The sequence below is a fragment of the Psammomys obesus genome, unplaced genomic scaffold, assembly GCF_907164565.1.
Source record: "Psammomys obesus unplaced genomic scaffold, mPsaObe1.curated_primary_1811, whole genome shotgun sequence".
NCBI classification, from domain to species: Eukaryota; Metazoa; Chordata; class Mammalia; order Rodentia; family Muridae; genus Psammomys; species Psammomys obesus.
The window spans coordinates 179,025-248,599 of NW_026596134.1; the positions used below are offsets into that span (position 1 = coordinate 179,025).

General features: G+C 49.1%; 2 protein-coding genes across 7 annotated transcripts; one reads left to right on the forward strand and one right to left on the reverse strand.

Moving 5' to 3' along the window:
• The first annotated feature begins 12,097 nt into the window (after nt 1–12,097).
• Nucleotides 12,098–58,629, forward strand: Brf1 (BRF1 RNA polymerase III transcription initiation factor subunit). 2 transcript variants are annotated; one of them, XM_055593224.1, is made up of 18 exons: nt 12,098–12,612; nt 17,967–18,047; nt 21,978–22,151; nt 30,717–30,748; nt 34,177–34,249; nt 40,302–40,451; nt 41,570–41,663; nt 44,036–44,162; nt 44,804–44,843; nt 44,928–45,020; nt 48,554–48,817; nt 50,427–50,488; nt 51,112–51,193; nt 51,281–51,336; nt 52,295–52,551; nt 55,795–55,846; nt 56,342–56,513; nt 57,061–58,629. In XM_055593224.1, exons 1-18 carry the CDS (start codon nt 12,429–12,431, stop codon nt 57,096–57,098), a joined length of 2,031 nt encoding a protein of 676 aa, XP_055449199.1. In that variant the 5' UTR covers nt 12,098–12,428; the 3' UTR covers nt 57,099–58,629. The 2 variants fall into 2 exon arrangements, with proteins under 2 accessions (XP_055449199.1, XP_055449200.1); XM_055593225.1 differs by having other exon boundaries at nt 50,430–50,488.
• On the reverse strand, nt 32,561–38,398 carry Btbd6 (BTB domain containing 6). Of its 5 annotated transcripts, XM_055593227.1 has the most exons (6): nt 36,981–38,398; nt 36,815–36,905; nt 36,595–36,713; nt 33,988–34,078; nt 33,424–33,564; nt 32,561–32,696 (listed from the first exon to the last, which is right to left on the reverse strand). In XM_055593227.1, the coding sequence occupies exons 1-5, from the start codon at nt 37,355–37,357 to the stop codon at nt 33,466–33,468; spliced, it is 777 nt and encodes a 258-aa protein (XP_055449202.1). In that variant the 5' UTR covers nt 37,358–38,398; the 3' UTR covers nt 32,561–32,696; nt 33,424–33,465. The 5 variants fall into 5 exon arrangements, with proteins under 5 accessions (XP_055449202.1, XP_055449204.1, XP_055449205.1 ...); XM_055593229.1 differs by lacking the exon at nt 33,988–34,078 and having other exon boundaries at nt 32,563–32,696; nt 33,424–33,520; nt 36,981–38,388; XM_055593228.1 differs by lacking the exon at nt 32,561–32,696 and having other exon boundaries at nt 33,430–33,520; nt 36,981–38,393.
• Nucleotides 58,630–69,575: the final 10,946 nt, after the last annotated feature.

A 69,575-nucleotide genomic window follows, 5' to 3' on the forward strand; every position in this document is an offset into this window, starting at 1 on the left:
GTTCAGATGAGCCTCTGTGGACAACTCTGTGGCTGGTCATGACTAGGGAGAAGGCCCAGGGAGAGGGTCCCTTAGAGCCCTGTAGTGCTAAGTCAGCACACAGGAACCACTAACACAGTCTGACAACGTGCTGCCTGCTCACCAGCAATCATTTGTTGCTAGTAATTACATTCTTGGGCTCCGGAAAGGACATCAGGCAGTGGCAGGAAGTAGAGACTTTAGCCAGCTTCCTACAGACCCACAGATTGTCACTGAATGTCCCTCAGCCTGCACATTGGGGAGCTGACCCTCCCAGCTGGTGCTCTGGACCATGGATTCCTTGGAAACTACTGATCTGTTTAACTTGGGTTAAAATAGGATGAACCTGGCATGAGAATGTGATCATCTTGAGGAAAATGGGCAGACATGACATGGCTCGTGCCTGAGGGAGCACCCTCAGGGTCCAGAGACCTTGCAGTGTGTCCCAGGCACCGGAATCACGGGGAGCCCAGGCCTGGGCCATGCCACAGCTGCACCAGACTCATGTGTATGTATTTACCGAATGAGCATGGTGTACACTGGGCACTGAGCCTTCTGCTGTACTGTGGTGTGTCCTTTGCACTGTTAACTGGGCTCCAGTCCATCAGGTAAGTTGCCAAGACCCTGGGGAGCTGGTGATACTTTGATAACGTGGTTCATATTCTGCAGGGTTTCCGACTCAGCTCTGGCCTGTATAGCTGAGCCACTATCAAGGAGGCAGAGACAGAAATATCACACAAGAAAGATACACTGGTCACAAGGAGTGTGGGTCATTCAGGCCTCCCTCAGAGTTAGGAATGTTGTGTCCAGGAACCTCAGTAGCCTTCAGAAGCCAAGTGGGTGTGTAGGGAGAGGCTGTGAGCAGGAAGGCTGTGGCAGAGTGCCATCCCTGGGTCATTCACAGCTGAGCACAGTGTTGCAGACATGGTCCACAGAAGTGGAACAGGACTGGAGGTGTTACAGAGGAAACGGAGCTTCTCTTGTAATGTCCTCAGTCTCATTAAGAAAAGGATTCAAAAAGAAACCCAAAACAATTTTATTACAATTTAAGAGAAAACAGAGTACAGGTTAGGTAAAAATCATGGCAACCATCAGAAATAGATGATAAAAAAGGCATACCTTCTAAGTTAGACATGGAATAGAACTAGCTTAAGAAGAGTGGAAAGATTGGAGACTGGAGGAATGGCTCTCCTGTAGAAGCACGTGTTGCTCTTGCAAAGGACAGGAGTTTAGTCCCAACATCCATGTCCAGCTCCATGGGATCCAACACTGTCCCCTTGCCTCTGCACACACACAAACAATAAAATTAATTTTAAAAAGAAGAAAAAAGAGGCTGGGTGGTGGTGGTGGTGCATGCCTTTAATTCTAGCACTTGGGAGGCAGAGGCAGGTAGATCTCTGTGAGTTTGAGGCCAGCCTGGTCTACAAAGCAAGGTCCAGGTAAGCTATGGTTACACAGAGAAACCCTGTCTCAAAAAAACAAAAAGGAGGAAGAGGAGAAATAGTCCTAAGAATGGAAGTAAACTAGTAAGCAAAAATTATCTGGCTACTCATAGCACCCACTGCTGCTCCTGGTTATATTTCATGGCTTTGTTTTATTCCTTAGATGATGCCAGGTAATGACAGTCTTCCAGTCTCCCTCTGTGGCTTCTTTCATGTTTTGTTATTGTTTGCTTGTTTGTTTTTGAGACAGAGTTTTTCTATGTAGCCCTCGCTGAACTGAGCCATCTATGTAGAACAGACCGGCCTGGAACTCAGAGATCAGTCTGCCTCAGCCTCATGAGCACCAGGATTAAAGGCCTGTGCCTCCATGCCCAGCCCATATGTTGCTCTTGATATAGCTTTTTAGTCCTTGTTCTCCTCTGGAATAGCATTTGGAACATGAGCTGCTTGTGGCTGGAGGACTGTCCTTGGGAAACCACCAAGAGGTTAGGCGTTCACAGGCTGGACCTATCCACTTCCTGATTTATTTTATGTGTGACCTATTTAGGCAAAGCCCTGAGCTTCATGCGTCAGTATAGTCTATGGAGTCTTCTGTGTGGATGCCCTGCTAGGTGCTGGCATGCATGGAGCAGGGCCTATCCCACTAATGCTGAGTGCACCAAGAACTACTACCAGGAGCTGCCATTAAAGGCATTTCTAAGACCTTGTAGGGCCTTGGGGTTAGAAGGTTCAGAAATGCACTCACTGACTAATTTAGTAAGTGATCAAGCTGGTATCAAACCCTGGAGGTGCAAGAGTGGACTGCTTGCCCTAGAGAGGTGGACATTCTTCAGGAGTTAGGACACAGTCCTGATATGAAAATGGTATGTTCTTTATTGTGCACAAAGCAGGAAGGTGGTAGGCCGTTGATGAGTTTTGGGTGAGGCCTGGGGATGAGATGGAATTGCCACAGGAAAGGGCAGTGTTATCAAGGCTCTGGAAGGTCCAGTGTGGCTAAGGATTTAGATCAGGCCTCCTTTTGCCCTAGCAGCTCATAAGCCACAACATTAGGCCAAAGTAACTGCAATGCAGGTACACAAGCATTCGCAGCCTGGTCACTGTGGCATTCTGAAAGGCCCAGGTAAGACAGGTCAGAATGAAAATCCAGGAGAAGCTGGACCATTGCAGCACACACTTTTAATCCCAGCGCTCAGGAGGCAGAGGCAAGCAGATCTCTAAGTTCAAGGCCAGCGTGGTCGAGAGAGTTAGTTCCAGGACAACCAGGTCTACACCGAGAAACACCAAGTTGAAAACAACAACAACAATAAAAAAGGTGGCATATAAAGCCAGGCATGGTAGTGCATACCTTTAATCCCAGTTCTTGGGAGGCAGAGACAGGTCTCTGTACGTTAGAGCCTAGCCTGGTCTACAAAGAGAATTCCAGGACAGCCAAGGCTGTCTCTAAAAACAAAAGAAAAAGAAAAGCCTGGTTCTGCATTCCACAAGTTCTGCTTACCAGCTTGTGCAGAGATAAATCTGCATTTATCTCTGAGCTTTCTGACAGACTCTGGGTCGTCATAGCAATGGTAGTTCTGGCCTTGTCTTCCGGCCCTCTGGGGATTTCTGCATTTAGGTCATATGATCTCTATGTTGTATTGTTTTTCTTTTGGGGGTAATTTATTGGTGAATAATAGATAATAGTGTCTGAATACCACACATGAAGACAGAAGGAGGCAAAGGCAGGCTTCCTTAGGTATTGGAGGCCCAGAGTTAAAGGAAAGGAATAAATAGGAAATGGGAAACTCATCCCCTACACCAAACCTACCATGCATGTATCATCTTCAGTCTCCCTCCCATCACCATCTTTTCTCCTCCTTCTTTTCCTTCCCCAGTTCCCTTGAAGGCCTCACTCTGTAGCCCAGTCTGGCCTATAACTTGAAATTCTCTGTCACTACTTCTCTTCCCACACACTGCTGGGATCACAGGCTGCCATGCATGGTTTCCACTGTCTTTGTCTACAACTGCATATACTTTGCCTTTCTTTTCAAGTCTGGATTGAAGTCCACATACTTGCTCCCTATTTGCCCTTGTTGGCATGCCACAAACTCTCAAATCCTTAACGTTTTCTAGAGTGAAAGGGCTTTCCTGTCTCCCATAGTCTGGATGAACCATGACTAATTTACTCTGCCCTCTGTCTATGGGCATTTGGACTAGCATCATGCTTGTGCTACATTAGCATATGCCATTGAAATCTTTAAAACAGAAAAGGAGGGGGCTGGAGAGATGGTTCAGTGGTTAAGAGCACTGATTGTACTTTCAGAGGACCCAGGTCAATTCCCAGCACCCACATGGCAGCTCACAGCTGTCGGTAACTCCAGGATCTGACATCCTCACAGACATACATGTAGGCAAACACCAGTGCACATAACATAAAAACAAACAATTAATTAAAAACAGAGAAGAAGTCAATATTGCCATTGTGGGCAGAATTTAATAAACCAAAGAAATGCAAGGAGAATGCCTGGGAAAATGATGAAACCACTCAAAGTTAAGAGCATTCAGAGTCATAAGATAGATAGGAAAAAGTCCCTGTCCCAACCACAAGCAGTGAGACAAACACCTAGCATGGTGTGCTGTAAGTAAAGCTGCCATTAAAAGTGCCACAGGGGCTGAAGAGGTTGTTCAGTGGTTAAGAGAACTGGCTGTTTTCGCAAAGGACTTGGGATGAATTCTCAGAACCTACAAGGCATCTTACAACTATCTGTAACTCCAGTTTAGGGAATCAGACAGCCTGTCCTGAACTCTTGTTTCCAGGTACAAATGTGTATAGACATACATACAGGCAAAGCACCTGTACACATAAAGTCTCTCTGTCTATCTCTCTTGTGTTTTGGTTTTGTTTGTTCATTCATTTGGTTGGTTGGTTGGTTTTGGTTTTTTGAGACAGGGTTTCTCTGTATAGCCCTGTCTATCCTGAGACTCACTCTGCAGATGAGGCTGGCCTTGAACTCAGAGATCAGCCTGCCTCTGCCTCTCAAGTGCTAGGATTAAAGATGTGTGCCACCATTGTCCAGCAAGTATTCCCAAAAAATTTTGAGAAGATTCCATAAACTGGCTGACTGATAACAAAAATGTACAGCCCGCAGTGCTGGAGGCTGTGGTATCCAGTATCAAAGAGGGCTCTCTCCTGGTTCATACAACATACTTTTCTGTTGTGTTTTCTCATGTTGATGAGAAAACTAGCTTTCCCGGGCCCTTTCATATGTGCATTTACTGATTCCAACCATAAGCATTCCCAGTGGCCCTACCTCCCAATACCACCATTTGGGGGCTTAGGGGCCAATATGAATTTAGTGGACATCAGCATCCACACATGAGAGACACTTAGTGGGCCCCAGGGTCTGTTTTCAATAGAATGGGAACAGAGCTTCCCCCTTGGAATGAGTACCAGGCCCTCTGGAAGGGAAATGAGCTTTCCTAGCTTTTCACTGGAATCTGCAGAGAGCCAAAGGATACTGGCTCTCTGTCTTTGTAGCTGTGTAGAGAGCGACACCAGGTTCTCTATGGAGGAACTGAGAAAGTGGTCAGCACTCCCAAGCACACCTGTGGATCTACAAAGGGCAACAGAGAAGTCTGAGGACTGTGCTGAAGTTACACTAGAAAAAGGACAGTACTGCTGCACCTGCTGGAACTGCCCCACCTCTTCTGTTTGTTTTGCCTTGTCTTGTTTTTCAAGATGGTCTCTCTCTCTCTCTCTCTCTCTCTCTCTCTCCCCCCCCCCCCCCCCGTGGCTCTCCTGGGCTTGCTTTGTAGACCAGGCTGGCCTCAAACTTACAGATATCCACCAGCCTCTACCTCCGGAGTGCAGCATGCACCACCATGCCTGGCCTGCCTCGACTCTTAAACCTTGCATTATTCAGTGTTCTCCAGAGAAGCAGAACCAATAGGATCAAACACACACACACACACACACACATGCACGAATGCACGCAGGTGAATCTAAGTCAGTTTTAAAATAGTAACAACAGCAGGCTTATAGCTGAGAGCTGAGAACCAGGTACTCACTTGTTCCATGAGACTGGGTGCTTCAGCAGGAAGAGTTATTCCACAATGGCTCACACCGGGGAACAGCCAGACAACCTGCAGTCACTCAGTCCTCAAGGTGGATATCTCATCAGCCCCAGTTCCTCCATGAAAGCTTGTCCTGATATCAGAGAGAATCTGGAGCAGCCACGACAGCGCAGATTAACTCGGCAGCAACAGGGAAGGCCATGGGGGAAAAGCAGGATATCATCCTTCTGAGGCATCTTTTGTATCTGGGCTGCTATCTGAAGATGCTGCCCACAACCCAGGGGATCTTCCCACCTCAGTCAAAGCAGTCAGGACAGTTCTTCAGGTGAGGCTCCCTGGTTTGTGGCAAGTTGGCAAAGCAACTGTAACAGACCCACTGCCCTCCTCGTGAGCTGAGCTGAGAGGTGTGGGCACAGCCGCAGCGGCTCACCAGGGGCCAGCAGCCATACTGCCATCACCATCTCTCCTGGTACACTGGGAAGAAAAGGAGGCATCTTCCAGTGTGTCCGGTAGGATGTCAGTAACGAAACCTCAGGGTCTCGGAACAGACATCAAAAGAACCTGCTGATTGAGCAGCCCGTGGTTGCTGCATAGTGAGACTCTCAAAAACTACAAAATACCTACCAGTACATGATTATGTGTGCCAAATACTTTTTTTTTTTTTCAAATACATTGATGCACAGGAATTCAAGTTGCCATAAGAAAGCATCATAGGGCTGGAGAGATGGCTCAGAGGTTGAGAGCACTGTCTGCTGCTCCAGAGGTTCTGAGTTCAATTCCCAGCAACCACATGGTGGCTCACAACCATCTATACCCTCTACTGCCCCCTTCTGGCATGCAGGAGCACATGCAGATAGAGCACCCACATATAAAATAAATAAATAAAATCTTATTTTAAAAAAAGATATTAAAAAAAAAAAAACAAAAAAGAATCCTGCCTCAGTTATAAGAAAGAAGGAAGGAAGGAAGGAAGGAAGGAAGGAAGGAAGGAAGGAAGGAAGGAAGGAAGGAAGGAAGGAAGGAAGGAGGGAAGGAGGGAGGGAGGGAAGGCAGGCAAGCATCATAGCTGGGCACATGCCTGCAATCCTAGCACTCAGGAGGTAGAAGAAGGCAGATCTCTGTGAGTTTAAGGCCAGACTGGTCTCCAAAGTGATCCAGGACAGCCAAGACTACACAGAGAAACCCTGTCTCAAAACAAACAAACAAACAAAAACCAAACCAAGTCAAAAAAACATAAGCTGTACTAAGGTAAGGGCTAAGAGACTACCTCTGTGTGCTGGGAATTCAGTTGGTTCCTTTGTTTTCCTTTCTGCTACCTGTCTTTCATGCTTAAAAAAACAAAACAAGACAAAACACAAAACAACAACAACAAAACAACTACAGTGAAATATATTGAAAAGGGAAACAAGACTGTTCTGTGTCAAGCCAGCTGTGGGTTTGTGGTGATGCACACCTTTAATTCCAGCATTCCAGAGGCAGAGGCAGTCTGTGATTTGGGGGCCATGGTTGAAATAGAACTTTCAAAGCCAGCCAGCCAACGCTACATCGTGAGACAGAAAAATAAAAATGTTTTGTGTCAGATAAGTCAAGCTAGACTGGAGGGTGGAGCGCCAGGTGCCCTTTTGGCTGGAGCATCCTAAGTCCTGAGGAAAAAAAAAAAAAAAAAAAAAAAAAAAGCAAAGGGCAGCCCCAGCACTTCCCCTTTATCAGCTAAGGACCATCTTTATAGAAACATACATTTATTTAGTAGATAATAGCCTTACAACCCTGGGAAATGATACAAGTCCTGAGGCCAATGGAAAATATGTGTCAAAGTATTCACAAAGACTAAAACAGGCTTTTGTTTTCTTTGCAAATTGAGATACGCATTTCAATGGGCTGCTTGATAGAGCGGAATGCAGACCAGAGGCCAGCCTGCTAGCCCCTTTGATCTCAATTAACTCAGGAGCGGGCGCCCCCTCCTGGGCTACTCTGTTCAGGATTGTGGGCTCCCTCACTCTGTACCTGAGAATGGCAGAGCTGCCCTCTTCTGGTTGGCAACAGTCTTTGGCGTTTGCATGGGCAGGTGTGTGTGTTATTTCAAAGGGTGAGCTACGGGAGGGATGCTTGGTAACAGAAATGACAACCCAGTCGTGACGTATCTACCCACCCTGGGCGTGAGGTACTCAGCAAAGAGGAGTTCCCAGTGTTGTCCTGCAGGAACACTCATGCCATGTAATGGTGTGAAAGGCCAGGAATTAAAGCTGATGAGCAGCAGGACTTGGAGCAATGGACACACGGCTCACCAGGCAATCATCCTGTTATCTTATTTCATGAACTTTTTTTTTTTTTTTTTTTTTTTTTTTGAGACAGAGTTTTTCTATTTACTCCTGGCTGTTCTGGAAGTCGATGTGTGTAGACCAGGATGGCCTTGAACTTAGAGAGATCTGCCAGCCGCTGCCTCCCAAGTGCTGGGACTAGAGGTATGAGACAACATGCTTGTTAACCCACTGACCACAGTTAAGTTAGGCTAAAGAATTAGAGAACAGGGCATAGTGGTGCACACCTGTAATCCTAACACTTGGGAGGCAGAGGCAGGTGGCTCTCTGTGAGCCTGAAGTCAGCCTGGTCTACAAAGCAATTCCAAGACAGCTAAGGTTACACAGAGAAATCCTGCCATGAACAACAACAACAAAAACAAACAAACAAACAAACAAACTAGAGGGGGAAGCTGGGCACAGTGGCACACACCTGTAATCCCAGCACTCCAGGAGGCAAAGGAAGGCAGATCTCTCTGAGTTCCAGGCCAGCCTGGTCTAAAATTGAGCCCAAGATAGCCAAAGCTATACAGAGAAACCCTGTCTCAGGGGGAAAAAAATTAGAGGGAGCTGGAGAGATGGCTCAGCAGTTAAGAGTCTTTTGGCTGCTTTTCCAGAAGACTGGGCTTAATTCCCAGCACCCACATGGCAGCTCACAATTGTAACTCCAAATTCTGACACCCTCACACAAGCATACATGCAGGCAAAATACCAATGTACATAAAATATAAATTAATAAAAAACACACAAAGAATCAGAAAGAAGGTCAGATGTGACAGCACACATCTTTAATTCCAACACTCAGGAGGCAGAGACAGAGGCCTCTCTGTGAGTTCAAGGCTAGCCTGGTCTAAAAATAAGAAAAAAAAAAGGACCTTTGAGTTTAAATTTTAATGTTCCTCTGTGTTTCTCACAACAGAAATAATAATGCTATGATTAAGTACATTGGAAAAATACCAAGGTCCTGATACCATACAGAGAACAGCCAGTGACATTCACAGAAGACACAATACCAATGACAACACATCGATGTTCACTCTTGTTTCACCAGAATAAGTGGAAGGATCGCTTCTTTTTTGTATTTCTAAAGTTAGCTAGTTATAGTTAGTAAAAATGATCCTGCCAATCTGAAAACAATTTGCTGTTTGCTTTTCAGACAGGGTCATACATACCCTGGGTCATGACTCTGTGTGTAGCTGAGGCTGGTCTTCAGCCCATGATCCTTCAACCTGAACTGCTCAGTTGCTGGGATTACAGCTCTAGGACAGCATTTCTTCTTGATACCGTCACACTGAGCACTGAGATCTAACAGGCATTGGGGATTGCCACAGGCCAGATGGAATGGGCCTCCAATGCCAGGCTGTAACCTGGAGCAAGCAGAAATGTGAGACTCTGGAATAAAAGAGCATCGGCATCAGGGAGTTGTGGAAGAGCTGGCCAGCCACAGGTGAGGAGACTACAGGAAATGTCAGCCCCATTCGCCTTGGAGGGTGCCAGAGCAAGAGCCATTTCGAAGAGAGATTTGGCAGGGATACGGTAAACTGGGGAGGAGGAAGAAAGAGCAGTTAAAAACAAAATCAGCTCAGGTTTGGAAACAGAACCATCAAGTGAAAAAGATGGAGCAAAGAAAACAAGCAGGCAAATTTGCCCGTGGATTTGGGTTGTAGGAAAACTCATGTTAATTATGCTGTTGCCACTAGCCCTGGACCACACCATGTGTAATCTTTCCCGGCTCGCTCTGACAGGTTAACGCAGCAGCAGGGCATGTGCTGAGGTGCCTGAGAGGCAGCACCCCTCACTGAAAGCCTCAGGGAAGGGCCCTGGCATACTCACTCAGGGGGAATGTTCGCTCCATCCACAGGAAACTAGTGTTATGTCCAATTTAAGTCCTGCAATAAGCTGGATGCTTGAAAAATAGGTTCCCCATGAAGCACCAAGCCCATCACCTTGTGCTGATTTGTCAGCGCTCACTGGGCAATCCTGGAACATCTGAGTATTCCACTATGAATTAGCCCAACCGCATTCATGTTGGAGGAGGTGGCCTTTAAAGAGGTAGTATGGTAGCGTGAAATCATTAGGAAAGGCTCTAATCCACTATGTCTGTGTCCTTACAAGGACTGGAGATGAGGACACAGACATATACAGAGTGAACCCTTTGAGGCAGAAGACAAGAGGCCTTAAGAGCCACAACCTTGCACACACCTTGACTCTCAGCCTCTGTATCACAAGAACACATTTAAAAAAAAAAATTATCATGTATACAGTATTCTGTCTGCATGTATGCCTGCATAAAAAAAAGAGGGCATCAGATCTTATTTTAGGTTGCTGTGAACTGCCATGTGGTTGCTGCGAATTGAACTTAGAACCGCTGGAGGAGCAACCAGTGATGCTGAGACATCTCTCCAGTCCCAAGAGTAGAAAAATTTAAGCCAACAAGTCTGTGACACTTTGTTGTTGTAGCCCTAGCGAACAAATATACACTGTACAAATTTTATTGAAGCAAAAAAAAGAAGTGAACTGAGGGAAATAGGTGCTGGACTGGTTTGTGGGGAGAGCCCGACTCTACCACACATACCTGGGAAGAAGAGGATGCAAGGCTAAGGAGTGCATAGGAGGAAGGAGTGTGGGGAGGGTAAAGCAGCGAAGGAGTGTGGGGAGGGTAAAGCAGCGGGGTTACGTCTTCACTGCAGATTCCATGCAGGGCAAAGGGACTTAACACCTTTCACCTTTGTTGTGTGTTTGACACTTCTCAGTAATGAAGCAGTTGGGTGTACTTCCTGCTGAAATACAATACACCCCAGCTCTGAGCTGTGTTTTCTCTTTACAAGATGACATTCAGGGGAAAGTCTGTGCCAGGTAAAGATAACAGCAAGACGTTCCTTGCCCTCAAGACCTTGATAGGATGAGCCTTATAAACTACAATATAAAAGGGCTTTTTAAATTTTTTATTTTTCTGAGACATGGCCCCTCTACACAGCCTTGGCTGTCTTGGACCTTTAAAAGCATTCGAGGACAAGCTGACTGGGAATCCCTCAGCTGGTTGAGATCTCTTGCAAGTGGCTTCAGAACACGGGAACTATGCAGTACTCCAGATCCTTCAAATCCCTCACTTGCCATTTTGACTTTAAAATGTATTATTGTGTGTATGATGTTGGAGAGGACTCACATGTGGAGATCAAAGGACAATTTCACAGACTCAATTCTCTCCCTCCACCTTTACCTCAGTTCCTGGGATTGAACTCAAGGCACTCAGATTTGCTTGACAAGAGTCTTTACTTGCTGAGCCATCTCACCAAACCTTTCTTTACTATGTTTTGAGATCTCTTCCAAGTTCTTTTTTGTTTTGTTTTTTGAGACAGTGTTTCTCTGTGTTACAGAGCCCTGGCTGTCCTACACTCGCTTTGTAGACCAGGCTGGTCTCAAACTCACACAGATCCGCCTGCCTCTGCCTCCCTACTGCACGGTGTCTTCCAAGTTCTTTTAAAAATTCCTGTTAATATTCAATTGGGATTACACCGGCTTTGCAAGCTCATGAGAAGTTTGCATATTTATCGTGCTTCCTCTTCCCCAGGAAAGGACGCTTGCTAGTTTAGCTTCAAGTCCTGTGACATCGTGCAGTTTTGGAGTTTCCTACCTGTTGTGCACAAGATTTGCTAAATTTCCCAAGGGTTGCCTGGTATAGCCTAGATTGTGAACCGCACCTGTAGATCCAAAGGGCTGTGCCTGGGCTCCACTCTGCCAGAGCTCATCAACCTACCCAGACCAGTCACTGCCAGGAAACAGAGAGTCCTGGGGAGAACTTAGAGCTGAGGGGGCCAAGCATTCACCCTAGGAGGAGGGGAGGGCGCAGCTGGGTCGGAGCAAAGATTTCCTGGTGGCTCTCAACAACTTGACCCCTTCAGCAGTTCTCGCTGCTGCCTAGGCGTGCTTACTCGGCAGGCCCCTCCCACTACGCCCGCCCTCCAGGCCTCTCCCACAGCCCATTGTGCTAATCAATGCAGGCCCCACCATAACCCTGGGCCTGGCCACAAGCCCTTCCCACTACTTCGTTTCCAGATTCCTCTCTTTGAACGTCCGCGCCTTAGGCTCCGCCCACAGCTCTTGTCTTGGCCACGCCCCCAAGCTCCTCCCACACTTCTTGGTACTCTCCCTAGGCTCCGCCCACCGGCCTAGTCCGAGCCCTGGTGGCTAAGCCCCGCCCCTGCCCCAGGCTCCTCCCACGGCCCTCGTAGCGTCCCGGACGGCGCTCACCCCCCTCGGCCCCGCCCTCCTCGCCCGCCCGCCCGCAGGACCGGCCCCGCTGCGGGTTTGTGGCCCGCGAGGCCTACGGGCTCCGCGTTTGGAGCTTCGCTTCAGGCTGGCCGGAAGATCGGCGGTTCGGTCCCAGCGTACCGACGCTTCTTGAGTTCCTTTCTCGGTCCCGCGGCTGCGGCCGTTGGACGCGGCGCGGCCCGGGCGCGCGAGGCGAATCTGCCGCGACGAATCGGCGGGCGTGGCGCCGGCGGCCTCGCGAGAGTGCGGCACGGACGGAGGCGGCGCGACGGGCCTTGCGGACTGAGGGCCGCGGGCTGAGAGCGGGCAGCGGAGTGGCTGGGGGCCGGCCGGGCCCCGCGGCTCCGACATGACGGGCCGCGTATGCCGCAGCTGCGGCGGCACGGACATCGAGTTAGACGCGGCGCGCGGCGACGCGGTGTGCACGGCCTGCGGCTCGGTGCTCGAGGACAACATCATCGTGTCCGAGGTGCAGTTCGTGGAGAACAGCGGCGGAGGCTCGTCGGCGGTCGGCCAGTTCGTGTCACTGGACGGTGCGTCCTGCAGCTCGGGAAAACGGGGGCAGGCGGGGCTGAGTGTGCGAGATGAGTGGGAAGTCGAGGCAGGCAGGGAGACTGAAGCAGATCACGCTGCGACAGGCCGTGGGCAGGCGGACAGAGAAACTGAGGCAGGTCCAGGCCAGGAACTTGCAGCCAGCTCCCCGCCGTGTCCCGTACGCCGACGTGAGCTCCGCGATCTGCCCGGTGCAAAAGTCGCGGTCTGGTCCAATGGAGGCAGTTGAGCTGGGTCCCGGAATCTGGCAGGCATGGTTTTTAGGCTCGCATCTGATGCACGTTTCTTTTTTCCTGGTTGGACACTGACGGTAGGCATTGCCGTAAGGGCTATGAAATAGATATGCCCAGCCTCAATTCTCTGCCCAGTCGCCGGAGACCTTATTATTTTGTAATTAGGATTTGTTTTCTAACCGTAGAGTGTCGAGAGGCTTTGGTGCGTTGTACTTCCAAGTCCTTCTTTGGATATATGATTCAGAAAGCAGAAGTTGTTCATTTGACCAAAGGTTTTACATTTTGAAACATTTCAGTTTGTCGTTTTTTTCTTTCTTGAATTTTCTTTTGTCATGAATCTGAAATGGCTTTGTTTGGGTCACCACATTTGTCTTCTAAAAGTTATTTTTTATATTTTTATGTAGCTTTGTTTTTATTTTCTCAATGCTGGTTATCTAACCTAGGGCCTCTGGCATACTGAGCAGCTCCCAAATCCGTATATCAGTGGAAGCATATGCCACATTGTGAGTTAAGCCTCGAGGAAAGAGTGATGTACAGGTTGAGGTTCCTTTCTTGCTTGTGGAGGTCTTGTGTTCCATACAGTTTGCTGAAAGGGATTCTTCTTTCTTTTTTTTTTCTCTCTCTCTCTCTTTCTCTCTCTCTCTCTCTTTCTTTCTCTCTCTCTTTCTTTCTTCTTTTTTTTTTTTTGCATGGAGTTGCCATTGTTCCTTCAGCAAGAGATTGTTGTATGCCACCTGGGTCTGCTTCTGGGTTCTGTCTTGCATCCATCCTTACATTGTGTTTATATTTTAATGTCTTGAGATTAGATATTGTGAGCTGTACAGCTTTTGTCTTCCTTTTTATTTAGACTTGTAGATTTGTAATCACTTCCCCCTCAGGGGTAGAGTACCTATGTATTAGCATAGTCATATGTGTTGTGTGTGTGGTTCTCAGACTTGCTCATGATAAGCAAGTATTCTGCCACTGAGTTCTTTACTCCTAGCCCTATTTTTACATTTCATTTTGAGTCAAGGTTTTGCCAAAGTTGTCCAGGCTGGATTTGAGTTTAAACAGTAGCCCAGGGAGACATTGAATTTGAAGTCCTCCAGCCTCAGCCTACTAAATGCTGGGATTATAAGCATGCATCACCATGCCCTGTGTGGCTGATTGTGTCTGTGTGTGTTGTAGTGTTTGTATGTGTATGGGTTCACATGCATGTGCAGGCACGTGAGTGAGTAGGCCCAAAGTTGGCTTTGGGAATTGTCTTCCTTATTAATTCTACACTTTATTTATTGAGAAAGAGTCTCTTGCTGACCTTGGAGCTCACTGATTCTGGCTACTCTAGCTAGCCAGTTTGCCCAAGGGATTCCCACTCTCAGCCTCCCAATTGGTGGGGTTATAGGTGGCTGGGTTCTGGGACTCTGAACTTTGGTCATGCCTGCAGAGCAAGCATTTAATCTACTGGACCATCTCCTCAACTCCTGTGGCAGATTCTCGAATCTGCTGTGAGTTCCAGAAGTAAGCCCTTTCGGAGTATTTTCCTTTGGACGTTCTTGTGGATTTCCATCTCTGTTTACTTGGGATATTGGTCTGTAGTTGAACATCCTTAGATGGCAAGGTAATACATTCCAGAGACAACTGAGCAATGTCCCAGTTACTTTCTGGAAGGAACTGTGTACAAACAATGCACTCTGTTCATTTTCTCTTTCTTAGTTTCACTGTGTAACTTAAGCTGACCTTGAACTCATGATGCTCCTGCTTCAGCCTTCTGCATAGCCAAGATTACAGGTGTGTCCTACCACTCATTGTATCCTTTCTTAAATATTAGGTAGAATTCTACAATGTAGCCACTGGATTTAGGGTTTCATTGTTCTCTGTCTGCAAGGGGCTGTAGCGACACCCTTTTCCTTTGGGATGTTGGTGTTTTGTGTTTCCCTTTTGCCTTTCTTCTTGGTTTACCAGTTTTGTTTTTTTTTGTTTGTTTGTTTTTTTTTTCAAAATTTTGACTTGGGGTTGACTTTTCCTTTCTGTCTTTCTGTCCCTGTGGTATGTTTCACATGTCACACAAGTTCTTCCTCTCTGTAGGAGACTTCCCAAGGATGCCTTCAGGACTGCTGTGACAGTGGTTCTACCACACATTGTCTACTGCCTCCTAGGTAGTTGCTAAGATGTTGATGCCTGTGGGAGAGAGAACAACGGTAATAACAGGTCATGTGGGACCTTTCTTCTCCATGGGAAGCATTTTCCTAGGTGCATCCATGGTTTGGTGATAATGGGTTATGTTTAGTCTCATAACACCAGGGAAAATAGTGTGGAGCCAGGGTGGAGTGAGGTCTCACCATGCATCCTAGGAAAGCATGCTCAGAGGCATTGAGCAGAAGCTCAGATGGGCTCTTAGGTGGCATCAGAATATCTCCCCAGGGAGAGACACTCCAGCAACCAGCCGTGGATGCTGTAGGGAATGCATTGTGGGGCCATTACCCTTAGCCTTGGTAGAAGGTACAGGTTATACAGGAGGGAGCTGTCCCCTGCTTTGAACAGCCATCTTTCATGTGGCCACCTGCCTACTCCCCTGCTCCCTAATCAGCATGACCACATTTTTAAAGGCCTTTTCAAGTAGCCTGTGCAAAGGGAAGTAGTGGGCATCAGGACTGCAGGCTTAGATGCCAAAAGCAAGACAGTGGATAGCTGGAGAAGCTGGAATTTGAGCCACACCGTGAGAGTCTGGGGTTTATGAGCAAGGATGGCAGGGGCAAAGCAAGGTTTCCCCATAGCACACACTCCCCAGCCAGTGTCATGGTCCTCTGAGGCCTCCCTTTGTCAGTGGACGGTGACCTCTGTGCATCTGTATCCCTCCCGAGACTTGGAACTACCCTCAGAGTGCTTGCCTCCTCAGGTTCATTCTCCCCTATACTGGGAGCAGCAAACCTTGTTGGTAGGCTGGGAATAGTCCCTGAGGGTCTGTTAATCAGATTGCTTATGGTGTTACTGGTGGAACCCAGGGCCTCCCCAGCCCACTAGTCAGAACTTAAAATGTTTATTACATTTATTTATATGTGTACATACATGCCACTCAGTGTACGTACAGAATTCAGTGGAGAACTTACAGAAGTTGGTTCTCAAGTTCTCTCTTTCCACCATGTTAGGCTCTTGGGGATCAAACTCAGTGGTCAGGCTTGGTAGGAAGCTCCTTTACTGCTGAGCCATCTCACCTGCCTTAGAACGTTTTCTTTCTCTCTTTCTTTCTTTCTTTCTTTCTTTCTTTCTTTCTTTCTTTCCTTTTTTTCCTTTCCTTTCTTTCTTTTTTTTGAGGCGGGGTCTTGCTTTGTATCCCAGGCTGGTCTCAGAGTCACTAGCTTTCAATGCCAAACCAATAGAGTTGTAAAAACTTTCTATTCTGAGACTGTGAGAAAAATGAAGGACAGTGCGATGGGTTGTCCCTCCTGGGCACTGAAGTCTCTTGGCCCTCCTCCTAGGTCTGGCCCAGCTGTGAGGGTGGCATTGTCTGTTCTGAAGCTTGTCCAGTCTGTTTGTACCCACGATGTCTTGGGCTCACCCCTCTGTGCCCTTTGCTAAATCAGAGGCTCTTCCCCAAGTGGCCTGTGATTGTGTGTCCCTTCCCCCTTGTCCATTGGAGGCCAGAGTCTTCCAAGTCCATCTGTGCTCTACTTCCAGCCTATATATTTTGTTATAGAAACTTGTAGAAAATAGCAAATGTTTGCTGGGCGAAGTGGTGCTTATCTGTAATCCTAGCGTTGGGAGGCAGAGTTCTAGGCTAGCCTGTGCTATGTAGTGTGATCTTGTCTGGAAGGACAGAAAGAGAGGCAAAATGCTCCGTGTTTGTAGAGTGTAGTCCATCTGAAGTTTGAAGGTCTAGGTGAATGTATGGTTTGTGGTTTCTAGAGGTCATATTTGGCCTTTCTTCTTTCACACTTGAGCTAGCACCCGGTGTGACTTTTACTGAGTAAGCACTTTTCACACCGTGTTTCCTTTTGCTGCACACACACGGAGGGGTAGCAGGAGCAAGAGTCAGAAGGCAGATCCTAGAGCCGGTGCAGGTAGAACTGCCCAAGCCAGAGTGTGGGGGTCCCAACATGGAGGTGGGGTGTGCCTGTGGAGGTGGCAGTGATTGGTGTCTGCGTGTGCTCTGTGCATCTGGAGTGGAGGAATGCAAAGACTGCAGTAAGCATTCAATTCAAATGGAATGCTTTGGGGGGGTGGGGGTTGGAGACAACAGGAGAGTGAGGCAAGGTCTTGCTGTGTGTCTCACGTTGGCCTGCAGCTCTTGATCCATGTGCCGTAGCCGCCTGATAACAGACCTGTGCCACCATGCCCAGTCTGGCTAATGCCACCATTCTTTTTAAGTGTAACGTAAATTTTTTTTAAGATCTTATTTTTGTTATTCTCAGCTGTGCGCGCACATTAGTGCAGGTACCCACATTGGCCACGGGTCAGTTCCCTGGAACTGGAGTCACAGGCAGTTGAGAATCATCTGACTGGGAATGTTGGGTCCTCTTTAAGAGCAGTGCTGCTGACCCATCTCTCTAGATCCCATGATTGACTTGTATTTAAAGCACATGTCTTGGTGCTGGTCAGCAGTGGCACGTGCCTGTAATCCCAGCACTCGGGAGGCAGAGGCAAGCAGATCCACGTGAGTGTGAAGCCAGCCTTGTCTACAAAGCGAGTCTAGGGCAGCCAGGGTTACACAGAGAAACCCTGTTTCGAGAAACAAACAAAAAAGTGCATATCCACTTCAATTAGAGCAATAGCGTATTTTTTCTCGTTCTTTTTTAAGATTACGTTTATTTGGGGAAGGTGTCATGGTGTATGTGTGAAGACAACTTGTAGAATCAGTTCTCCCCTTATGCTGCCTGGGTCCCAGTCAGCAGGCTTGGAGACAAGCGCTCTTAGCTACTTAGTCATTTCATCAGCCCTACTGTTTTCTTTTTTAAAGGTTTGGGATGCCTTTGGTCAAGGCCACATCTGATGGCCAGGCAGAGCAAAGTTACTTAGCTGCTGCTTTTCCCTGTCGGAAGCTGGGTTCTGCTTTGTTCACAGTCAATGAAAGGGGCTGTGGGGCTTCTCTACCAGGCTCTGGCTAACTTCTCTCTTTTTATTTCCAGGTGCTGGCAAAACCCCAACCCTAGGCGGTGGCTTTCATGTGAACTTGGGAAAGGAATCAAGAGCACAGACCCTACAGAATGGTACTGCCCGCTTTAATGCTGCTGGTCGTGGGGTGGGACAGGAGAGGGAGATGGGGCAGGATTCTTGGGGTGAGGGTAACAGCTGACCAGTCTTCAGTGACTGCATCTGCTCTGCAATGCGTGCACACTCTGTCCTGCCCCATGTCTTACCCTATGGCCTGCCTCTTTTTGCCACCCTTATAGCCCAGGGCCAGTAACACCAGGGAAGAATGGTTCCTGAGTGTATCCTCTCTTCTAGGCATTCTGCAGACCTTGTTAGGTCCGCATCAGTGAAGGGACCTCAGATGGTATCAGCCTAAAGCTGTTTGTTCCTGGTCCTCTGGAGATAAGCATAGAACCAGCAAGTTTCTAACAGTTTGATCTGTTAGAAGTGACATTTTATTGTTGCATAAAAATGTCAGAGTAGAAAAATATCTGTTGTGATCCTTTGCTTGTTTTTAATTAGGTTTTTGCCTTTATTGACTGAAAAGTTCTTTATATATTTTAGCTCTAAGGTTTTTTGTTTTATTTTTTATTCATTTACTTGTTTTTAATTTTTTAAGATTTATTTATTTTATGTATATGAGTGTTCTATCTGCATGTACACCTGCATTGGATCTCATTATAGATGGGTGTGAGCCACCATGTGGGTGCTGGGAATTGAACTCAGGACCCCTTGGAGGAAGAGCAGTTGGTGCTCTTAACCTCTGAGCCATCTCTCCAACTCCCATTTTATTTTATTTTTTTTTTTTTGAGATAGTCTCTCTATGTAGCCTTGGCTGTCCTGGAACTCTCTATGTAGATCAGGCTGGCCCAGTACTCAACAGAGATCTACCTGTCTCTGCCTCTCAAGTTCTGGGATTAAGGGTGTGCACCAACACACTTGGTTTTAGCTATAAGTCTTTAAAAGTGTGCGTATAGGAGCTGGAGAGATGGCTCAGTGGTTAAGCGTACTGACTGTTCTTCCAGAAGACCCAGGTTCAAATCCTAGCACCCACATGGCAGTTCGCAGCTGTCTGTAACTCTGAGATCTGACACCATTTTGTGTACATACCCAGCATTTGTGTGGAAAAGATGGTATTTTCCCAGTTGACACCCTCCCTTGTTGAAAATCATTTCCAGACCCTTCGTTCTGTTGTGCTTGTCTTATGTGTTATGCTGTTTGGTTACTAGCTTTGTGGTAAGTTTGAAAATGGGAGGAGTGTATACTTAAAATGCTTTCTTAGGAGTGCTGGGTTGATTATTCTGAGTCTCTTGAATTCATCTATGTTGCTTACTTTCTTCCCCCTTTCTTCCCTTTTTTAAAAATTTTCCTTTTTTTTTTTTTCAAGATTATTATATATAATGCATGTACACATGCATACCAGTAGAAGGCACCAGATTTCATGGTTGTGAGCCATGATGTGGTAGCTGGGAAATGAACTCAGAACCTTTGGAAGAACAGCCAGTGCTCTTAACCTCTGAGCCATCTCTCCAGCCCCTTTTACCTCCGTTTTGAGACAGAGTCTTGCTCTGTAGCCTAAGCTGGCCTACAGCTCATGATGCCCTTTGCCTTACTCAGTTCTGGGTTTACAAGGCCTGTCCTACCATATCCCTTGAATTTCAGTAGAATTTTACAGTCTGTGTCCAATTTCTGTGAGGAAATAAGCTGGGGTTTGAGAGGATTATCTTAATCTGTAGAGATTCTTGTGGGGAATATGGTTACTTGAATGGCACTGAGTCTTCTGGGCTTGACTTTTCATTGATTTGAGTCTTTAGAGTTTCAGTTTTGGAGTTATTTTGTTAACTTTCCAAAGGGAAACCTGCCAAGACTCTGGTTGGGGTTACATTGAATCTGTAGATCAAGTTATAGGAGCTTATTATGTTGGTCTAAAACCATGAACTTGTACAGTTTCTTATTTTAGCAGTCACACAGGCTATGGCAGACATTATTAGTCCTTGCTTCCCACCTTTGTTCTCAATTATTTCCAAAGCTGTGCTGCATTGTTGTCATATGTTGCTAGGCTCCCCAGAATTGCTGAGAATGGGTAGGCTTGACTCATTGCTGACCTCAGTGTAACAGGGTCAGTGTTTTCCTCTTGGGAGTGATGCCAGTAATCATGCCATTTGATGCTTTGTATCTGCTACAGTGATCATATATGGATTCTGTTTATAGGACACTGGCAAGCCCTAGCCTGGGGTTGTGGGTCTTTAGAATAGGTCTAGCCTTGAACAAGGGATCCTAGAGAAGAACTGTCCTACTTGCATTGTGAATTTAGATAGCTGGTGGGTTTCAGGCTCAAGCTCAGTGCAGTCTGCTGTCTGCAGGTTGTTGGTGTGGGTTTCTGGGCCCAGAGTAGCCTTTGCTGCCTCTGGTGTGTTACTACTGCGTGCTGATAAGAGGAGCTGATTTTTGTGCAGATGTTCAAGTGTTGGCCATGCCCTGGAATGGGTTATTGTTACTGTTGGCTGTGAGCAGTGTGCTAGCCCTCAGTCAACACAGAATCAGGGAAGTTGGTGTTTACCATTTTGTGGATGAGCTGGAGGTTGCCTGTAGTGTCAGAGAAGGAGTGGGATTGAGGTCCTGAAGATGCTAGTGAGACTAGACGTTGCTGGTGACAGTTCCTGCCATCCACATGTCCTTTGTGTATTTTAGGGTATATCTTGGGTCTAGAGGGCTCTCTCTGTCCCTGCTGCCCACCCATAGGTCTGCACTGAGAGCTTGTGTCAGCAGCTCCCACAGTTCTACACCCTGGCCTTCAGGATGCATTTGCTCTGTGTTCACACATGGTGGGTGGAGACCCTGAATCTCCTGTCTGCAGCACAGTGAATATGGACAGACAGCCTCCTGGCTCCAGGTGCTTCTGCAGCCCTAGAAGGGCCTGGTGCCCTCAAGTCCCCGACAGGGTACCTGGCTTTGCCGTTGCCCTTGCTTCTGCAGGAGTGCAGGGAGCGGCTCACTAGGCTGTCAGCTTGTCTGGCCGAGCTGCTGGCTCATGAGGGGAGCCTGTCCAAGGGCTAGCCAGGGTTGGACTAGGTAGAGAGCTCATTCTGGGAAGATGGTCTGAGTTTCATGCTGTTAAAACAAAAGTGGTGCTTTGCACACGGCTGTGGGAGGTCCATTCCTGCCAGACACTCCAGGCCTCAGGGAATCTCCAGAAGAGGCAGAGCCACTGTTTGCTGCTCCAAGCCAAAATGCAGTGCATCAGAACAGGGCTTTATCACATGTGAAAAATCAGGAAACTAATATTTTGGTGTTTGTAATGAAAATTCATTGGCATGTACAAGTCAAGTTAATAACTTAGGACAAGGATAAATCTATCACTATCATCTGTCATTTGTCTTTATTTATTTATTTATTTTTTGATTACTGAATATTAAGCCTAAGGCCTTGCGTAAGAAAGGACTAAGAAAGTCCTCTACCACTGAGCTCCATCTCCAAACCTCATTTTATTTAAATGAATTCTTAATTCTGTGTGTGTGGGTATTATGCTTATATGTATGTCTGTGTACTGTGTGGGTGCTGGAAATCAAATCCAGGTTGTATGGAAGAACAGCCCATACTCCTAACCTCCGAGCCATCTCTCCAGGCCCTAGTTTGACTTGAGAGATGGTCTCACCAAGTCTCCTAGGCTGGCTTTGAACTCATTCTGTAGTCCAGGCTGGTAGGTGTTTGTTTGAGACAGGGTCTCTAAGTAGCACTAGGTCATCCTAGAACTCACTATCCAGACCAAGCTGGTCTTGAAATCACAGAGGTCTGCCTGCCTCTGCTGGGATTAAAGGCATGTGCCATTATGCCTGGCCCAGGCTGGTCTTGAAATTGTGGTCCTTCTGCCTCAGTCTTCAGAGTGGGTGAAATTATGTACATGCACTTAACAGGCTTTGCTCAAATCTTTAATTGTAAGGTTGTCCTGTGGTACTTAATTTTAAATTAAAAGTTGTGACTGAGGGTCATTCTGCATTTTGTCCTAGGGCGGCGCCACATCCACCACCTGGGGAGCCAGCTGCAGCTGAACCAGCACTGCCTGGATACTGCCTTCAACTTCTTCAAGATGGCTGTAAGCAAGCATCTTACCCGAGGACGGAAAATGGCCCATGTGATTGCTGCCTGCCTCTACTTGGTTTGCCGAACTGAAGGCACACCTCGTATCCTTTGTTGGGGGAGTCCCATCTTGGTTTTTGGGTGATATTCAAATGTTGATTGAGCTGTTGCAGGAATTTGGTGTTAATGTTGCCAACAGTTCCCTTATTGGATGTCTTATCCCTCTAAGCTGCTATCTTAGTTGTTTCTGTTGCTGTGAAGACACCATGACCATGACCACTCTTATAAAGGAAAACATATAATTGGAGCTCGCTTCTAGGTTCAGAGATTTGGTCCATTATCATCATGGTGGGAGCATGGCCGTTTGCAGATAGGGTGCTGGAGAGGTATCTAAGAGTTCTCCATCTGGACCAACAGGCAGCAGGAAGAGAGGATGACACTGGGCCTGGTTTGAGCTTCTGAAACCTCAGAGTCCCCCCCCCCCCCCAGTGACACACTTCTTCCAGCAGTGCCACCTCCAATGATGACACTCCCTGAGCCTGTGGGGCCATTTTCATTCCTGCCACCACAGCTGCCAAAATGGGTAGTCAGGCTAGACTCTTTAAGTCTAGCCCTGCCGCTTTTGCATGGCGGAGGAGGAAGAGGGCTCCTGATGACTGGCTTCGCTTCATGAGGTTTCAGGTGTGGTTCTGCTGTGCAGCAATACAGGCTTGCATATCAGGGATTTCACTCTTTGTCCCTCAGTATCTCCCAGCTTCCTCCAGTACCGTCATATATGTACCTTACATATATGTCCCTTACAGTTTGTTCTCCCACACTCCAGGGATCTTGGAGATCCCTGTCTAACAAAGCACAAGGCATTTTCTCTCTAGTAGGTCCCTCCCTCTGGCCACCTCCTACCTTAACTTGTCTTAGGTTACTTGGTTCTACCTGTTTCAATTTTGTTTGTCTCAACTGAGTGTTAGGTAATCTTTGCTTCCTTTCTGTCCACCTACTCATCCTATTGGTTTGAGATAGTTCCTCGACTTTTGTCTCTCAACATAGTCCTTTTATATTTGGCGGGGGAGGGGGTACACACGTGCTACAGTATACATGCAGGTTGAGGGCCACTCGTGAGGGTCAGTTCTCTTTTTCTACCGGGTCCGCTCCAGGGATCAAATTCAGCTTGTCTGGTTTGGTGATAGGCACCTTTACCCACTGAGTTATACCCTGGCCTCTGCCCACTTACTTTTTGCGACAGATTATTTCACTGAAATTTGTCACCGTCTAGAAGAGCTGTGCAGCAAGTCCTCAGGATGTACTGTCTCCCCTCACCCCCTCAGAGCTGGGGTTATAGATGCTCATGGCCACACCAGTGCTTATGTAAGTACTGGGGTTCTGAACTCAGGTCCTATGCTTGTGTCCCAATCACTTCATATATGGAGATAGCTCCCCAGTCCCAGAGTTCTTGAAGTTCTGTCTCATGTTCTTAGAGAACTTTGTGTGCTTTTTTGTGCCCATTCTGTGCAGATACGGCATCTGCTGACTTCCTAGGAAGTGGTGTTGGGGATTCTTGAGCTCTTGGGTCAGTTCCTTCAGTTGGTCTGCTGTGGTCCAGTGGTCCTGCCATCCTTTTTCTGTGTGGCAATGGGGTCATGACAGCACTGAAAATGCTTGTGCAGTTATATCGCCTGCTGTCATCCATGTTGCCTGTGGGATGCCTGGTCCTCTAGGACCCACTCCCACACCCAGCCCTTACCTGATTGCCTTAGGTGGTACTTGGGAGAGTCCTGTGCTGGAAGGACATGTGCTGAGGCCCTTTGGGGTTCTTTGTCATTCTGTTAGTCTACTAGCAGACGTGGAACCCTGGGTGTGGGCCAGTCACATGCAGTCGCCATGCAGAAGGGACAGGGCTTATTACAAAACTCAAGCTCATTTTGGCTATCTTGCCCAACTTTGTTTCTTGTGCATCCTGACAGTTGTGTCTACAATGACCCAAAAAGCACCAGCTTATGCCGGAGCCTTTCACCCACAAATTGTGTCTACCCTTTTCAGCCTGCCAGCCCACACTCTAGTCCCTGACTCCTAGGGGAACTGAGACCTGCTGAGTCTGGTTCATAGGAGCCAGGCCTTGTGGGCTCATCCTTGGTTTTAAATTCTCTTCACAGGCTAGAGGAAGGTTGTGGGGGTAGCAGGGCTAGGAAGGACCTGACCTGTTTCAGGCAGCATCTAGATGGGCAGATGTATTGTCAGATACAAGGAGACATTGTTTTTTTCAAGAGGATAAAGTATGACCAATGTACTTCTTAAGTTATATGCCCAGATTTGTTCCTATAGGATTTGTGTATAACACATTCATGGAAGAGGATGATTTTGCCTGCAGCTGTATTTATTCAGAACACCCAAGCTGTTATAGTAGATCTACATGTGATCAGTAGCCTCAGAGGGGTACCCTAGGCAGTGGGTCTAAGGCAGGAGCCCACCCTGCAGCTGACACCCCAGGGGAGTAGGCCGACCAGCCTATGTGGTTCTGTGTGGTAGACAGTAACGATCTGCCCAGGGTGGTGTTTTCCTGAGCTGACTGGCTTCCACATGCATCCTCACTGACTGGAGAGAGGCCTTGTAGCGTGCCCTATGGGGTCTTGTGCAGTTAGGTCAGCAGCAAGCTCTGTAGGCCTGCAGCAGCTTTCAGGATTTTTTTTTTTTTTTAACAAGTTTGCTGAAAATGATAGGGAAATTTCTCCTACAATCCCTGGTTCACCTCTACCTGGGCATCAGCCACCACCCATCATTCCTCAAAAACAGAGGGTTTAAACCAGAATGTTCGAGCTTACCAGAAGATACCCACTGTCATCATTTTCCTTTTTCTTTCTTTCCTGTTGTTGTTCTGTTTTTGAGACAAGGGTTTTTCTGTATAACAGTCCTGGCTGTCCTGGAACTCACTTTGTAGATCAGGCTGGCCTTGAATTCACCTCTGTGAATGCCTGCCTCTGTCTCCTGAGTGCTGGAATTAAAGGCTTATGCCACCACATCTGGCTGTCATCTTTTTCTTTATGGTTAATTTTGTTGTTTTTGAGACAGAGTTTCTACCATGGCTGTCTTGGAACTTGCTGTGTAGACTAGACTGACTGTGAATCAGAAATCTACCTGCTTCTGCCTTTGGAGTGCTGAGATTAAAGGTGTGTGACCACACCAGGCTGTTTTTTCAATCCAGTTTAAGTCTTTGGCTCATCTGGACCTGGTGGTATAGGCCTCTATTGCCAGCTACTCAGGGGACTGAGGGAAGAGGTAGAAGCAGGGGTTTAGCATCTCCAGATCTGATGGGAGGAGGCTCAGTCTTTAAGGCAGAGGCTTTGAGGAGGCATGTTGTCAGACAGCACCACACAAGACAGATACTCTTTTAGGATAGTGTTGATGTGTCAGTTGTCTGAGGTGTGCCACACATACAAAAAAAACGCACTTGCAGGCAGAGGTGGTTGCTAGAGCAATGAGGGGCCAGTCCTGAGGAGGTAGACTAATGAAGCACATGAGCAGGTTCCCATGGGTCATTCAGAGCATCTGTTCTGTTTGCCTTTGAAGCCAGTTAGTGTCTGTAGACAGCACCCTGAGAACTGGGTTCTCATAGAACCTGCCCTTGGTTTCTGGGCCTTCCTGACGCCTGGGGTAACTCAAGTCATTCCAGGCCCTGTTCAACCCATAAAATTGGCCTAGGCAACTGTGAAGGATGTCCTCAGGTCCTGTAACTCCTATTTCAGGAATCCAGATATGGTTGTTCTGAGCTGTGAGCCTACTTCTCTTTGATAGTCCCAGTACAGGGGCTCAAGACAGTGTACTGGGATCCTCCCTCTATCAAGTCTGTGTCACCCTCTGGTGAGGGGACTGTACTGTGCTAGGCCAAGAACTACAGGCCCGAATTATCTGGGTCTTAATTCTGCCTCTGCCCCAGAGTTTGGTAACGAGGTTCTTAGTCTGTTATCTTTTCAGGGAGAAGAGGAAGAGAAAGCCTTATGCCTCCATGTCATCATGCTGCCAGAGAGCAGACCTCAGGAGTCTAGACAGCCGGTATCAATCAGTACTCTGCAGGGAGCAGGCCTCAGTTCTGTGTACAGAAGTGTCAGTGCTGTGCAGAAAGCAGGTGTCCACATATTATGTGGACGGTTGCGCCAGTGGTATATAGGGAACAAGCTCCAGCCTTTTATAGACAACAGGAGTTTGTGTGTAGACAGTAGGTTTCAGGGTTGTGTTGAAAACAGAAAGCAAATGTCATACAGTCAGTAGCCATCAGTTTCTGGTAGACAGCAGTTGGTATTGTATAGACAGTGGGCATCAATACCATGCAGTCAGCAGACCTCAGTGTTGATGGTAGACAGGAGGTGTTCAGAGTCCTGTGGGCATTACACACCATGGCTGCAGACAGAGGGAGCTGAGAGTGGTTTGCTGCATTCTCTGTGCCTTTGCCTGATGGAGCATCCTCAGAGTTCTTCCTCTAGAGGGCGCTGTGGACTGGGCTTAGAAGAACTTTCCAGGGAACAGTCAGTGAAAGCAAGAGGGTGCAGGAGATGGTGAGAAGTGGACTATGGAGCGTGCTGGGCCAGTTTTCTTCTTCATTTCTTGGGGTCCTATAATGGCAGTGTTAGTTGAGTGGTTCTCTACTGACCCATTCATCTGCTAACTGTTGCAGACACATTTTTTTTTTGTCAGATTGTACATAAAAGAACCATTTCTTTCATTTTTGTCTCTGGATGTCTGTGGAAATATTTCGTATGTAAAGCTGTATAAAGAAATTACATAGCTGGGCTTGGCTTTTAATCCCAGCTTCATGAGAGGCTGAAGCAAGAGGATCTCAAGTTCAAGGTCAGCCTGAGTTCAGAGTGAGTTGAAGAATAATCTGGATAGAGAAAGATGGTAGAGCTGAGAGATGGCTCAGCAGTTAAGTCCACTGGCTATTCTTCCAGAGGTTATGAGTTCAAGTTGCAGCAACCACACAATGGCTCACAACCATCTATAATGGGATCTGATGCCCTCTACTGGTGGGCAGGTGTACATGCACACGGAGCACGCATACTTTAAATTTTTTTTTTTTTTAATAAGTCTAAAAAAAAAAGAATATGGGCTAGGGATTTAGCTTAGTAGTAGAGAGCAATATGTGCCAGGTCCTCGGTTCAAGCTTCTGTGCTGCAAGGCAGAGGCAGTGAGAAAGAAAGAAAAAAAAATTCCTTGTTTTCTCTAGTTCTGCTTCATTTAAATCTCTAAACTTTAACCCTGTGGAGAATTCAAGAATGTTTCTCAGTTTAAATCAGATCTTGTCTGCAAATGTTCTTCCATCAAGCACAGCCAGTTGGATGTGGTTGCCTGTTAGTCTACTCTCCTTGCAAAGAAACTGATCCCAACTTCCAGCACTGGCTGTGAAGAGGCCAGGTTGGTGTGATGGCATTTTCAGACTTTGTCAGAGCTACGATGGCCTGAGGGAGTCTTACACACTCTGGCCTCTTCCAGCCCTCCAGAAAGTCCAACCTAACAGCTTTTCATCTCCCATTCCTTGCTGTGTGTATGTTTCTCCTTAACTGGAGTTTGAGGCTTGCTGAATAAAAGTGCTACCTGTCAGAATATGATAGGGTCCAAATAGGGTCACAGAGTGGTCCTTTCCCTTAGAAATTTGATTCTTGTATGCTCATGGCATGGTCAGATTTTGACTTTTCTCTTGACTTTCATGACACACCAGTACCTATGTTAAAAGCAGAGGTTTATCAAAGGGAGCTAGGGAGATACAGTACCTCTGGTCATTATTTGGGGGACCTATATGCTGCTCTCCATGCACTAAAAGGCTCTGGTTCAATTTTCTGTAAACCCTGTAGAAACTTGTATCAGCCTGGTGATTTTCACTTAGTCGATTTGGTTGAAAGTTAAATTCTAGTCTCTTTTTAAAATTACATAAAATCTCTCCCATAGCTTTACTGTGAACAGTTTCAAACATCACAGGGTGAAAGTGATTATATTCTCCCAAGAAGAGTTTGTGGTCCTTGCTCCACCCCAGCCACTTTCACCACCTGTCAACTCGCTGTTCTTCAGCATCTTATTTTTGACACATTTCAAAGCAAGCTGTAGGACTCAGGGTACTCCACTACCCCAGCTTTGTGGAAAAACAAGATTTGCTCTGGAGGTAAAATTGACATAAAGTGCATAAGCCTTCCTTTATTACTTGGTGAGGTCTGAGATATTTATACACCTGTAGACCCCTTTGTCTGCCGATGCCCCTTCAATCAGACCCTGCTTCACCAGCTCTCAAAGGCTACCATTGTTGTTCTGTCCTCCCAACTGTAAACTTGCTATCTTATTCTAGGGTATACCATAAATATAGGCACACAGCCTAAGCTCTTTTCTCTAAGGTTTTGTCACTTGGCAAGCTTTGCATTTTGTATGTTGCTTTCACACCAGAGTTATTGTATTTACAAGACAGTGCTTAGCTGTCTGTTGATGGACCTTGATTTGGTCTCATTAGGAGGCCCTTTTGAATGAAGCTGCTATAAGCATATTTGTGCATGTCTTTTGTGGGTTAGTGATTTTGTTTGTCTCAAATGAATGCTTCAAATTGGAACAGCTGGGTTCCAGGTGGGCTGTTATTCTGTCCAAGAAACCTATAGACTGGGCTGGGCATGGTAGCATACATGGGAGGCAGGGGCAGGTAGATCTCTGAGAGTTCAAGGCCAGCCTAGTCTACAAAGCAAGTCCAGGATAGCCAGGGCTCTGGTACACAGAGAGAAACCCTGTCTCAAAAAACCAAACAAACAAAGAAGGAGGAGGGGGAACAGGAACCGGAACCTGCAGGCTATCTCCAGTGGCTAATGTGGGGGAAGGCTAGCTATACCCTGGCAAGTGTTTGGTGTTATGAGTGCCCTGGATGGGTTTCTGTGACCCCTTGTGCAGTAGAGTTCATGTCATGTGTACATGAGCTGTTTCTCTCTTTGTAGAGCTTTTGATCACAAGCTTTGCCTGTGTTTTGGTCTCTGTTTTATTGCCCATACAAAATTTCCTATATTTTTAAACGTCAGTTATCTGTGTGTCTCTGTGTATGTACAGGGCATGTACATGCCATATGGTCATTGTGGAGATTAGAGGACAACCTTAAAAAGTCACTTCTTTCACCATGGATTCCTGAGGTCAAACTCAGGTTTTCAGGCTTGCACACCAAATGTCTTTATGTCCCTTCTTGAGATGGTCTGTCTCTCTCCTAGGCTGTCCTTGAACTGGTGTTTAAATGATCTTGTGTCAGACTCCTAGTTGTTGAAACCATATGTTACAACCACTCCCTTTTGCTTTTTTAAATTTTTGTTTGTTTCAGACAGGGTGTCTCTGTAGCCTGGGCTGCCCTGGGTCTTTGTAGACCAAATTGGGCTTAAACTCACAGAGATCCACCTGCTTCTATCTCCCAAGTGTTAGGGTTAAGGGCATGCACTACCATGCCTGGCCTGTTTATTACTTTTTATTCCATTAAAGATTAAGATTTATTTTTATTTTATGTATATGTCCATGCACCATATGGAGGCCAGAGAGGTGTTGGATCCCCTGCAACCTGAGTTATAAGTGGTTGTAAGCTGCCTTGTGATGCTGGGAATTGAACCCAGGTCCTCTGCAAGAGCAGCAGGTGCTGTTAACTTCTGAGTCATCACCACAGCCCCAGCATATTTTTAAATAAACATTTTTTTTTAGGCGAAGTTTTAGACATCACAAAATTCTGTAGAAAGTACAGAGTCCCTCATTTTGTTTCCAGGTTGCCAACCTCCAGATCAGTGTGGTATGAGGAGGAGTATTTTTTGAGACAGGGACTCCCTGTTCAGCCTAGAATGCTTATCACTCACATCCTCCTGACTCAGCCTTTAGTACCCTCCACCTGTTTCTTCAAAGTAGACTCTCTCCTTGAGCCTGGGGCTTCATTTTCTTAGCTCTGATGGAAGCCAGCAAGCCTCAGCAATCCTCCTGCCTCTGCTCCCATTAGAGCTGGGATTGCAGAATGTGTGGGATGTCTGGTTTATTACGTGGGTGCTGGAATCAACGACTGTGCAGCAAGTATTCTTAACCACTGAGCCATCTCTGCAGGCTGTATAATTTTTTAATATGTAGCACTGGGGCGCAGTTCCATGTTCTTGTTAAGCAAAGTTTACTGCTGGGCTGCAACTTAACCTCGCTGACAAGTGACTTGTTTTTTGTTTTGTCTGTGTGCCATCTGTGTTTGAACTCATCTGAGGCCTGTTCTTGGTGGTGTTTACTGACATGCATAGCAAGGGTAGGTCTCACATCAGAGCCTCTCTAGTAGTGTTTGGTTGGTATTGTGCCTTGCTACAATGTCTATGTCTGTGGCCTAGGAGTTGGCCTGCTGACTCTCAGAATGGTGACCAGCAGGTCCCCAGTTGTGCCCAAGTAATAGAGCTGAAGTGTGGTGGTTCAATTCTGTGCTGTCTGAACAGAAGGCATTGTGCAATAGGCAACTGAAGTTCCCATTTCTGGTTTCTCTGACCCTGTTCCCCACTCCCTCTTGTAGCTTTCTGTCCTTGAAATAGATTCCAAGGTCTCCCTCAGTGCCTGGAGAGACACAGGGACTAGTGAGATGATGAGCTGGGATCCGACAGTGAGGTCAGCTCCCTGGGTATGCTGCCCTGGTAGCCTCTGCAAACACTCCTTAACTCCAGCTGCAGATATGCTCCTGGACCTCAGCGACCTGCTCCAGGTAGATCCTTTTCCTTAAGTTTTTCTTGGCCTGAGGACATTACAGGGCCACATCCTGTGTGTCCATATACCTAGAGGTTAATCTGTGCTTCTTGGAATTGGCAGCCTTGGTGTTCAGGGTGGTGGAGTTTGTGTGGCCAGAGCTTGGGGCCTCAGCAGGAGGGCAGCTCACAGTCACAGCATTATCTAGGGCCTTAGGACTGCTTGAGAGACTCATGTGAAACTTAGTCCAAGGTAAAGAAGATTCCTTTTTAAAGGGAGTATTAGACCCATGCATGCATTTCAAACTATGGAAAACTCTCATAAGTATAGTCTATTTAGGGCCACGTTACCTTTCTGGATTCAGATAAGTGTTTTTTGTTGCATTGCTTGTTTTTGGTTGGGTGGGTGGGGTTTTGTTGTTGTTTTGCTTTTGAGACAGGGTTTCTCTGTGTAGCCTTGGCTGTCCTGGACTTGATTTGTAGACCAGGATGGCCTCAAACTCAAGTGATCCGTCTGCCTCTGCCTCCCAAATGCTGGGATCAAAGGCATGCGCTACTATGCCTGGCTTTGGCTGTTTGTTTTTTCTAACACCGGGTCTCATGTTGCTCTGGTTGGTGTGGAACACAGACCTATGCCTGCCTCCGAGGTGCCTGGATTCAAGGCTTGTGGCACAGTGACCAGTGCACTGCTCACTTCTAAGTGACTGGACATGGGAAGATGCAGCTAGGGATCTCCAGTCAGTGAGGGAGAGAGGGACATCAAGACCGCGCTGTCACTCCACTGCTAGGAGGCTGGGTAGAGACCGACTGAAGTCTCCAGATCACACCCTGAGTGTGGCAAGACCCTGAGGTCCACAGTGACTCCGTGGACTAGGAAGTAGAATGCCACAGTTTTGTCTTGAAGAGAAATGATCTGGGTGCTAGCCTGGGCTCCTGAGAGCTGATAGGCCAGGTTACTGCTCCTGGTTGCTCATGTACCGGTGCCCCCCCACCCCAAGAGACTAACATTTAGATTCCAGTCAGAAGGTGCCTTGTATTTTTGTCCTTCCAGCTGTCTTTATAAACGGCATCTCTCAGCAGCTAGCGGAAATATTTTTTGGTCAAGCTAAAAATAACCTGTTGGAATTGTGATAATCTATCGACTCCACCATTGACTGCATTGTCATTAGTTCAGAGCATGGCTGCATGGCTGTTTCCAGCCTCCCAGAAAAGATGAGGGCCAGGGCCAGGCAGCTCCAGAAGTAGCTTGGACACCTCTTAGAGGAAAACAGAGATGGACGAGTCAGTTTTGGGAATGGGAAAACAGACTCTCAGGATAGGAGGTGGCATGCCACCAGGAAGGGTCGAGGCCTGGCCAGTTGTGTGGTCTGGGTGGCTACAGACTTCTTCTTGGCAGGGCTGGCAAAATGGGATATAGGGGACCTATAGGTAAGGACCATGTAAGGTTGTCCCTTCCCGGAACATCCTCAGTATATTCTTCTGTTCCTCCAAGATCTCCCTCATGCCAGGCTTTGCCTGACCTGAAGACAGACAGTTCTGTTCTTATCTGGGTGGGGCACATACACCCATGTCCATGAAGGCCTCTGGTGGGGCTGGCTGCTTTGAAGAAATAAGTGAAAGAGTAGAATTGGCAAAGACCCTGTAGTTAAAGCCTTGGCAAAGGCAGGTAGCCGTCAGCCACTAGCACAGAATGAATTCTCAGTGTGGCGATATCTAATAGTACCTATCAATAAGACTATGCCTGAAGCCAGGTGCAGTGGTACACAAAAACTATCTCTAGAAAGTATTGTTTTTAATTTTTTCTTTTAGATTTATTTTATTTGTATGAGCATTTGCCAACATGCATGTGTGTGGAGTATCTGTGTGCCTGGTGCCCAGAGGCTGGAAGAGGTTGTTGGATCCTCTGGAACTGGAGGTACAGGTGGTTGTGAGCCAGCATGTGGGTGCTAGGAACCGAACCCAAGGCCTCTGCAAAAGAAGCAAGTGCTCTTTTACCATTGAACCATCTCTCTAACCCCTGGAAAGTGTTCTTAAAACTTTGAATTTACACTTGAAATCTGAATAAAACATGAGAGCTTTCTGTAGCATTCAGATCTTGTTGTCAACCATGTCCACTGGGACCCTAGGTTAAGACAGTGAAAGAGTCTGAGGTAGGTAGGTGGAGTTTAGGGCCAGCCTTGGCCACCCCACTGGAGTGGGGACCTGGATATCTGTAGGGGCATGAGAGGATGTTACAGAAACAGTGTGCTCCTATGGAAGCATATTTACTTGCATAACACAGACAACATACCACATGCTTACATCACATGCGTGTGCTTAAATCACACACACCTGCATGTTTACGTACCACACATGCATACTCACATAGGCTGTACAGTCATGCACATCATAGTCTTGTGGACAACCCTTGAGAAAGGGCTTCAGAAAGTGCTCTGTGAGCCGCCAGTCCCGGTGAAGACCACAGAAAGATAGTACCTAGTCTAGCCAGGGTGGAAGGTGACCAGTCCACGGCTGATTGCCTATGGTGACTGGACCTGGCCTCAGCTGGGTTGACTCACTAAGTTGACAAGTCCCAAACTCTTCTCCCCTAGTCCTGCATGTAATGAATACCCCACTGTGTATCATTCCTTGGGCTGTCTCCTGACATACACAAATACCTAGGGATATCACTTTCATGCCAGGAAAAAAGGCTTACCAAAGGCCCACAGGCTGGGCTGGATCAGGTGAAGAAATTCTTTCAGGAGGCCAGAAGCAGAAGGCTAGACCAGTCATATCTGTAAGGCCCAGGAGTCCTAGGAATGGCTTGGCATAAGTACAGTGTTGGGTTTTCAGGGAGCTGAGGATGGGAGGGGCTTCTTAGGATTGGGGCAGGTCTGAGTATCTCAGGTTGCACTGAGGTACTGAACTGCATGTTAGGGGTTCTGTACATGGGGTAAACCTTTGTGTTCCTGACAGCTGATAGTGCTCTTACCATTCCAACCCTTGGTACAGCCCTTCCAGGATAAACTTATTCTCACTTCTTACCTCCTGTGGCAAAGAAGAGCTATGGCAGGTGGTCCAATCGGGGCAGCAGGCTTGAGGGTAGTGGGGGAAACATTTGGGATTCCGGCAAGGACACAGAGATCCCTGGGACTGTAAGCTAGTACAGTAGTGCTATGTACTAGTCCCATGTTGATTCAGAATGAGCGTACAGAATGAGACTGAACAGTGAAACGGGCACTAAGAAAGCAGCAGCTGAGCTGGGTGTGGTGACACTCACCTTTACCCAGCTTTCAGGATGTATAGGTAGGCAGGTCTTTGAGTTAGAGGCCAACCTGGTTCCAGGGCAGCCAGGGCTACACAGAGAAACCCTGTCTCAAAAAACAACAAAAATTATAAAGAAAGAAAAGAAAGGAGCAGCAAATGTTTCCTTGGATACCAATGAAGTCCTGTGTTCTTTTCGCCACAGGTGAATGTGTATGTGCTGGGGAAGACGTTCCTGCTCCTGGCGAGGGAGCTGTGCATCAACGCCCCAGCTATAGGTAGGCTGGGTTCACAAAGGACCACCTCTGGAACTGGCATGCTAAGGTGCTCAGAGCAGAGGGATGTGCTTCATGTTGGGAACCTGTCCTGTGTGAAGCAAATACCTTGAGAAAGGCATGGGCCTCCTCACAGTTGAGGGCGGCCCCAGGATCAGGTGCCTTCCCATATGCAAAGATGTGGTTTTCATGGTTTCTGAAGCATCAACTCATGGTAACAAGGTGCCACTTGGGGCAGAAACTCTGGGAAGAGAGATCTGAGTCTCAACAGTGTCAAGCTTCTAGTTTTAAGCCTACTGGGGCTAAGGAGCATACTGTCTCCCCAGAGATGATTGCCCTGCCAGTGGGCCTTCAGAGGTCAGCTACTTTTCCAGGATAAAACAACTGCAAGGGACAATAGAGGCCTGTGCCTAGGAATCCTCCTTTACACTCAGAACACCCCACTGCAGGCAGCAGAGCACACTGCCCACTCCTTAAATAGGACCCCTGCAATAGAACCTTTGAGGTACTTTTAACAAATGCAAACACCCAGACATGTGGCCTTCTAGAGTTCTATAGCTCCTGAGAGGAGCACAGCCCAGATACCACACAAGCATCAGGGGAACAGATGAGTTCCCCTTAGAGGTTTGATTTTAACAGCTCTGTACTGCAGACTTCATACAAACAAGATGTTCTTTTCAGTAGAACTGAGAAAGAGAATGCCCCAGTTAATAATTCCTACAGTCACTTATCTGTGTGTGGTTGTGTGAAACCTTTATTATGAAAATTCACTTAAATAGGATGGAACTATTTTAAGTGACTTTTCACCATTTTGTGGCTTGAATGGAAGGCCTCAAGGTAGGCTGGAACCACTCAGAATTCAAAAGAGGGGGAGGAAAACCCAAGGTTCCTGAAGCTTGGGTGCCACTGGGCAGGGATCTGGGACTGCCTTGTACCCAAAGTCTGTCTTCTATCTGTGGAATACCATCTGGGATCAGGGGACATCTGCAATTCGGTTCCTAGGCTCTGGCTGTGTAGAGAAGTCATCTGTTCCAAACTCTGGCTGATCCAGCAATGCCAAGCCTTTAGTAGCATCAGAAAGGCAGCTGGCAGTGTCCTGCACCTCCACTGCACTTACTGGGTGGACCCCATGAAGAAAGAGTGTGGTGGCAGGTTCCCCTCAGGCATAGAAGATGAGCTCCGGGATCTGACCACCCTGGACTCCAGTCCCATTGGTGCTGTCTGAGGAACACTGGAACTGGAAGGCCACTTTTCCACACTGCACTTCTGTCATTCCTTCTTGCCCAAAGTAGCTGAGCTCACTGCCATCCAGGACAGCACTGGCAGTGTAGAAGGTGTCCTGCTCCACCTGAACTGGGTGCTCAAACCAAACTGGGAATGTGTTGCTGGATCCGTCTGAAACAAACTTGGTGAGGTTCTGAGCCAGGACCATCCCTAGCCGCTTGAGTTCAATCTTTACACTGTACTCAGCCTTCCCAGAACTGGACCCATACAAGCCCAGCCCAGCAATGAACACCCTTCTGTCCACTGCAAACTGGATGCTGTCACAGCGCCCACGGTACCTCCACTGGTTACTTCGATAGGCAGAAGACTGGAAGCGGTGGCATCTCTGTGGAGCAAGGCCCTTCCTCTTGGTCAGGGGGAAGTCAAGGAGGGGCTTTTTGGCAGCTGTGTACCAGAGGAAGATGTTGTGGGTCTCTTCTAAGGTCAGGATGTCTGACTGGGCAGCACCATTGGCAAACTCCTCCAAGGTCATAGTTGGAATTCGGACCAGATAGAGGGCTCTTCCCAAAACATGCCTCTTGTTGTGTGGGGTGACTGGGAGACCCTGTCTCTTGCACTCTGCCTCAGCCCAGTTGAGGACCGCCTCAAAGACCACAGCCTCCTTGGTGTTGAGGGCCTCCCTGGTCACAATGATCTCCAGTGTCTGCCGGTCAATTTCACAGAAGCCTTCAGAACGCAGAGCCATTTCAGCCTGAGCATCGATGACCTCCCAACATCGCTGGGTCAGTTCAGGCTCCTCAAACAGTCGGCTCTGGGACAGCAGCACACAGGCATTTTTGGCTTCCAAACTTGTCTCCAGAAAGTTGACACAGGCCTTGGCAAGCGCAGGCACAATGTACTTCTTAGCAGCATACAGAGTGGCAAGCACTGTGTCCGCCTCCAGATCAATCTCATCGCTGTACATGTACCTGGGTAAGGCAGGGACTCTCCTGGGGAGCTGCCAGGGATGGCCTCAGAGAAGAGCGCATGGGCTCCCGTGCACAGCCTCTCAGGTTGTAGGAGACATGTAGGGACCACTGGAGGGTAACCACCCCATCCTTCCAGCCCCAGAGCAGAACACTTACTTTAACAAGACCAGGAAGGCAGCAGGCTCTACATCGGGAATGTGGATTTCTGACTTGACTTCTGCAAGATCCCCGTAGAACATGGCATAGAAGACAGAGCTGCCAACAGCCAAGACATACTGTGGATGAAAGAAAGCCGCCTGAGCCTACAAGGCAGTAAAGGAGACCCAGGGAGACTACGGCTAGTCAGGCCCACCCGAGGACAGGCCTACGCCCCTACCTTGTGGGCGGGCACGCGTCTGGCTGCCCCCGGAGCCCCCACGATGAAGTGGACGTCAGCCATGAGCTCGTTGTTGAACATGAGCGCATTCCTGCAAAGAGTAGAAACACAGGGCTGGAACGGCGCACGCCCGGGCTCCAGAGCCCGGGGGCGGGCGGTGGCTCACCTCTCGCGCAGCGTAGGGTGGAAGGACTGCCAGTTGGGACTCTCGGGATTGTTGTTGTCTGGCAAGGGCGGCGCGGGCAAGGGCGGCAGCGGGGCGGGCGCCAGGCAGGGCGGGCAGCATAGGCCGACCTTCCTGCTCACTGCCGCGTCCGCCGCGTTGCTGTTGGCGATGTCGGTGGCAGTAGTTGCAGAGGGACTGGCGGGCGGGTACAGTTCCGCGGCCATCTTCACTCCCACCGGGGCGGCCTCCGCGCAGGTTGGCGCCGCGCTATGCGCTTTCGCGTTGCGCCGAGGCCTGGGCAACGGCTCTGCGAGTACCAGCAGAGAGGTTAGGCACTGAGCCACCCGCCCATGCAGGCAGGCCAGCGGCAGCAGCATGGGGCCACGCTGGCCCTGCCCGCCGCCCACCCGCACCCCGCTCCGAGCCTGCGGCCCGGCCGCAGGGGGCGCCTTCCCGCCCGTACCCACTGCGGCGCCGGCGTCTCGGCGTCTTTCGTCACTGTGCGTCACCACGCGACTCCTCCCGCCGAGGAACCTCCCTGGCGGGGAGGGCGGAGAGTGAAGCTCGCCCAGAGGGCTGTAGTTCCATCTATCGCTCAGAAATAAGACCTTGTCAACAGCTCAGGTTTTGTAAAAGATCCTGACACTGCTAGCTTTGCTTCGTGAAAAAACTGAGTCTCAGACACAGGCTTAATCTCCTCTTCTTTGTGTTTAGCTTCCTTAATGGAGTCTAAAAGTCAAGGGCAGTGCGTTTTTGTAGTGTGTCAGAATTTCCTTTTCTCTTATAAATCAGGACTTCATGTGCCTGAAGACTCTTAACTCCCTATGTAAACCCTCCCTTTTAAGTTGACTCTTCCGTTGTGTTGTATTTTGTTTGTCAGTTTATCCAACCGATAGGTGGACACCAGAATGGGTTCCATATCCCAGCTGTTGTGACCGTAGGAGGGCAGTTATCCTAATTGCAGTTCTTTGTGTCTCTATCTGTAGGTGGGGTAGTTGGAAAATGGCCATTCTTCGTTTACCTGTTTTATGTGTGTGGAAGTTTTCCCTGCGTGTCGGTGTGACACACGGTGTACCTGGTCTTCTGCAAGAACAATAAGCGCTCTTTTTGTTGTTGTTTTTTATTTTTTATTTTTTTTTTCGAAACAGGGTTTCTCTATGTGTAGACCTGGCTGTCCTGGAACTCGCTTTGTAGACCAGGCTGGCCTCGAACTCACAGAGATTCGCCTGCCTCTGCCTCCCAAGGGCTGGGACTAAAGGTCTATGTCACCACCACCCAGCTCAATAAGCACTATTAATCACTGACTCATATCCAGCCCTTTACTCTCTAAAACAGACTAGCCTAAAACTCAGAAATCGTCTGCCTCTGCCTCCCAAGTGCTGGGATTAAAGGTGTGTGCCACCACTGCCAGGCTACATTCACTTTTTTGAGGAAACTTTGCAATAGCCTTTTTAGTGGATATATTATTTTCCATTCTTCCACAGTATGTACAGGCTCATTTTTCCTCACCCTGGCAAGGCTTCTTATAATTTTCTAGGTTTAATAGAGGCTGTGCAAGTGGGTGTGAGGTGGTATCTCAATAATTGATGATGCCAAGCATCTTTCTTGGGAAAAGTATCTACTCAAGTCGTTTGCCCATTTTGTAATCAATTTGCCTTTTCACTGCATTGAGCTCTTTAGGTAGTATGGATGTTAATCCTGATCTTAGTGAGTGACAGATGTTTTCTCCCATTTTTGTACTTAACCTCGTCTATGGACAGACTCCTTTGCTATGTAGAAACTTTTGCAGTCTGAAGTTATCATGTTGTCTATTTTCTCTTGTGTGAAATCATTGCCATGCCCTCCATGGTTTTTTGTTTTGTTTTGTTTTTAGGAAATTTGTACATCTTTGGTCTTGTTTGGTCAAAGTTTTAAGTGTGACAGTATGTTCCCAGCCTGTGTATAGTCCCAGTATCTTGTTTTCCAAGCCTGTTTGCTAAAGAGACTGCTCTTACCCCTGTGTCTTTTTATTCATTCCTTTGTTTGTTTTTTGAGATAGGATCCCACTATGCAGCCCTGCCTGCCCTTGTAGACCAGGGTGACCTTGAATTCCCAGAAGTCCACTTGCATCTGCCTCCCAAGTGCTGGAATTACAAGCATGAGTCATCAGGCCTGGCTTGGTTTCTTTGTTCTTTAATACACATGTTATTTTCATAACCGTCCTACAGAGCCAGCGAAAGGATTACTTTGTGAGGCAAAGAATTTAAAGTCTCATTAATAAATGCAGTCTGGTTATGTGTCTCCCACCTTAGTCCTTTTCCTGATCTCCTCTTCTTCCCATCCTGTGGCTTAGAAACTTGTATTTGCAGTGCTTCTTGCTTTGTATGAATCCAGCTCTGTCCCCAAGTGCACAAACACTCCACTATTTTATCAAGTAGGCTGCTTCAGGACCTCCATCTTCTCTGCTGTCTTAAGCCTTCCCTAAGTCCTTTAGTGGTTTCCTTTTCCTTTTAAGAGAAGGGGCTCTCTCTGTGTTTTCTAGGCTGGCCTCAAATTCCTGAACCAAAGGGTCTTCCCTGTCCGTCTTCTGCGTAGCTCAGGTACAGGTATAGGCCAGCGTACTCAGCTTTTTCTGAGTCTTTGCATGAGCTGGAGTGCATACTTGTATATACGGTCTCATGGACTCACTTGGTCAGGGTCAGTTAGCCTGGGAGGGGGCTCAGTTATCATTCAGTAGCTGACCTCTCTTCCTGCTTCCCTCCCTCCCCTCTCCTTTCCTGCCTGCTTCTCAGGCCTGAGCATAAGTGGTTCTTCCTGGACAAATCCCAGGTCTCTCTCTCCCTCATCATTGTACTAATGGCATAGTAAAAATGAAATGACTTCATCAAGTGACTTGGTTGTTCTTGCTGGCCTCAGTCATGGACTTGATAAATCTTTGGCTGAAATTTCAGGCCCCAGCAGAGTGCCAGGCAGGAGGAGAATAAGCAACTGTGAGCATGTGCACCCGTGTTCATCTTGTAAGATGCTGAGCTGACAAGAGCCACGCAGGAAACTCAGAGGGTGGTGTGTGTAAAGAGCCCGCCCTGTCCTGCTCTTTGACCTTTAATCACCCCCTTAGGAGGAGGTTTCCCTCTCTCTGTTGCCTTACCTGCCTGGAACCATGTCATGTGAAGGTGGCGGTGCTCTGGGTCCAGTAAACACAGCTGCACAGCTAAGGGTCAGACAGGCTGTGCTTCAAGGAGCCTGTGTACGTGGAAAAGTGGGTAGAGTCACCCAGCTGCAGGGTGTCACTTAGTCCTGTCCACATGTGCATCAGCAGTAAGTGCTGTGTCTACTGTGCAGACCCGTGCTTGTACATTCCACGCTTTGCTCATCTACTGGAGTTTGGGGAGAAGAACCATGAGGTATCCATGACAGCCCTGAGGCTTCTGCAGAGAATGAAGAGAGATTGGATGCACACGGGTCGGCGCCCCTCTGGCCTTTGTGGAGCAGGTAGAGTGTGGGTCATATAGCCCTAAAATGACAGCTCAGTCTGGCACTAGGGTGGCATTTTCTATCCTGACACTTGATGAGTGCATGCATGCATGTGTGGGGAGGTTACCAGCAGTTAAATTTTGGGCCCCATACATAGTAGGTGAGTTGAACCCTAATCATCTGTCTTGAGCTTTAAGCAGTCAAACCAATGAGTTATTGGTTGTAGTTCCAGAGTCTGCCCTGTAGAAGAGGCAGGACTGACCCAACCTCCACGGTCCTCACTCCTTAAGGACTCTGGTGCTTGCTCATTTGTTGGCCCTGCAGGTTCTGAGATGAGAGACAGGGCCTCAGAGCATGGGATGAAAGTGGTAGCCCGAGTTCCACCCCAAGCTGTCTGCTCTTGGCAAATTGTTGCAACTCTCAGCTGGTTAGTGATACAGCTTTTCACTGAGACACTAAGCCTTTGCTAGCCCAGCAGCATAGCCGTTCTGATTGCACCTATAAGGACCCTCCAGGTGATGACTGTGGCCTAGACCAAGAGTCCCCTACTCAGAAAGAGCCCCAGGCCAGCAGAAGCCTGTTCCTTCTGCAGCATCCATCTTTCTATCTCTCTGCAAAGACAGATACCACTTTTGCACCCAGCCAGTGGTAGAGTGATGCTGCCTGAGACTCTCCTTGCATCTGAAACCTGATTTCTACACTTAGCCTGCTCAGGGGCCCCCTTACTCACTATTACCATAATTCACACGTCAGACAGTATCTTTGGCCTTGTGATCCCAGCTTTTCCCACTTATACTATATTCTCAGGTTCGTCTGCTCCTGATCATAACCAGGGGTTTCATATACATCACATCAAAGTTAATTCATGTGCTTTGAGGGGTTATAAGAAATTCTTGAATTTTCTGTTTCAATTTCCCTGTGTTTCAGAGTAGAATGAGGTGTAGCCTCAATCCGGGGACTATCATTGCCCAAGACTGTCTATACCAAAGGTCTATCCTCTTGTAGAAGCCACGGCAGACACGTCCCACCCACGGTGTTCAGCTGTCAGTAGCAAGAGTTAAGGCAAAACTTTGTTTGCTTTCATTTCTGTATATATAGTGTGACTTTTCTGATGGCTTTTCTTGTTTCCTTCCTAGCGCTTTTGGTTGCAGCCAGAATGCATGACTTCCGGAGAACCGTCAAAGAAGTCATCAGCGTGGTCAAAGTATGCGAGTCCACACTACGGAAGAGGTGAGCATTCTAGTTCACAGTGTGATGGAAGAGGTGCCATTTGCTATGGTCCTTTCTGGGCTTAAGAGCCCAAGTGACTTCTTGCTAGAGTTATTTACACCTCCTCATATTTGTCATGGGCCACAGGCTCTGTGCCTAGCTTTCAGTAGGTTGACCCCAGCTCATCTGGATAACCTGAGCTAGATGAACATGCCAAGAAATTTCTGGGAAACCTGTCATTGCCAACATATGTGTCACAGGTTTCAACACTTGATGACTATTTCTGCTTAGGGCATCTGCTGTAGTACCTTCTTAGAAGCAGTTGGAAAACTTGTTTTAATTGTTTTTCCTCTAGTATCTTTAAAATTACTCTTAAAAAGCTTTTATTACATTGATTTACTTGTGTGTGTGTGCACATGCGTGTATTCAAATGTCACTGTGCACATGTGTTGATCAGAGGACAATGTGGGGAGGTCAGTTTTCTGTGTCTATGTGGTTCCTTTGGACAGCAAGTACCGGTACCTGTACATGCTGAGCCAGTCTCATAAATCCCTCTTTAAGCATTTTTTTTTCTTAGATAGGGTATCGCTACAGCTTGCTGTGTAGATGGGGCTGGCCTTGAACTCACATAGATCCTCATGCCTTTACCTTCGAAGTGCTGGGATTAAAGGCTTGTGCTTTTTTTTTTTTTTTTTTTTTAATACATTTTTAAAAATACAGTGTGTTGAAGCATGCTTGTGCAGGTCAAGAGACAACCTGCCATACTTGTTTGTCCTTCCACTGTGTAGGTGCTCATACTCAACAGTGCTTGTGGAGGTGGAGAGTCCAAGGTTAGGTCCTCAAGATGGCTCCGCAGGTCAAGGCACTTGCCTTTGCTGCCAAGCCTAAAGCCTGACTTCAGTCCCCAGAACCGGTATGGTAGAAGGAGAGAACTGAGCCTACGAGTTGTCATCTGACTTTCACTTTTGCATTGTGGGATATATGCACATGTGTGTACATGAGCCCCCCCCCCCCCCCCCCATTAACTACACTAAATGTTTTTATTTTAGGAACTGTGTGGGGGCTGGAGAGATGGCTCAGGCTAAGAGCACTAGCTGCAATTCCAGAGGTCCTGAGTTCAATTCCCAGCACCCACATGGTGGCTCACAACCATCTATAGTGAGATCTGGTGTCTTCTGCCATGCAGGTTGCAGATGGAACACTCATATACACAACCAATCAATCTTTAAAAAAAGAAAAAGAAGGTGTGGTGGTGCACACCTTTATTTCCAGCACTCAGGGAGCCAGAGGCAGGCGGATCGATCCGAGTTCAAGGCCAGCCTGGTTTACAGAGCAAGTCCAGGACAGCCAAGGCCGCACAGAGAATCCTGTATAAGAGGAACTTCTATTCGACTGCTTCAATTGTTGTCTTGGAGGCTTATTGCCTGTGTCTCCTAACCAAGGCCTAGTCCTGGAAACTTTTAGCCTATATACAATCTAACCTAGGCCTAGAATGTTTTCTGCTTCTGAGATTTACTGCTGAATAAGCTCACCCTTTCTTGTTCTTCCTGAGCTCTGGGCTGGCTGGTTCAACTCAGCTGTTCTGGCTCAGACTCCTCTCTCAGCTGACTTATTCAATCTGGCTTGTCTCTCAGTCCCTGAATTGCTCTACTTGGCCTCAAACTAACTCAAGCAATCGGCTCTGATCTCCTGGCTCCTTCTCATTCTCTAGTTCATTTGGTTTTCAGCTGAGTTGTCTCTCTGCAACCTGTGTCTCTTCTGTTATTGACCCTGTAAAACTGCCTCTTCTCTCTCTCACCCCTTAAGTTGTTGCCCTTTCCTCTCTCTTCTAATGAGATTGGGGCATATCCTATTCTGTCAAATCTTTCTCTGATTTGTCACTTTCTGCCATTCAATTAGACATCACTTTCAAACATGGGAGCTTCCTTGTACAACTAACATTACCTTCATTTGTTTGGGATTGTTTGGGATTAAAGACGTACCACCACACCTGGACCTAAAGTTTTCTTTACCTGATACTTGCTCTGTGTCAGTCTGGCCTTGAATTTAGATCTGCCTGACTCTGTTTCCTGGTTTAAAGGTGTGTTTATATTCCATCTTGATCACACAGACCTAGAAAGTCTTTGGATGTGATCTGTTGCCAAAACAGCCATGTTCTACATTAAAATTACAACCCTGTGTTAAAAAAAAAAAAAAGGTAGGGGGGAGAATGCAGAGAAGTTGATAAGATTTATATTTTGTTTGCTGTCACAGAAGTGCCTGCTCAAGTTGTTGGGTGGGTGGAGATAGGCTTTCCTTGCAGGGTCTCCTGAGTCTCTTCCACGAGGACTCAGGGGTAGGCATATGGAAGCAGTGAGAGTGCCGTGGGCTTTTCTCCTGCTTTTCTGTCTTAGGCTCACAGAATTTGAAGACACTCCCACCAGCCAGCTCACCATTGACGAGTTTATGAAGATTGACTTGGAGGAGGAGTGTGACCCTCCCTCGTACACGGCTGGGCAGAGGAAGCTGCGCATGAAGCAGGTGGCTCCACACCTCTGTTAGCACTCTAGTTTCCTAGAGCATGCTCTCTAACATCTTTATCTGTTGAGTTCTCTAGGCTGCTAACCTGGTCTTCTTTGCATCTTGAGAATGAGAGTCTTAGGGGTTATGCTGCATGTGGAACCTCTAATCACTGTCCATATTCAGGCTCCTGGTGAGCTGTTCATCCCTGGCTCGTTGAGCCCATCCCCACAGCCAAGCTTTGTTTCTGGTTTGTTCCTTATCGTCTGAGGCAGCTGCCACTGCAACTAGATTTTTTTTTTTTTCAATCATCATTGAGCTTGTGACTATGTTCTCATACTAGGACTGAACTCAATAGGGGAGAGCACAGAGGGCCAGAGGTGGGTTGTAGCTGAGTTTTAGGGACTACAGAAGTGTATTCCACAGATGGGGCAGCCCTGACCCTGCTCAGTCACGTTGGCTCTGGTGGGAGGTTAGATTCTAAGTTCTTGGGCATTTAGAAAGGCTGCTTCTGTCCAGGGCCACATGCATGTTGTCTGGAAGGAGAGGGCCAGGCCTACAGCTCCATTCTGACCACTACCCAGACCTCTGGCATCCCACAGCCTTGTCAACAATGAGGCCTTGAACATTTGACCCTTACCAAAGACCCCTTTGTCTTTCAGCTGGAACAGGTCCTGTCAAAAAAGCTAGAAGAAGTTGAAGGTAACGAACCAGTTCTCACGCAAGTGCTTCCTTTTTGGTAGAAAATCAACATGCTTACTTTTTGCTCTCTACTTACTATTTTAGGTGAAATATCCAGTTACCAGGATGCCATTGAAATTGAGTTAGAAAACAGCCGACCAAAAGCAAAAGGGGCTCTTGCCAACTTGTCAAAGGATGGTGAGTCCTCCCTGCCATTATGGGCCATGAGGGCCCTAGGCAAGCACCCCTGACCTTCCCTAGTCACTGAGCCATGACCCAACCCCTGGCTGCTTGTCATTTCCTACACTGAGGCACTGAACTGCATATCAGGTTATTGTGGAACACTCTTCCCCACTTATTCATTCACTGGCTGCAGAAGAGCCTCAGCCTTGCATGTGCTGCAATGAGGCCCCTGCTGTCCATTCAAGCTGTTTGCAAGGCTGTTTCCAGGGGTGTTCTTACTCATGCCCTTGTGCTGTCTGCCCCTGATGGACCACATAATCCCAATGTGGGCTTTTCAGAGCTGCTATAACCATTTGTGTTGCTAGATAACTCTCTTCTGGGCTGTGCAGAATGAAAGTGTAAGTGCCTCCTTTTTTCTTGGCATCTGGTCTGGGAAAGCTACTCTGGGCATCCCTGTGATTGCTCTCCTGTGCTCTCTGCCCATCAGACTGGCACTGCATTAACTTCCCGAGCCATGCCAGACAAGTGAAATGTCCGTTGTGCTTCCCCTCAGTGTTTGCGGACACTTGCTGTGCTCTGTGTCCACATTAGAATCACCTTGTCCACCCCTCTCCACCTATGTCTGTCTCACTTGTCAGCTTGGGGGAAGCTACAGAGTTTGTCTTTCTGTTCTGCTCTAGCTTCCTTTCTCTCTGGGCTTTGCTTCTGTGCTAGTACCATATTTCTGTCTTCCATATGGCTGTTGTAAGTAGTGTCTTTCCTTCTTTGGTTCCCATAGCAACTTGCAGCTTGACAATTCATTGACTTCTGTGTCTGTGTGCTGACTACTGAACTCTTGTCACTAGTTTTCAGTCACTTTGCCATTGGGTTTTCTAAGTACTTATTTCTGTCATCTACACATAGTGATTCTACTACTCTTCTCTAGCAGCTCTTAATTTCTCTCTTGAGTCTGCCTGACCCTGCGGCATCTTACTGGCTTTGGGGACAGCAGTTTATCTTCACTTGCTCCTGTGGACTAGAGTGCATGCACTGGGCAAGTTGTTCCCTTATCTGTCATGGTGAGTAAATGGCCTCCCATGCACTGCTGTCGAGAATTTTCTTAGCTCCATGCGAGTGAGGGTTTCAAAGGATCACAGGAGTTCCTGCAGTGGGTGAATATGATCCGGTGTGCTGACAAGCACTGGGTTCTTCCTCGTGCCTGGAAGTCATCATTTGGGCCTCAGGGGCTGCTCTATTCACACCCATCGAGGGCTTTGATCTCTGTGTTTGCTGCTTTCGATTTCTCTGTGATCTTTTCTTAACCTACATAGTCTTGTTTTTTACCTAGGTTATTGATTGTTGAGTAAGCCATCTCTTGCATGTACATAGTCTGCTGCCTTCTATTTACTAGGTCAGTTATTACTGCCTGGCTCCGCCCTTCTAACCTTCCTCCCCCGTCCAGGTCACTTGGCTGACTTCTCTGTTCTGAGTCTGCTGGCCGCATTTGGGGCAGTGAACTTCCTGTGAGAACTGTCCTGTTTCATGGTGTCAAGATATTTCCTCTCTTCTATATGTGAGGGAGCTATGGAAATTCTGGGGGTAAGGTGTGTTCTGATAATGATTATTAACTGCTACTTGTGTTGTGCAATAATCAGGAAATATTGTTGATTTGTTCCTCTTTGGTATTTCTTGGGTATGCAGTATCCATAGACACTGCAGAGAAGCACCTTGTGCTATGGGCACAGGGGTGAGGCTGTCCCACCATCTCTATTAATAGATATTGAGAATCTGCCACATAGTGGCTCTCCTTGAGAGCTCTGACCCTCCCTCCCTCCCTTTTGCCATCGGCCCCCTCATTTACATAGAAAGCCGCTGCCTTGTTATGGTTCCCAAGGCCTATCTTCTACCAGAGGCACTCAGCTACCATCAAGCCTAGAGGCCTATCCCCTGGGGCACACACAGGCCCAGGCATCACTAAGTCTGCCTGTCCTCCTGGGGAACTTTTCCAACACAGCAGAGACATGTTTGTGCCTTAATTCAATCTGGAGCATCCTTTTTCCTAAAGTGGTTTGAAGTCAAGTGATCTACTCAATAAGCCTTTTTAGTAGAGTTCTCTTGGTCTTAGCTGTCTGTTCTAATGTCCTTGCTGTAATTTTTTTATTCCTCCTTTTCTTGAACTGTATCGGTGTTCCTCTTCCACACATCCTGACTTTGGAACACAGCAGAAAGCAACTAGCCAGATATTCTGGGTCAGAATATACCGGCTGGGCCAGAAATGTGTCTTTCAGACCAAAGGTCAGAAGGTGTAGCGCGTATGCTGCAGGCTGTGTATGGATCTGAAGCACCTTTGGCTTTTTGAGTTTTGACTGTGGACATGCCTGATGTCAGGTAAGGTCAGCGCCACAGTCACTGTGGTTCCAGACCTGTCGCTGCCACTCTCTTTGTGTCCTTTGTAATGGCACTGCACCTTTCCATCCTGTTCCAGGCTGCCACTGGCTGCTCTCTGTCATTGAGTTAGTAGTCTTTTCTGCAGAAGTTTTTTATAGACACAACGTTCCCTTGTCTTTCCTCAGCATCATTTTCTGTTGCCCATTGGCAGTGTGGTCCTTTGTTTTGTGAGGCTGCTGTAAGTGCGGTGAGGGGCTTACCACGCTTATTGAGTAGGTTTGTGTTAGTTCCAGATAAACATGCATGCAGTCCCTGTCAATATTTTTTCCTTGGTGTTGGGCAGAATGGAATTGCTGGGTCTGGTTGAGCTGCTGTTGGCAAACAGTTTGTACAGCAGCCACCACTGTTCTCCCCCGTCCGCGTGTGTGAGGCGTGTGTGAGGCAGCGCTTCTCTTTTCTCTCATTGTCCCTGGTAAGGCCACCGATGTGTACAGTGTGAATTCTCATCCGTCGGAGACCTAGAAGACAGCTCTCATGCTCTGACTTGGTCTAGTTGGAGTATCTCTCAAGGGCCTGGTCATGCCCTCTTTTGCTCTTCTGCCTTTTGTGTGTTCTCTGTGTGTTCTCATGTGGTCTGGCAGGTCTTTCTTTTGGTCCATTTTAATTTGGGTTCTATGTTTGCTGAGCATAAGCACTCTTTACATGCTCTAGGCTGTCCTTTCAGGCATTATCTACAAGAAGCTTGCCTCACCTGTGTCTGGACAGTATCTTTCACAGGGCTGCATTATAATTGATTTACAAAAATCATAGTTTTTTTTTTTTTTTTCAAAATCTATGTGTGTTTTGTGGGTCTGCTTTAGTGTTGGTGAGGTGTTTTTGCCTAACCCTAGCTCACAGACATTTTATTTGTCTTTCCTGAATATTCTTGCACTCTCAGATACCACATTTAGCTCAGCTTTTGCACAGAGCATGAGGAATAAACCGAGCTATTGCACGTGGGCAGCCAACACCGTTTGCTGGCAGGACCATGCTTTCTCTGCTGCAGAAAAAGGGCATGCTTTTTGGTAGTTTTTATGTTCTTGGTTATTTTGCAGCTTTGCAAAAATGTTTCTGTTACAAAAGTGGGTTCTCTCTGGCTTTCTGCCTGGTTGACAGGTGGTGTGCGAATCGTGTGTCCCTAGGCTCCGGTGAGGATGCCACGTGCAGCCCATTCTGTGAGGAGGACACTGAGGACGAAGAGCTGGAGGCTGCTGCCAGCCACATGAACAAGGACTTTTACCGAGAGCTCCTGGGGCATGATGGTGGCTCAGAAGCAGCAGAAGGCCCTGATGGGGGCAGCAGGCCCCTCGCCCTGGAGTCCCTACTTGGCCCTCTGCCCACAGCAGCCAGCCTGGGCATCTCCGACTCCATTCGAGAGTGCATCTCCTCCCCAAGTGGGGACCTCAGTGAGTGCCTGGGATAGGGGAAGTTTATAGTCTGAATGGTCCCTGCTGTGGATTGAACCAGAAATACCGTGGGCTGGAGTAAGGCACTGCTAGGCCCTGCACAAGTCACTGGGCCCGGGTGCCCTAGTGTCCTTTATCTTACTGTGATAGATACCCTGTCAGAAGCAGCTATGGGGAGCAGCTATAGCTCACAATTCCAGGTTATAGCACATCATGTCAGGGAAGCCAAGGCAGGAACTCAAACAACTAATCACATCACATCAGTAGTTAATAACAAAAAGAAAATAAACACATCATTGCTTGCTTGTTCCTACATAGCTTTCTCTGTCTTATCTAGTTTAGGACTGACTCCCTGCCTAGGGAATGGTGCCACCACAATGATCTGAATCTTTCTATATCAATTATCATTCAAGATAATGCCTCACAGACTTGCCTTCAGGAAGACCTGATAATGATGGTTATTCAGTTGAGACTCCTTTCCCAGTGATTATAAATTGTGACTAGCTGACATCTAAAACTAACCATCACACAGGGTAAAGAGCTAGGTATGTGCCAACATGCTGAGATGCCAGCTGGCCTTGTCCCCATCGTAAGCTCCCACTAGTCCAGCTGTTTTGGCCAGCTGGCTTATGGTGTGGCTCAACTTCAGTGGCTACCAAATGACTAAGAGAGGGTCTGGCATAGCCTGGAGTCATACAGGTGGAGGGGGACCAGGTCATTTCTGATCCTTCCCTATTTGCTGGGGTGGGAAAGCCTGTGATGAGCTGCATCTTCACTGTCAGTACCACCTGCTGAGCTTGAGCATGGCCGGGGGTGGGGGGGACATAAAGACCAACAATTGCCCCTGCCACCCTGTAGGCCAGATCCCTACAGCTTCTTGCCCTTCACCTTTAAAACATTGGGAAGAGGGCTGAGATAATGACTCTGAGGTTAACAGCACTGGCTGTCCTCTGAAAGGACCAAGGTTTGATTCCCAGTACCCACATGGCAGCTCTGGTGCCAAGAGATCTGATGCCCTCTTCTGGTTTCTAGAGGCACTTCACACATGTGGCACACAGGCATACATTGCAGGCAAAAACACCCATACACACAAAATAAAATTGATGATAAATAAATCATTATGAAGAAGCTCTAGGACAGGGCTCTGGGAGGGTAACTGGTCCCATCCCTGTAATCTCTGGCTCTGGCCCCTGATCAGGCAAGAGGGTTGGGCCTCTCAAATGGATGGAGCCATTCAAAGGTAGGGCTTGTATGAGGGGTAGACATCTCAGTTGGGGAGGCAGAATGTGTCACCTGTGGGCCAGGTTATATAGAGGACAGTTGGGTATCTGCTTCTGAGGGAGCAGGTAATTCAGAATAATACAAAGGGACTTGGCAATCTGAGCATGGGGAGCCCGGAGCGGAAAGCAAGGGACTTCAGAGAGCCTTGAGGGGTGGTCTGACCACTGATGAGTAACCCCAGGGCCTCAGCCATAGAGCTGAAGAAGACACCTCAGATGTCCCTGGGTGGGCTGCCCCTTTGTCCCAGCCTTGAGTCCCAAGCATCCCCATAGTGAGCAGTGTCTGCAAGGGCAGCCTCTGTGACACTGACCAGGGTTCTTCTCTCTAGAAGACGCTTCAGGGGATGGGGAGCTGGACCTCAGCGGCATCGATGACCTTGAAATTGACAGAGTAAGTGAGCCTGGCTCTTCTTGTCCCCAGTGACGGTTGGGACTTAAGGAGGCTAAGTTCTAGCTTCAGGACCAGTCACTTGCCTTTAGCCTCTCCGAGCCTTGTGGCTTTCTCAGACATTCCCTGACAGGTGAGTGGTCTCAAGGTGTAGTGCCTACGGTGTCTCAAGATGCAGACATGCTGCTAGACAGCCTTCTCCAAACTCCATTCCAAGGCAGTCTCAATTACCATATGCATTTCCTTTTGAAACCTCAAGCAACCCCAGCAGGACCATATTGGAAAGGCCTGAGTTCTGCACCTGGCCATGGTTCCTGTTGCATCCCAAGTGTGCTGTACATTTCTAATTCTCACATATCCGGGTTCTAGGCTGTACACTGACACTAGCTGTGTATCTCAGAGATCTGTCCACAAGGTCCAAGAGCTATCAGTACTGGCTCATGGCTGCAGGGTGACGTTGGCAGAGAAGTACAAAGGATGGCAGGTTTCTGTGCTGAAGGGAGGCCTTCCCACATCCTTTCTTTAGCAGTTTAAGCATATAAATAGGAAACTAGTTGCTGAGAGATCTTGAATTCTTGAGAGCCTAACCACAGATAGCTGATACCACTTCACTGTTCTTCCCTCAGTACATCCTAAATGAGTCAGAAACCCGTGTAAAAGCCGAATTGTGGATGCGGGAGAATGCTGAGTACCTGCGGGAGCAGAGAGGTGAGTACCATCCATCCCTCATCTGCACAGGTCCTGGGACGTGGCCCGTCGCCCTTGCTGAGGCCAACTATTTTGTTCAACTTACAGAAAAAGAAGCAAGAATAGCAAAGGAAAAGGAGCTTGGCATCTATAAGGAGCACAAGGTGGGTGCCTCTTGACTGACTATCTCAGCCTTAGTGTTGACCAATAGGAGGAAAGGACTTTGGGAACAGCTTGCCTCTACGTCCATAGGAGTCTCTGAGGGACAGGCAGTGGAAGCCGTAGAACCTACATACCTGGCTGCTTGTTGTGTTAGTTGCATACTCCATCACAGATGGTTGGTCCACCCAACTTTGGAGTGAGGAGGTATCCTGTGCAGGTCTTAAGGCAGACAGAAATGAGATACAGGGCTGGACTCAGAGGTCCCTGGGCATGAGGTCCTTGTTGAGGACACAAAGCCTTTAGATTCCTTTCCCCTAACTGGGCTGCCTTGTCTGGCCTCAATAGAAGGTGTGCCTAATCTTACTGTATCTTGATACGCCAAGGCAGGTTTGGTAGGTCTTTCCTTTTCTTTGGGGGGGGGGGGGGTTGGGGGCTGGGGGCTGTCAATGGGACGTAAAGTAAACAATTTTTTTTTTTTTAAATTAAAAAAAAAAAGCCCTTATCTTCATGCCCGTACTCTGATAGCAGGCGGGCAGTCTTGGTAACTTGGCTCAGTTGCTCCTCTGGAGCCTTAGGAAGAGGCTGGATTTTTTAGAAGCCAACTGAGAAGAGGGTGTGACACTGACAAAGCTTCTCAGTGTCCAGGATGGAGGCCCAGAGAACAAGTGGTACCTGTCTCAAAGGAGGACTAGAGACTTAGGCAGGGACATGGGTCTCAAAACTCCATACCACTAGGCATAATGTTTAATGCTCTGTGAGGCACTTTCCTTTTTTCTTTACAAGAAAGGCTTAGCTGGAAAGGTAGATATGCAGAAAGTGAGGTAGTGTATGCCGGGGCTGGGAGCTTCCAGGGTGATCCAAGCCAGCTTCCTCCGGGCGGGCTGCCACTGTGGCTCAAGAGTGGATGGTGGTTGTAAAGTGAGCACATGATGGAAGGGTTCACTTTTGTGTTTGGTTCAGCCCAAGAAGTCTTGCAAACGCCGGGAGCCAATCCTGGCCAGCACGGCTGGGGAGGCCATTGAGAAGATGCTGGAGCAGAAGAAAATCTCCAGCAAGATCAACTACAGTGTTCTGCGAGACCTTAACAGCAAGGGTGGGGGCAGCCCACCCAGAGAGGACTCACAGCCCCCAGAGCGTGCTGGCACCAAGAAGCTGTCACGGAGGAAAAGAGCAGCTAGCAGGAGTAGCGCTGATCCTGGGACAAGCACAGGGAAGAGGTACCATCTCTTGACCACCTGGGAAGAGGCCAGCAGAGGACTAGGCAGGCCACTGTCTGGGCTTTAGGCAAGGAGCCATACTTTCCCAGTGTTGGCTGAATGCTAACAAGCCATCTCCAGGTGTGAGTGTGCCTTGATCCCCTCACTTCTGGGTCCCAGGGTTGAGAGGCTTCTGGGAGCAGCAGGATCTACTCCATCCCCAGAAAGCAGTTGGACACTCAGTGGAAATGGGCTTTTCTAGCCCTGCCACACCTACAGTCCTCTGGACAACTTAAGGCTGCACCTTTGACTCTGCTGGGAGGGAGGAAGCAGCCATAGTTACAACTCTGGTGTGGACAGAAAATTGATCCTGGGCCAGAGCTGGGTCAGGGTTGCTCTGCGTCTTGACACAGGGATATGTGGAGGTTGCTGGCCTGCAGGTGGTCCTCCTGTGCTGACTTACTCTTGGGACGTACCTGCCACCTTTCTTAATGAGGTCCCAAGATAGTTCATTCTCTTAGTTCTGGAGACAGGTGGGACACACAGTGTGACTAGCGTCCGCCCGCCCTGAGCCTCTTAGGAGGTGCTGCCTACTCAGTCTCCATGTTTTAATTAGCCATAGCTTGTCCAAGGAAGAGAGCCAGAGGTGCATTCATTTATCTTACTGGGCCAGACATCCCTATGTCTATTGTGTTGCTTCCCTTTTGCTCTTGGTAGAATACAAAGCTATCGTAGTACCCAGAAGGCAGAGGTAAGAGGATGGTGAGTTCAAGGCCAGCCATGGCTATATAGCAAAACCCAGTCCCCAATGAAAAACTAACTGGAAAGATGGCTCAGTGGTTAAGAGATGCCCAAGCTCAGTTCCCAGCCCCCATGTCAGCTTCTGTAACCCCAGGGCATCTGATATTCTCTTTTGGCCTCCACAGGTGGTATCCATACATGCGTGACATACCCCCTACACACACATTTTCTCTCTCTCTCTCTCTCTCTCTCTCTCTCTCTCTCTCACACACACACACACACACACACACACACACAGTAGGGGTGTGGGTGTGGTGAAGTGGCGTTGAAAACAAGCGAGCACCAGGAGTGATGGTACACGCCTTTAATCTTCACACTTAGGAGCCAGAAGCAGATGGATCTCTGATTTCAAGGCCAGCCTTGTCTACATAGTAAATTCCAGGCCATTTAGGCTATGTGGTGAGACCATACCTCAAGAGGAGGAAAAGAAGAAGAGGAAGGGAGGCAAGAAAGCAAACAAACAATACTAAACTAGCAGTGTGTGCTGGTTCTTTTTAGTCTGGCCATTTTACAGCTTTTGAGGTTGGTAGCATGTTCATGAAGTTCTTTTCTGTGTGCAGATTGTGAAAGGGGTAAACTACCTATAAGTGATATGTGCATGTGTGTTTGTGTGTTCTGAATCAAGGTCTTACTTTGTAGGCAAGACTGGCTTGAGCTTTTGACTCTTCTGCTTCCATCTCATGAGTGATAGAGTTACAGGTGTGCACCATTCCTCCAGGCCTTAATATTTTATATCTTAAGTCTGATCCAAGCTGGAACTTATTTTGGCAAAAGGAGTAAGGTGAAAATCACATTCAAGTTTCTGGGTGGGTACTGTCTCTCAGAAGCTCATCTTGCAGTTGGCTCAGGTGGCCCAAGGTTCCTGTCACCCAGCTGCTGTCTGCTTTACTTTGTACAGCCTGGTCCTGTTTTGTGGGCCAAACTCTTGAGAACATTTTTGTACATGGCCTGTTATTTTTGTCCACGATCCATGAGATGTCTAGGCTAGGCCTCTTCCCACTGTCACTCCCAGCACTTGTTGGTCACAGGCCATGTCCTTACATGTTCCCCCAGCCCCTGCTGGTGGTGCAGTTGTCATAGGGTCTTCCTCTGTAGGATCTTTCTGTGCTGCTTTCCAGCTGCTTCTGTATATGGGCAGGTACTTAATGTCCCTCCATCCGTTATGTTCCCAGAACCTGTTGTGTGTCTCCTGTTGCTCACAGGGCCTCCTTCCCTTGACCCCTTGGTGCCCAGGTTGGCTGTTTGCTTACCCATCTATGCTGACGATACTGAGTACCAAGAGTGCCAGCATGGCTGCTTTAGGCAGGAACTTCCTCAGAAGGGAGTTGGAGTTTTTCAGCTGCCCTTTCAGTCTCTTTGTAAGACCATACAGCCTCTCTCTTTGAGATTACTTAGTAGAGAACTGTGGATTGAGTTTCTATTGTAGCTCTTCTTTGCACATGTGGTAGGTCAGATGGGGAAGGAAGCAGGGCTCTGACCCCTGCCTTGGCCACCCAGAAAGCATTCTCAGTTCTGCTTATTCTGCTTATTGAACCTCTATCCTTATCTGCCTAACTGCAGCTAGAAATGGACACAGAGAGTATGTGATGGCTCTGAGCACTCACGGGTCCAAGTTGAAGAACAACTAAGCCTCTGCTGTCAGTGCTAAGAGTGTCTTGTTTTAGTGTAGTGATTCAGGATCCTTTGTGGTCATGCGGCCAGGTAGATGGGAAGCTTGCTAGAGTCAGAGTTTGTGAGTATCCTATTCATGTACCTGCACATGGCCAAGAAGGGAGGAGCCTGATGGATCTGCATTTTTATATTGTGTTTCTATCTCTCCCACCCATAATAGAATGATGGCAGGCATTGATTAATGCAAGACAACAGGTTAGATGAGGATTGGACGCAACAGCAGTGGTGTTCCAGGTAGTAAACTGAGGAACAGGCAAGAACTACGGTCAGCAGAAGGCCTAAGGGTAGGAAAAGAGACTGGAGTAAGATGCCATGGAAGATGTGTTGGAGTGGAGAGGAATACAGTCAGGTAGAGATCAGCCGTCCTGCTAAAGGCACATTGCACAAAGCTCTATCTATAGGTATGCGGATAGGACCACTGAGTTCTTCCTTGTGTGCCCTGAGTGGATGCCAAGCCCACCACAGTGATAAACTAGCAGAACAGTGGAAGTTCTGTGTCTCTGGGAAGGAATACCTGTGGAGTGGCAAGGGTGGTCCCATTGTGTAGCTGGACCTACCATGAGACCATGCATCTGCCTAGTCAAGGTCTTCAGTCCTGCCAGTCAATGATGGCTCTCGGGCAGGCATGAACTGAGGCTATAGACTGTGAACCTGCCTAGACAGGTCCTCAGTTCCTGTGTTGTTCACACACACATACACACACACACACACACACACACACACACACACACACACACGCACTATAACTCCCCCACCAGCCTGAACTGAAGTTGCTTCTATACTTTCTTTCAGGTTGAGGCCTCTGGTGTCTGCACAGCCCACTAAGAAGGCAGCTGTGGGAGAGGTATGTTGTCCTGCACAGCTGGGGCAGGGCCTCAGAATCACAAGTTGCCATTAGGCTTGGCTTGGAGAGGCCCAGCTTGTTGCTGCTACAGTGCTGGTCGGCACTGTACAGTTCAGCAGAGAGTCCTGAAGCTCAGGGTCTGAGGGCTTCTGGGTCACAGAAGTGGTAAGGGCCGGTTATATCCTGCTGCTCTAGGGCTGAGGGTGAGCTAACCCCACTGTCGACTAGTTGGGCAGAGGCTAGACTGCATACCACAGGGCGCTCCCTCTGTTGATAATACTGTTTGGGAAAAACAGGGCTGGCACTTCATTGCTCCAGGAGACCAGAAGGCGTTCATGCATAGTAGGATGTGGCTGACCCTCTGACCAGCTCAGATGTGGGGCAGGGGCTCTGAGGAGTGTCCATGCACAGACTGAGAGAACCTCAGGGTCCCTTATAGTCAGGAGGGTAGCACACATTCTGCTTTTATCCCAGAGTTGGGCCCTCTCTTTCCAGGCCTTGCTCTTAAGTTCTCCTGCTTTGGGAGCTGAGCCCATCAAGCCGTCAGCAGTCTTGGTGGAGAGTGGCCCTGTGTCGTACCATCCTGAGGAGGATGCAGATGAGGAGGATGCTGAGGAAGAAGATGGGGAGCCCTGCGTCAGCGCTCTTCAGATGATGGGTGGCAATGGTGGGTAGGGCCTACCTGGTCATGGGCCCAATGCAGGGACTCTGAGTCACAAAGACATAGCCATTTACCTGAGTTATTTTCAAGTATGAATGAGCCCACTGGCCACAAACTTAAGTTTCTCCCTGCAAAAAAAAAAAAAAAAAAAAGGAATTAGAACAGGGACACTGAAAATTGGCCATATTGATTCTGAGGCCCTTAAATATGCTAGAAGGAACTAGGCAAACACTAGGAGGCCAGCTCCACAGGGAAAGTGAGGTATCTGCTATGAAGATCATGGTTTCTAGACTTGTTGGGAGTCAGCCAATAGGAAAATGTCATGGGCTGGCCATGACATTTGTTACAGTGCCCAGCAAGGAGCCAAGGCCTCTCCACAGGCCAGTCCACCAGCCCAAAGACATGTGGGACTAGATTGAAATGATGGTCCTTCAGTTGGTAGGGCCTGTGAGATGAGCAGTGGGGTTAGAGTTGGGAGCTGGGGCATGAGGGTTGCTCCCCATGGCAGCAGAAGGCTACCTGGACTTTCACCACTGTCATCTGTGCTTTGCAGATTATGGCTGTGATGGTGATGAGGATGACGGCTACTGAGTGGAACTCAAGGCCAGGCAGCATCCTGGTGCTGGACTCCAAGTGTGTTTGTCTTACGGCGGTCAGATGGGCCCTGGGACCACAGCTCACAGGCATGATTCCTGAGACTCGACCAGTCAAGCACTGCCCCACTTGATTTGAAGCACTCTTCCCATGGCCACATTGTGGCCCCATCGGACTTACTGTTGGGAATCATGTTTTGAGCAATGTAAGGGATATTTTTGCCCAGCAAAGGAAACTAGCTGTGTGTTTATGTGTAGTGAAACATAGTCAGGGAGTAGCCAGGTCTGGATCCCAGTTCATGGCCTAGCCCACTAGTCATTGTTCAACAGAAATCGTCAGGCAGTCACTGCATGCTCCCATCATAAGAAGATGGACGCACAAGGGCTTCAGTCAAGAAGCAGAGCCCTGGTCTTACCTGCTGCCTGTGTTCTCTGCCCTGCCCTTCCCATCCTGGAGAGAGAGGTATTGGGCAGGACACATGTGGCCATTAATGATCTGTTCTAGGCAGCCATAGTGTGGAGCCCCTGCCTGGAACTGCAGCTCCAGCTTCCCACCATCTCCAATGCCCATCTACTGTCTTCAGCCACTGAGACCATTACAGTCTTTAGCCTCTTGCTTAGGACTCATAAGTAGTGTATTCATGAGCCCTTGAGGCTACTCAGTGGCAGATTAGTCAAGTTAATCAGTGCCCAGAAAGTAGAGACCAGCAGGCCAAGCATGCCTTCATGCAGTTTCCTGCTGATGTCCAGCACAACCTGTGTGGAGTCTGGGTCCTACTCCTGCCCCATCACTTAGAATGAGCCTTTAGTACTGAACCAAGGAGCCAAGGAGCCTACAAGCTGTCTCCTGGGCTGAGACTGAGTACTTGACTGTTTCAGAGGTGGGGCCAGGCCTGAGATGCTGAGCCGGGGGTAGCTGCAGACAGAAGTAGACAGCAGGACAGATAGGAAGTGATTTTGATGAGAAGATTGCAGGATGGCTTTGGATTCTACCTGGGATGCGTAACTGTAGTCAAGGGCCCTTCCCGGAAGTGAGGTCAGAACCGTGGTAGAGTGTTTTAGGACTTGCCTGTGGCATAGAGAGAGTATGGATGAGAGGTAAGAGCTGAGGACATAGAGACAAGTACCCTGGGAAGGAACTGAGACCGGCTCCCCAGCTGTGCCTTGTCTGCCAGGAGACAGCAGGAGGAGGGCTTGTCTGTGCTGGGAAATAAGCAAGGGCCAGTAAGGCAAGAGTGGTGGTGTGAAGTAATTGAATTCCTTATCACTGTGGATAGAGTTGAAGAAAGTTGGGGCCGAGGGAGGGGGACAGTGGTGAGGACTGTCCCTAGAAGATAGGTGACATATCTTCTTTGTGGAAGGGTCCTAAAATGGTTGAGGAGTAAGGTCCCAGTAGGGGGCAGCAGTGAAGTAGGCAAGATGCCTCTGAGCTGAGGTCACAGCCTTGTATTTGAGCCACCAGCAGCACTAATGTGAGGTTCCAGGAGGCACTGTGTCTTTATGACCCCATTCTGCATGCAGTTAATCCATTTCTGTGTGTTCTTTTCTGACTGGGATTATCACAGTAGGATCCCTCTGCCTGGGATCTTCCAGAGTGCCTCAGACAGCCTCCTGGGGAAGAACCAGGCCTCACCACACTGAACCTTAGAAAAGGGGAAGAGGGAAGCCATTGGATCCTGCATTCTAGACTGGGACCTTGTCTGGTGTGCACACTTCAGTGCTGAACAGACAGGGAATCTCCCAGACTCCCCTGTCCTCTCCTACTGCCCTCCTGCCAAGCAGAGGGAGGTGCAGGGGAACTACCTATAGGATGCACTGTCCAAGTTCCCTGCCAGCAACATGAACAGAGGAGCCTAGTATTTGGTTCTCACCACCATCCTGTGCAAACTGGGTGGTCACTGGGACAAGACAGGAACAGTCAGCAAGGTTCCTGATAACCCTAGATGGCTGAGGCTCGGCAGAGTGTGTGCCTGTCTTTAGGGGTAACTGGGGCTCCTTCCAGGAGCCGGGCCACAGAATGAGAAGTTACAGCCACGTGAAGCTTTTGGCCACTGTTCCCGCTTGGAGTTGTTCCCTCCAGAGCGTGGGGCCCATTGTCCAGCCTATGATGGGCCCTGATTTTCTAACCCAGCTGTTTGACCCACTGCACACCTACTAGAGCAGGAGTGAAATGAGTCCCCCATTGGGCCACTCCTTTGCCCAGATACCTGTCCAGGAACCATGGGACATACATGCCTTGCCCAGTGGGAGAGAAATGAATGGAATGGAGCATGGGTCCAGCTGGATGGCTATCTGCCACCCTCCAAGTTTTGCCTCTGTGCTTGAAGTCTCTGTTACCAAATGCTTGGCTAGATGGCGTGGACCCTGCAAGAAACTCCCTGAGGCCAGAGAAGCAGGGCCTCAATGGGTGTTGCTACTGAGGGAATGGAGTGCCTGCATCTTAGGATACCTGTTAAACCCAGCATTTTTCCTCTGGCCTCCCTTTTAAGAGGCATAGAACAGGAGTTAAGAAAGGGGCACTGAAGGAGGTTGCTGTTTGTAGATCGCTTCCTTCAGAATAGATGACCTGGGTTCTAATTGCTCTCTGCTCAGCAGTTTCTGCTGAGTTAGGCCCTAGACAAAGGGACTATAGGCAGTAGCTGGAACTGGAGCTAGGGTGGTTTCTCAGGGGTCCTTCCAGTATAGGGATTCAAGACTGGGCCAGCCCCTGAAGTCCTTGACTTTAGTGAAGAGATCCAGACAGCTAAACCCCATTGGATATCTAGAGCCACAGCCTACTTCAGTCCCATAGCCCCTCTATAATCCTTGCAAGCTCTGGGCACACCTCAGCTGGAACTAAATACCCTACCTAAGTTAGGGTAGAGGGCAGTCTGACTTCATTTGTCCCTCCTTGGCCCTCTCTGAAGCCTTGGGGTATAACTCTTGTCAGGCAAGCCTGTGGCATGAACCCAAATCTTGGGTCTCTTCTGGGCACAGACAAAACACCTGCTTGCTTAGTTTCCAACCCATTTTTGTGACTGCTGGGGTGGAAGGCAACAAGGTAGTCTTCCATACCCCATGAGTGAGGGCCTCTGATGGCTGTCCCAGGTGCGGTGACTGCAGTACAGGTTACTTATGGCAATAGTGGTGTCTTTTGAGGGTATCCCTACTTACCTACTGTGGCTCTTTTTGGCCCGCTCCTCTGCACCTATCTTAGCAGCCTCCTCCAGGGGCCCAGCCAAGGACAACAGTCTTGCTCCAAGGAAGCCCTGGATAACGCTGACCTTGCTTATCCCTGTCAGGGCTGGGGTTTCCACATGACCCTGGAGGCAGGCAAGCATGATTTTAGTCAGTCGTGAGAGTGTACACTTCAGATGGTTGCTGCCCCTGAGCCTCCCCGGTGGTCTTGACCTAGGTGGAGTTTAATATTCAGTACCATTGTTTTGTGGGGTCACAGACCAGAGCCCAAAGCCAGCAAGTCCTTATGTTACACTGCACTGGGCCAGTAAACCCCAGTGGGGGTGGTGAAACAGCAGGGCAGATGTTTCAGCAGTATCAGGCCAGCTGGGCAGAAGCGGGTGTGGCACAGTGGAGTGAAGGAGGAGCCAGGTCCAGGACTGGACCTCAGAGGTACGGGATCCATGTGTATACCAGCTGCCTGGAGCTGAACTGGTGTTATTTGGCCACAAGCGTGGGTGGTGGGTGTGGGTGCGCCCTCTCGTGGCTATGTGCAGCGGTGTTTCTGAAGGACTTCGCTGGATGTACTCTAGCAGTCAGAGCTGGCCTCAGGTACTTTCACTGCTTGGGTGCTGCAGTAGAATTGGCCCTATCCCTGGACCCTCCCCCTCTGCAGTCCAACAAATAAAAGGTGCTCCTGAATCAGGCAAGCTTAGAGGACTGCCAGGGGTGCGGGCTAGCACACAGCTGGAGCAACACGCCTCCCAGGCTTCGTTAGTCCTAAGGTACCAACACCCTCTAACCTACCAGTTCACAGCCTGTGGGTAACAACTTTGAGAGTCGAATGACCCTTTCAGGGGGGTTGTTTAAAATCATCGGAAAATACAGATATTTACAATTCATAACAGTAACAATGAAAAAGTGATTTATGGCTTGGAGGGGGCAGTTCATAACATGAGGAAGGTTGAGAACCACAGCTTGAACCCCTTATCTATCCCACAGGACTCGGCCACTATGTCAAAGTGCCCAAGCATCTTAGGGGCCACTGTGGTATCAAGTCTAAGTACAGTAGTTGGGGGTCTTCAGTCTATGGGGAATGAGTTGTGCACACAGGGGCCTCAGCTGTTTGCCTGCGACTGTGTTCTAGTGAGGTGGGCCACTTGATCGGGTTTGCTTCATCAGAGCCTGTCTGTACCCTGAGCCACATGCCCGAAGGGCCAGCTAGTCCCTAGGGTGCCTGGGACAGGCTGGCAAAGGGTGAGACCAGGTTCTAAGCTGCACTTGGCGCCAGAGGCCTGCCCAGGCCTTCAAAGGGGCCGTGGGCAGTGGTAATGGGCAGACTTTATGGTTTTCCTGTTGAGAGAGGAACCTAGCTCAGGGGAGCTATTGTCCCCAAACAATGGGCCTGGCTAAGACCCATAAGGGCAGTGGCCCCAAGCTGGGGGACCTCATCTATCTCGACCACCTCCTACTTTCAGTCCTCAACCTGACCTTGAGTCTTGCCTGTCCTGAGCCTTATTCTGCCATACTCTTGGTTCCTCCCATCCCAGATGACCCTGGCCGGAGAGGAGCATGGAGGTCCTCCCAGAGCGTCTCCAAAGGGCTTTACTGCATAATGTGCCTTATGTCCCAGCCCACCTTGAAGGCAGCAGAATGAAGAGGGTGTCAGTGGCCCCTGAGCAGCGAAGCTGAGCTCCAGGGCCAGCCCTGCTGTTTGATGGCCCAGGAGGCCCCAGCTTGGGCCAAGTATGAAGAAGTCTGGCAGGCTGAAGGCAGGTGTAACTCCTGTTCCCTAGTATGAAGGTTATAAATAGCTATCTGCCAGGCACCTGGCCTCAGCAGAGCCTGGAGAGATTATCACAGCCTGACCACGTAGCATGTCTGGGGGAATGGCCAGGTTCCCCTGCCCTGGGGAGCTAGGTTGACCCATGCGCCCTAGCATAGGTACAAGCAAGGGTCAGACTAATGAGTGGAGGTGCAGCCTGTGATAGCCGTTAAGCAGGATCAGCATGCTCTTTGCAGGGCATGTGTTCAGAGGGTTAGAGTGGGTGGCAGTGGGGCATGTCGGAAATCCCCGTACTTGGTAAGGCTTTGATACCAGCCTGTTCTACAGAGTGATTCCAGGACAGCCAGAGCTACACAGAGAAACCCTGTCCAGGGCAGGGAGGAGGGTGGTTTAGGCTTGCTGAGGTGGCTTTCATTACCTTAGGAGCCCTTGCTGCAGATTATGCTGGCTTGAGCTTCCCAATTCCTGGAAAGCCAGGCACCACTGCCCTCATCACCTACCGGACAAGCGCACTTCACAGGAGGGCAGACAGTGTACTCCACTTGGAGGTGAAAAATAGGTAATAAGCCAGTCAGTGGTGGCACACACCTTCAATCCCAGACCTCAGGAGGCAAAGGCAGGTAGAACTCTGAATCCTGCCTGGTCTACAGAGTGAGTCCCAAGAAGGCCAGGGCTACAACAGAAAAACCAAATAATAGTAGTAGAAAGCAGTTTTTAAACCAGACTCCTGTCTGTTAGCACATGTGTGCTCACACACACACACACAAACGCCCTTCCATGACAAGTATGGCAGGAAAGCTGAAGTCCATCCTATGTCCATCACCTGCTGAGAGAAAAAAGACTGGCTACTCAGGTCACCCCGAGGCCCCGGTCACCTCCAATCACAAAAACAAATGTTTCTCAGTCATGAGTTATTCACCGGGCGGACACTGGCAATGCCTCCGAGTAAAGCCGGTGATAGCAGGGGACAGCCCTCTCCTCCAGCTGCTTGTGGGAGACATTAGCATGTGATGTGTCTGCCCATTGACATGAATTCAGAAATACAGCAAGCAAACTAGTGTGATGGCACATGTCTGGTCCCAGCACAGTACTGGAAGCAGAGGCAGCCTAGAATACGGAGTGAGACAGAACAAAAGGAGGCAGAGGAAACTGCAGAGGGCAATAGAGGAACAATGGAGCAGTGCTTGCTAGCCAGCCAGGCAGTACTTGAGTGGTGTAGCATGCTGGCCTTCTCTGTTAAAAAAAAAAACAGTGCCTGGGAAGAATAGAACATGCCAAAGAGCTGGGAGGTACCCTGTACAGGCACGGGATGTGGGCTAAAGAAAGGACTGCTTGCTCCCAAGTTAGGGTCTAGACAGAGGCTCCTAGGGGTGAGTGGAAAATGGGGTCTGCAAGGTGGACAGGGGTCTCTGAGCAGAAGAATCTAGGATGGCCGGGTGATGGTGCTCCAGGCCTTTAATCCCAGTACTTCCATGGAAGGCAAGGGTCCATGGATCTCTGAGTTCAAGGCCAGCCTGGTCTATAGATCAAGTTCCAGGACAGTCATGGCTAACCACAGAATCTCAGTCTGAAAGAGTCTAGGATGATAAGGTTAATCAGGCTTAACAGCTTGTGGAGGCTTATGGCAGGTGTGCCCCAGCCTGGCCTTGGACAAGTAGTCTTCAAGAACAAGACTTCTGACGGGCAGTGGTGACTCATGCCTTTAATCTCAGCACTCAGGAAGGCAGAGGCAGGCAGATCTTGAGTTCAAGGCCCGCTTGGTCTACAAAGCGAATCCAGGACAACCAAGGCTACACAGAGAAACCCTGTCTTGAAAAACAAAACAAAGGAAACCCCTTACCCCCACACCCCCCCCCCAGAAAAAAAAGACTTCCCAGCCCACTGACAGTGATTCAGAAAACTGAGCCCTTGGAGTGGAGGCATTGTCACAGGCTCAGGCTGCACACATCTATGCTCAGGCTGGATGGAACACAGGTGTTAACACCCTACTGTCAGGGTTTGCCTTCTCGTGATTTTTTTCACTAGGTTTATTAATTTTATGTGTTAGTATTTTGGCTGCATACAGGTATGTCACCACGGCATGCTTGGTGCGGCAGAGGTCAGCAGAGGGTATCAGATCCCTGGATATAGAGTTACAGCTCTCTGTGAAACACTGTGTAGGTGTGAGGGTGAACCTGGGTCCTCGCAAGGGCAACAGGTGCTCCCGGCCTTGACATCTCTCCAGACTGTTGCTGTGATTTTAAAGTGCCGAGCAAACACACCCTGTGAGGGAGGAAAGGGTTCTTTTGGCTTACATGTCAGTTGACAGTCCATCATTGAAGGACTCAGGGCAGGAACCATGGAAGATCACTGCTTAGCATCTTGCTCACCAAGGCTTGCTTTCAACCCAGGACACTTTCCCAGGGTGGCATGACCTGCAGTGGGTTGGGCCCTGCCACATTAAACATCAATCAAGGAATTGGCCAACAGACATGGCCGCGGGGCAGACCTGTGGAGGAGCGTCTCAGTTAACGTTGCTTCTTCCTAGGCGGCTGGTTCGTCGGATGGCCAACCGTCACAGCACCCCACCCAGGCCCAGCAGGGCGGGATTGCAGGGCTTACGAAGAATACAAGCCCTGTGCAAAGGAGAGAAGCATTTAACCTGTAGGCAAGAGCCCACAGACATCCTAGCTTTCCCTACTTCTCCCCCAGCCTCCTGGATGTAGGGGCCAAGCGCCTCTCTGTTCTCCCCAAACCCAGCTCCCATCTTTATACACAATCTTTAAAATCCTGGAGTGCACTAGGCAAAGGGTACACTGAGGTGAAGATGGAGGATCAGTTTTGCCAGGGGCCAGCTAAGAGCCCACTAATGTTCAGAGAAGCCTGTGGAATGTAGGTACCCGGGAAGGAAAAGGTCTGGGAGAGTCTTCCCAAGGCCCTGAGGTCAGAGATATGTAGGAGTTACAGGACATCCTCCCAGAGCCAAACCGAAACAGGGCACAAACATCTTAGGTATCCAGAAGAGGCAGGCAGCGTGTGAAGGTAAAGCTGATGGAGCTGTAGGGTGTAGGGAGGTGTGGGCAGGACCTCATGACAAGGGATGGCATGGGTCTCTGTGGGTAGGAAGTGCCCATAGATTGTGGTGTCCTACTTTTTGTAGAGTGGGACAGGCCAGCAGCAGCAAGCTCATGGCCCAGAAGTACAAGTCAGCCTGCTGTGAGCCCTAATGGCCAGGCACATGTGCTGTGAAGGTAGGCAGGAGGACATGGGGCCAAGGCGTCCTCATGCTGGGCGCTGGGTGAGTCACCACTGACCCGACGTCCTGGCGCCAAGGTGGGGGAGCAGGCCACTTTTATGGCAGGAAGCCATGAAGGCTGATAAAAGGCAGGGTTGGAAGCCAAGGGCTTCCCACTTCCTGCAGACTTGAGTGGTAGGGCCAGGAGACCTGTGGGCATCTGCTTTTGCAGGACCAGGTGTCTACAGCCTGGCCTGGATGTCTCATAAACCAGGATACAGTTGAATAGTGTGACAAGAAAAAAACCCTAGTAGGTGCAAGACATCTCAGGCAGCTGCCAGGAGAAGGGTCTTCTAATCGGGACAGTGTGGAGAAGGCAGCCAAGAAGGCAGGCCACTCCTAGGAAGGGCACAGTGCCCCAGTCTTTGGTTTGTGACTGCAGACGATGCCTACTGGGCCCCACCCAAAATCCTATCTATGGTGGCCTATCTATGGTGGCCTCCCGGTGCTGCCCAATGAGTGCAGAACTCTGTACCTCAGCGCTCAGCCATGCTATGGCCACAACCACCCAGCCTGCCTGCTGACAGAGCCATGGAGGCCACCACGGGACTGCTTAGCCTGACCCTTGCATCAGCAGGGCCACTCATGCAGCACTGTCTGCCAGGCACGCTAGTCTTAAGCCACTCCCACCCAGTCCCTGGGGCCCCTGACAGTTGGTTACCGCGTGGCATGCTCCCTGCCTGGGCTGCCCTTCTCCCCAGGGCTGCCAACACAGTGGCTTCAGATAACACAAGAGGCTGGGCACAGTGGTGCCCGCCTGTAATCCCAGGACTCAGGGAGGTGGAGGCAGGAAGATCTCTGTGAGTTCGAGGCCAGCCTGATCTACAAAGCAAATTCAGGACAGCTAAGGCTACACAGAGAAACTCTGGAAACACACATGAAGTAGAGCAGATGGGCTAAGGGTGTCTCATCGGGTCCCTTAGCACTTTAATACCCTTGTTCTACTCCTCTGCGCTGCTCTTTCCCAGCACTAGCTCTTCCCTGACCCTAGTCTCTATTTGCTGCTGCTGTTGCATCGTTTCTCTGTTGCCTTCTTCAAGAAGCCTTCCTTGCTCCCTTCCGCCAGAGCTCAGAGCAGCTGCGCCCAAGCAGCCTCTGGGGTTCCTCTGTCCCCACTACCCACTGCATCCTGCTTTCCCATTTTTTTTTCGGGGGAGGGAGCAGGCAGCAGGCCCAAACTTGTTAGGGGAGGGGCTGCTTGCTTGTGGAGATGAAGCAGGAAATGCTGTGGTCTGGGCAGTGGCAAGGGAAGCAGCCCCTTCTGCCCGGGGTCTGCCAATGAGCAGGGCCATCTCCCTTTGCCCAGGAATAGAGGTCTGTCTCAGTTTCCCAGACTTAGGGTCTTTGCCCCTACACCTGCCATCTCGTCTCTTCCCCATGGCTTCTGTCATTCTGGGGCAACTGAGCTCTTCCTGACAACTACAACAGATGCTCTGTGGGCTCATTCAGAGCCGCCCCAGGTTAGAGTAGGGACTTGGGAGCTCGGAAAAGGGCAGTTTCAACTCCCCTGCCCTCCAGAGTTGGCCCCAATGTGAGCCGTCCAGGCGGCCGGAGCAGGAGAACTCCGCCCAAGGAGGTGAGTTTTCCAGATGTCGTCCCAAAGGGCTCACATCATCTATCTGTTGGATATTCCTCAATGTCGCCGGGAGCAGGAATTTGGCCTGGTTCTGATGGCCCTGTCTTTACCTTAAGGATAAAGTGTGGCAAGACAAGCGGGGGTCTGGCTGGAGCAGATGCTGTTCCAGAATGACCCCTGCTGTGGGCACATCCGTAGAGTCTAGGCAGTCAGCACCGCGAGCCTCCAGATCCTCAACCCTTGCAGATATATCTGCCACACGAAGGCACCCAGGCCACCCAAAACAGAAGCGCAGCTTTGCGAGGACGTTTCCCGGCATTAACACGGATAACGTTTGAGGCTTTGGGAGGAGAAAAAAAAAAAAAATCAAAACATCACACCAGCTCTGGCTCTGGTCTGCGGTATCAGGCAGCACCGGAGCAGTCGATCTTTAGCCTCCCTACAGGAGGAGCCAGAAGAGGCGGTACGGAAGCGGTGAGCTGCGCCAGGCTCTGGGCGGGGCAGCTCCCCCGCGCGCTCCCGAGATTGGTCCGAAAGCAGGGCGCGCCGACTCCCCATTGGTCTCAGCCACCCACGCGCACACCTCGGCGCGACTTAGGCTTCGCGCTGAGCTTCTGTAGGCCACCGTGGAAGCGCTTGGTGGGAAGGGCTGCGCGCGCCGCTCCGTGTCTTACGGGGCCCGGCGCGCAGGGTCTTATCAGTGCGGGCAGCTGGCGGCCCGTCCCCGCACGAGCGCCCCAGCCCAATTCAATGGCCATTGTCCGCCGGCCCCTTTGTTCAGGAGGCGGCCACTTCCTGCAGGACCGAGCAGGGGGCGGGCGGCAGGAAACCGAGATGCAGAGGCCAGCCTGGCCTGGGGTCCTGTCTCGGGGGCTCGGCTCCGTCCGCGGCTTGTTGGGTGGATGGGAGAGTCGGAATGTCTCCTAGAGAAGCGGTGGTGGGGGCTGGGTTTGTTAATGAGATCAGAGCCTATGGAGCTGGGGGAGGGGCTGAGGAAGGTCCCAGACTGGGTGACCCTTCCAGGTCTGCTGCCCCCGGCTGAACCCGGGCACGTGGTCACCGGCTCAGGAAAGTTAAGAACCGCTGTTCCAGCTGGAACTCAGATGTCCAGGTGTGGACACTCCACTCCTGTTGCCTCCTCTGCAGGAAGAAGCCGCTGGGACTCAACTAGAAAAGGAACCGTGGTGTGGACTGTGAATCCTCTTGTCGCTCCCTCTCCTGGGCACTGTGGGGATCCTTGAACTGGCTGTGGCCCTGCCTGTCCGACTGCCCAGCTCTTGAGGGCCCACACCTGGCCTATGAGTCTTGTGGAGGAGTCTGCCCTCTGGTCCGCAGTCCACTGTGGTCCTTACCCAGCTGCCCTTGACCACCTAGTGTAGAGCAAAACAGTTCTTGGCCTCCCCTCTGACCATTTCTCTTCCAGACCTCATTCCCTAATCAGAACTCAGGATCTCTCGCTATTTCAAATAGGGATTTCATACAAGGAATTGGCAACGAAGGGCTTAGGCAAGTGGGCAGAGCTGCCCCTGCTGTCCAAAAAGCCTGACCTGGATTCTTTTAGACAACAGGTTATCACAAAATGATGGCAAGTGGCTGGGGATGGCAGGCTTCCCTGGCATGAGAAGAAGCTCACTACTTACCCCAGTGCATAGGGGGACCAAGAATGCTCAAGCTGAACTGATGAGCATCTAACCAGCTCCTTGCCTTGCCCAGCCAGCTCCTTGCCTCTCGGGCATGGCCTATGTCTGAGTCTCTCTAGCCACAATAAGAAGTTGGTGCTGATGGAAGAAGACATGGGCAGACAGCATCTCCTGGAACAGAACCTAGTGGTCCTTCAGAAGCAGTAGGTGCTATCAAAGGCCTGGACCTTCTAGGGATAGAAGCCCCACCATGCTGATGTGAATAAAGCATGGGAACTCTTAGTGTGAGCAGCTGGAGGTCGCAAGGTCTGGGAGAGAGAGGGTAGGGAGAGCCCTGCCTGAGCCAAGGACCTTGGAAACGAGGAAAGGCAGCATGAGACGGGACCACTGTGAGCCCAGAAGAGGTTGGGGCCATCCTTTCTGAGTACTGTGGTGGACCTAGGAGAGAGGCAAGAATTGGAAGAAAGGGAGGCTATGCACAGTGAGGTTTCAGAGGACCTGGGAGATGGCTGCAGCCTCCTAGGGCAGACAGGTGAGAACTCAACATGCCTCAAGTGAGATTGGTCAGGCAGGGACAATAGGCTAGAGGCAGGTGGCAGCCTGATGGGCTGAGGACTGAACCAGAGCTAACGGTTCTCCTGGAGCACATGGTGTGCCGAGAGGTGATGTGTGCTGCCCATGTGACAACTAGTAGGCCAGAAGAGCCAGGTATCCTGGCATCCTGTGTCTTCCCAGTCCTGGCTGCATTACCCCGCGCTAGAGTAGCCGCCACCTCTCCCGAAGCTGCACTCACTGCTCCAGAAAACCACCTCAGGGCTACAGTGCCATTCAGAGTGGCTCGACCATTCACAGGGTCCTAGTTGGCCACCACTGCTCACCCATTCTCATGCCAAGGGATGTCTGCACCCCTGTATCCCTGTTTGTTCTCTGCCATGCAGACCATGGCCAGTTCTTGTCACAGGGCCCTACCCAAAGAACAGTGACCTAGCTGGACTCGGTGGCACACTCCTGAAATCCCAAGCACTCAGGGAGGCAGGCAGGCC

Coding starts and splice junctions, on each gene's coding strand:
- Brf1 (XM_055593224.1), top strand. CDS start 12,429: ATGACGGGCCGCGTATGCCGCAGCTGCGGCGGCACGGACATCGAGTTA. Junction 41,664..44,035: donor GAGTCCACACTACGGAAGAG/GTGAGCATTCTA, acceptor TTTCTGTCTTAG/GCTCACAGAATTTGAAGACA. Junction 44,163..44,803: donor GGAAGCTGCGCATGAAGCAG/GTGGCTCCACAC, acceptor TTTGTCTTTCAG/CTGGAACAGGTCCTGTCAAA.
- Btbd6 (XM_055593226.1), bottom strand. CDS start 37,357: ATGCTGCTGCCGCTGGCCTGCCTGCATGGGCGGGTGGCTCAGTGCCTA. Junction 36,714..36,814: donor GACGCGTGCCCGCCCACAAG/GTAGGGGCGTAG, acceptor TTTCATCCACAG/TATGTCTTGGCTGTTGGCAG. Junction 36,439..36,594: donor GCCTTCCTGGTCTTGTTAAA/GTAAGTGTTCTG, acceptor TGCCTTACCCAG/GTACATGTACAGCGATGAGA.